The sequence below is a fragment of the Aythya ferina genome (genome assembly GCF_964211825.1).
Source record: "Aythya ferina genome assembly, chromosome: 13".
Lineage (NCBI taxonomy): Eukaryota > Metazoa > Chordata > Aves > Anseriformes > Anatidae > Aythya > Aythya ferina.
This window is the reverse complement of record NC_140311.1, coordinates 7625817-7695280: the sequence shown is the minus strand read 5'-3', so window position 1 is coordinate 7695280 and position 69464 is coordinate 7625817. Positions and strand designations below refer to the sequence as shown.

Genomic DNA, 69464 nt, shown 5'->3' with positions numbered 1-69464 from the left:
GTGTTTAGTATCTCGCTGAGGGCTCGTTCATCTAATCGCTACTTGTCTGGTGCAAGGAGCGACTTCATGTTCGCTGGGTCCTCAGCCACCTGGCCCCGTGCCATGCTGTCACCTCGCCCCGTGCTGTGCAGTGCCATGCCGTGCCATGCCGCCGGGCCGTACTGCACTCTTGAAGGCAGTGCTGGCCTTGCATTGCAGTGAGGTGTGACCCGGCAGAGCAAGGTTTGCTACCATCACCCTCCCGTTTTCCACTAGAGGGGGTTTAATTTTTGTAGAAAATGCCTATTTTTGTCAAAGCAGTAATTTTAAGAGATTTTTGTTGTTGTTCAGGGACAGCCTCTGGAAACCTTTTGTGAAGGCACCAACTTCTCATTCCTTCTCCCCATGTCATTTTAGTTATTTGCTCTATTTATTTACTGCAAAATCTGCTGTTTTGCCTGACATTTTTCGGTTATCAAAATATTTTGATTATGTGCAGGGGAGGGGGCGGGTTGATGGTGCAGCCGACATTTCGGTAGAAAATTGCATGTAGCTAATAGCTAAACTCAGGGCAGGGAAGAGTGAGAAACTCCAGCCTGCCCTTGACAAACCCACAGCATCACAGCTCCAGCCTGGGCCCACACAGAGCCCCAGGGAAGCCTGGACCCATTTCCCTCAATATTTGCCCATTTTGGGTCCGAGTGCCTGGCAGGAGCAGGAACATCAAGTACAGCGAGCGCGAGGAGAGGCTCAGCAGAGGACACAGCGCTGCGTGAGACGAGACCCGAAACTGCTGCGGAGGCTTTGCGGCAGCGTGAGACGGGACAGAGGCAGGATACAAAAAGCAGAGCTCGGCGGGGCGGGAGGGGAGCTGCGCGTCAAGGTTGCTCCGAAAAGGGCTGGCGTGCTTTCTGCTTTGTTTCCTCTCTCTGTGAGAAGCAGAAGTGCTTCTCCAGAGGGCAGACGTGCCAGCACGTTGGCTGTGGAAATGGCTTCTTCCTGCACCTAGTGCCAGGCAGCTTTCTGCCCTGCCAGGGGAGACCGGGCTGGGGCTTTGCCTGCCCTGAGGCAGAGCCGGTGCTCGCTGCAGCACTGTGGGCCCTGCACCACAGGCACCCGGCCGTTCGCCCAGATCCTTCCCCTGCAGGTCTGGGTCTGCCCTGCTCAATCCCCTCGCTGCTGCCAAACCTGCACCATCTGGGCAAATTTCAGCAGCTTGGGCACAAAAATAAAATAGATCGAGAAGAACTTGGCAAGTGCCGTCGGCGGAAGATGGGCTGACCATGAATGAAGTGCAACTTGAAAGCAAAGCTATTCGCACACAGCCCAAATAGCACTGTGAGATTATCTACTACAGCATCTCAGGCTTCTGGATACAAAGCTGTTAACGGTTTTGAAGATCAATATTTATTCAACTGGCCTGCGATAACTTTGTCTGCTATTGCAATTTTCCTGTGTCTAAACAGTCTCGTGTTATTTCCCTAAAGCCGGCAGGTTTAAAACTATTTCTGACTTGTGTTACCAAACTTGTAATTTGTCATTAATACGGCATTCTGTCAGAAAAGCAGTACTGTGGGCATGTGTGTGTAAATATTGTGCTCTCCTGGCAAAGCAAAACGTTGTGATAGCATGATATGTTATTTAATACAGAGCTGTAGATTAGGCAGGAACATTTGCAATACAAATCAGTCCTGACATCAGGCATTTGCAAAAGTCCTTGTTATGCTGATACTGTAGGAAAACTGATATTTGCAGTTGAATATTTTTTTTTGTCGTGCTCCTTGACCATCCCATGGACCACTGCCATATGACACATACTATTAAATTATACCATCCAAGAGTTATGTTGTACAACTCAAGGCAATAGCCCCAGGAGGCAGCCCTTAGACACGTAAAGAGTCTGTGAAATGGTAAGTTAGTGGTTGTCTTTTGATGCCTTGGCTCTCCTCACAGGAAAGACAGCTTGGCTCCTGGCTTTTTACCTGGAAGACATTAATTCCTAAACACCAGGTCCGAGGACTTGTGAAAAGAAAACCCAAGCAGCAAAGACGTGCACCTCTGGTAACTGGCATCCAACCAGCTATTAGGAAAACACGTTTCTCTGAGATGCTGCTCACCCCATGGACTGCTCCTGGCCAGGTGCTTCCAGGAGATCCAGCTCCATTTCCAAAGCAAACAGGTCCGTGGCCAACCCAGGAGCACCAGGAGGGAGCTGAGGAGGCTCCTGGGCAGGCCCTGCCCCCCAACATTAGCTAGCATTTGTGGAGACCAAAACCTCCGTGTGGCTTGGAGAGGGGCCGCACTACATACTGCCTTGTGAACGCACTTACAGCAGCACCGTTTGGGACAGAAGACCAGACACTTGCCTGCCACATCTGGCCTATCTCCAGTGAAATCTAATAGCAGCTTCATGCTTTCCATCAAAACTGCAAACAGCAGCATTATTTGTAGAGGAAGAAGTAGCATGAGGAAGCAGTTGCTTAACACCATCCCTGGGTGTCTATCCTTGAAAGCCATGGTCATTTCTGGGACCTGCCAGGGCAGCTGCTGCCGAGCCCCCTGGCAGAGACGGCTGTAGGTGCCGGGGAAGGAGAGCCGGGAGGGAATGCAGCAGAGAGGGAAGCGGCAGCAAAACCCGTCTCACCCAAAAGGCAGGGCGCCAAAACGAGACCACCCAGAACATGTTTAATTAGTGCTTTTCCTAAATGAGTGCTGCTCCCTGCTCTCAGCACAACATCAAGTTGAATGGGTGCGGTAATGTTGCTCTTGCTGCGAGTGTGAGAAAGAAATACATGCAGGCAGCCGGGAAAGGACGCGGGCAGCGGCTGTGCGCTGTGTCCAGGGTGTAGGGTCGATCCAGCCCTGCAGAAACAAGGCCACACATGCATTGACAGCCATGCTGGACACCTGGGTCCTGGGGCTGGTGGGGCAGGCAAGGTGACGTCCTCTCTGTTTTCCAGCCTGTAATGAGGGAGAGGTGGCAATGAGATGGTCAGCCTGAGCCACCACGTTTTGTTTGGTCCTTTTGCAAGACTGCGTCTGGTAAAATATTTCAATTTAAAAACAACAACAACAAAAAGACTTCAGAATCTGGCTTCTGGAAACAGGATCTACATTTCTGCACTCCTTATAGAAAAGAAATCCAATTTTGTTTTAAAGAAAGAGTAGTTTTAGCCTCTTGGGGAAACTACCTAACTGTAAAAAGGCAGAAGAGAAAGCCCAAATTAGTTTCATGATGTCAGTAAATGATACCATGAATTGAGAAATCCATGAGTTTCGCTGAAACCAGTCACGGTTTCCACCTCCCCCTGCCTCTCATCTGCTCAGCAACACTTTGCTCAGGCCTGGGGGGGTGGAGGGAGCCAGAGGAGTGCAGGGGTAGCTAAATATTTCCACATCTGGTTTGGGGAAGATTTGGAAAAATAATTTCACCATAGAATTAGCTGCAGTAATGAAGTTTATTTGTTTCTCTTGCTGTACTGCAACATCTCACAGCTTAGCTGTAGCCACACTCCTGCTTGCAGAAGGCAGAGTGCCAGGGGCTGCCAGGCCTGATGCTGCGAACTCACCTGCACCTCGGAGAGGAACAGGGTTTGCTTCCTGAAGAGATAACGGGGCTATTCACAGCCATGGAAAAACTTCTGCTGTTCCGTTTTATCAGCCTCTCGCTGGGAAGGTTTTGCCATCCAAGCCTGAGTTCTTCTGCACTTTCACTTACTGCAACACTGTGGTTTCTTGTGCTGAAAGGAAAGCAGCTGTTGGTGATACCAAAGAAAGTTAACATGGGAGACAACTGCATGTGTTTAACCATTTATTTGCATCTACAGAAATGCTCCAAGAAAGCAGAGAGATCTGTTCTTGAACAATGAGGGATTTCTCTCAGGAGTGTACTTCGCCTAATGAGCTGTGCAAAGCCAAGGGGCGTATGACGACTCTTCACCTTCAAAAAGTCCCATGGTGCGGGTTGCCAGCTGCACCCATATCGTCTGCTAAGACTCTACAGAGGTCACTCGGATGCAGCATTTTATCTCTGCAGGGGCATTGGCCAGTTTGCAAAATGCATAAGCAGCGGGTTCCTGCGGCTGTGATGCTCAGGGGACGAGGGGTGAATGCTGCTGGGTGCCTCTTCCCAGCCTCCTGCGGGCTTTTCCCTGGGAAAGGCCATGCCGAGGGAAGGCATCAGCACACTACGAGACTTCTGGGCAGGTTTTGTTTTTTTCCAGCAGTTGCCGTCTGCAAGCTGGAGCCAGAGCTCACCTCCTCGCTGCCGCCTCTGCGTCCCCCGGGGAGGGAGGTGGGCAGGGAGCCACCGCACTCAGGAAGAGGCTTTGTTGCAGACGGAGCTCAGCCATTGAATTCAGCTGCTCACAGAGAACCCCACACTTGTTTTCAAGATTTATTGTTTGCTCTGGAAAGCAGCTCTGAGCCTGTGCACCCCAGGCTGGACCCGGATCCGAGGTGGAGATGTCCAGATGTTGGGGTGGTGGCGGAGAGGCCTGGTGTAGTGTGGGGCGTCCTGGGGTGCCGTGATGGTGGCAGGAAGCAGGAGGAGGCTGCATGCAAAGAGCGACAGCATCCTTTTTTTCTGTTGCTACACCCTTTCGTGTCCTCTCCCCCTTCCCCTGCCTCCGAAGTGCCCCTTGCTTCAGGCTGCTCTCTCCCCAGGCGCGTTGTGTGCATGGCCTACTGGCACCAGTGAGCAGGGCAGCCTGCAGGGACAGGGATGGGGACGGGACCTGGGGCTCTGAGCTGGGGCAGGGGCTGTGTGGCCCCGTCCTGAACCAGGTCCCCTCCTGGGATGTCTGGGGGAGGAGGCCTGCGCCATAAGCAGGCTTTACAGAGCCTCCGAGAGGTGCCTTGGCAGCTGTCATGTGCTCGGCGTGGAGCGCAGCTCTCCCACCTCCCTCCCTCCCTGGCAATAACTGTTAGAAAGCAGCCTTGAAACAGCAAACGGCTTTCTAATAAAGCTGGCAAGTACTGCGAAGACAGAAAGCGTCAGAGAACCGCATGTGATCACGGAGAGCAGCCTGAGCTGCCCTCACACCAGGCCTTGCACTGCAATGCTTCGGTGGCACGTCGCCGCTGGTGGTGGTGGCCTGTTGCATGGGTACTGTGGAGGTGTTGGTGCAAAGAGCTGCACTTTGCCTTCTTAAAAAGGAGTTAACTGATACAGTGGCCTGTCTGTGCCCATGTGTGCCTATTTAATAAAGTGATCCATGCAGCACCAGTCCTGTTTGCTCACTCTTCATCATTGTTTTGTTGTTAGCATCACTCTCAGTAGCGTTATTTTAAGCTTTTATTTTGGAGGGAAGTTTCCGAGGCTGCTCCTGAGAACGTGTGGATCCCATCTGGGTCTGGCCCTGCTCTGCCCAGTGCAAGCCCAGCAGCACTCCTCTGTCTGGCCAGCAACGGGGACCTCTCCCTCACTGCAGGTGGGCTCTGAGATGTGCCCTGGGGTGCTGCTGCCCCCGGGGAGCAGGGGTGGCCCGAGGTTTTGGCAGCACTGGAGCGGTGCTGGAGCAGTGCGGGTGCGATGCTGGAGCGGTGCCGAAGTGGTGCTGGCCGTGCCAGGCTGAGGACCAGCAGAGGGAGCACAAGAGTGCAAAAATCCCACCTGGGAGCTGGGGGGAGAGAAGGGCTCAAGCTGCACTGGTGTGCACTGGTCCACTGCTCTGCCCTGTGGGTGGCAAATCGCTGCTCCCCGGGTCAGCGGGCACAGTGGGACCTACAGGGACAGCACCTAGCAGCAGCAGCGATGCTGCAGGCTCGTTAGGGCACATTTCAGGTCAGATTTTCTGCCCCCCTGAAATTCCAGCTCGCTGTTCTGCAAGTCACTGCAGCAAGCAAACCCAAAGCTGTGCCAGGTGCTGGGGTGGTGGCAGGGCAGCTGGTGCCCCCCGGGCTGTGCACAGAAGCTTTCAGCATCGCTGAACCTACTTGCTTTTGGAGCCCGCTCTGTGAAAAAGACACCGTGGTGAAGTTCACAGGGTTATTTTTGATGGAAAAATGCATTGGAATGAAAACAGAGCAGCTATCCAATTGCAGTCAAAGGATATGGCAATATCTGTGCTGTGGGCTGGTGCTGCCTTTCTTGCTGCAATTCTCTTTCTCACGGAGCCAAAGATACCACGAGGCTATGGTTTACACCGGGGCATCTGCTCTCAGTTAGTATTTGCATCCTTCCTGCATTCATGCAATAGAAGTCTCTGGCTGCATTTGCAACACAATTCCTGCTTCTTCAGTATTTCTATGTGGTGAATCCACCTGGGAGTGGAAGCAGGAAGAGGGCAGCGATGGAAACAGGCCATCACAGGAGCTCAGGAAGGAAAAAGGAAAGTAACGTCTAATGCATCACTGCTGGGGTACGGCTCTGAGGACTTGTTTCACTTGCTTACTGAAGAAGAGCGGTGCTGGGCAGAGCTGCCCTGAGCCAGCACCACAATCCCAGCTGGGAGAATTCACCCCTCGTCTGTGCTAATATTAAAAACATGCTGGATGGTTCAGTTTTAAGCCCGGTTATCTTTCTCACTGCATAGTTTGACACAATTGCGTGGCAGGATGTCTGCAGAGGTCAGATGGGAATAATAGAGGTGTTAGTCACTCCAGAAAAGGAATTAAATTGTGCCAGCGTTCTTGCATGGTTACTTCTGGTGCTGCTGTGGGGCAAGCTGCTAGGTCTTGTCTTGCGAAAGTTTCTGCATTTTCACAGGAAAGGATAGCTGACATTTTTTACATTTTCATCTGCCTTTCATAGCGGGGCAGCACGCCTGGGCCGCAGCTGCTGTGAGAAGGGCGATGCCCGCTTGCACAGATGGAAAATAGGAGCACAGTCCCTGGGCTGTGTGTGCAGGTGACACCATGCAGGCAAAGAAAGAGGGACTGAGGATGTCCTCAGCATGAAACAAGCTGCAGAGCAGGGCACGCAGGCTCGCCCTCACACGTCCACCCGAAGCTGCTATGGAAGGAAGGGACCGAGCTGACGCCGGCAGAAGGGAATGGCAGTTCTGGAAATGTGTGAGTCATGCTCGGGTTTGACATTCAGGATAGAAAGGCTGTGATGCGCAGGCTGGGCTGGTTTCCTCCGTGGCTCCTCAGCGGGCGAGGGGGCTCCAGTGGGTGCATCCTCGGGGGCCCGGCCCCACCACCCCAGGGCAGCCACACACACAAGAGCAATTGTGGCTTTCTCGCTGTTGGGCAATGAACGGGGCCTGAATATTGTTGTGGATTTCAATAGAAAATGCTTTCGGATTGAAATGACCTTGATTACAGCTGGTTGTATAATTTGTTGTGAATAAGGTTCTGTGCAAAGTTTGCCATTTTTTGTTTTCATTGCATAATAATTAGTGATTACATTTTTCCAGTATTTATCCCGTGCTAATCTTGATAGGAGCCTGAAATGCCAGCAGTGAGATGACATGAGCCAGCATCCACGCAAACCAAGCCATTATTTGCTTTCGATAGGCCAGGAACAGCAAGCAACCTAGAATTGCTTCCCTCTCATAAACATACATCTCACTCATGTCCAGTTGGTTATTTTTAATTTTATTAAGGGATCTGCAAGTCCCCCTTGGGGGACAGAAGCAAAAGGAGAGATGAATTAAACTTAGCTGTGCACTCTGTGAACAAAAACTTTCAGCAAACATGTATTTCCTTGTAAACCAGTTCATTCTCACAGTGTTCCTTGCCATCACTATGGGATCATGGTGTTAGTAATGAAAATAAAGATGCGTTGTCCTTGGTGTTTATACTGACCACTTCTAGAACCAACCAGAATGTCTTTCCTTCTATGCAATTTCTGGAAGAAAAAAAAATAATAATAAAGTCAACAGAATTATTTAACAGAATAATAATAAAATACATTTTGTAGAAATTTCTTTTAGATTCAGTGCATCTTTCTACACTGAAGCATGACTGTAAGGGCACATCTGGAATTGCACTGATTAACAATGCAAACTCTAAACTGGAACAAAAAACGAGATGAGCCCCACTAGGCCTTGTACTAAGCTGGAATATGCCTAAGTTAAATTGTTTGGGAGGGGGGTTTAAATAAGCCACAAGAAAGCCTACTTTAAAGCAACATGGTCGTGCCTGTACAGGAAGTTGCACCAGTGTATTTGAGCCAATGCAAATTTGTGCGCAGACAAATCCTGCGGGGAGGGAACGGCTGCGTGTGGCGTGTCCTCACGGAGGTTCACACTTCTGGCTTGCAGCATGCTCCACCTTTTGTGCCGACTGCAAGCCAGGTGAGCAATGACAGCTACGGCAGGAGCTTGAAAAAATGGGAGGCCATAAAGATTTGCCTGTGGAGATCAGTGGATGCGGGACAAAGAAGTTACTCCAATAAGTCAGCTGCAGTGAATTCACTGGCATTTGTGTGCTGTTCTGCCTCCTGCGCTGGGTCTCACTGAACAGCAGTATTTGTGGGAACGTTATTATTTTACGTTTATAGGAACTTTATTTTTTTAGGTGAAACATGATTTCTTTGAAGGATAACTGAGCTGCTGTAGATAACGCCAGTAACTTAAATTCCTTGCTCATGCTGGCAGGTTGGCTGACACAAAGCTGAGCCTGCTGGGCTCTGTATGTGATCAGTCTGTTGTAAGGCACCAACAGGGCTCTGCCTCCTGCTGCTGCTCCGAACCCAGCAATGCAGAGGGCTCCAAGTAGACTTAGGAACGGAGCGCGGAGACGTTGGAGCATCTCCAAGGGGTTTCTCCAACAGGGCATCTCCAGCGGGGCATTTCCCAGGGGCTGTGCTGGGTGCTGTGCTCCTGCTGTGCCAGCACATGCACGCACAAATACACATTCAGAGCTGGACAGAGGGCTTGCAGCAGCCCAAGAGGAGGGCTCGTCCCACGCAGGGCTGAGGGACCAGACCCAGCCGGCTTCTCCAGCCCAGGGCCCAGGGGAGTGCAGGCCTCTCAGCTGTAAATGTTATTGTATATTTATAAACAAGACCAGACTGGAGGGATGACATGGCTCTATTTACCCCAGTGGCATGTAAAAGTAAACAGCCCGATGAGTTGATCATTAACTTGCCTCCCCTGCTTTGCTTTCATGCCTTCTTATATGAATAGAAACATCTCTCCCCCCCCATCTCCTTTTGCTCTGTCTTTGTTTGCCCTATCTCCATGAGCGCTAGTTTAATAGCCTTCCTTGAACTCGGAGAAGGCTATCGTTTGCTTGCAGATCAAAACAATGCTGCAATGCTGGCTGCCTTGTATCTGAATCCCCCCTAAATTCTGCTTTACAACTGAGATTAAAAAAAAAAAAACAAAAAAAAAAAACAACTTGCTCTCAGTTTCAGCAAACAAACAAGCAGTGAAACTTTGTGTGGTTCGGGACAGTCCCATGAAAACAGAGACTTTACTGAGAGCTTGGCAGCAAGCCAATATGATGCATTAATCTAAAGAAATAAATCACATGAATTGGAGATAAGCACATGTTTCCCCCAAGCAAATAGAGGCCACTTGGCTGTGAAAGGCATGTCTTGCTCAAATAATGAGTGGGAGACTCTAATTTCTTGCTTGCAGTTGGTGTTTCTTAAGGGGCTTGCAGGCTGTGAGCAGAGGAGTAGCTGAGCGTTATCAGCCATCTACTGAAAGGCTGTGTGTCTCACACAGCTCACATAGCTAGCAGAAAAGTCAGCGTAGACTATTTTCCCACCCACACACTTTCACAAGGAGTGAACGGCGCCACTACTGCACAGGTCTTGTAAAGGGTCAAGGATTTATTTTTCTTGAGTGAGCAACAGGCTGCTTTTCCACCAGCAATAATATTTTGTGACAGCAAGGCACCATCCCGAGGAAACAGTAGTCTCCGATGCAACGGGTGCCAGAAGTGCAGGCGTGCAGCTGCTCGAGGTCCTGGACCTCCATGGCACGCACAGACCTCCCCTTTGCACCAGGTTAGGTTTTGAGGATGCGCTTGTAAGGTAGCAACCACCTGAACTGCTGCTCGTGAAGGTGTAACCTGCCTCCCTCACGTCTCATCGCATGAGCCTGTGGGCTAGGGCCTAGGCAACTGCTGGCTCTGCAGGCAGCTGCGGGGATGCTGCTTGGGGTGAGGGACAGGGACAGAGAGGGGCAGGAGGGCAAATTAGGCTATCAGTGTTACTTTACATCAACCTTCAGTTGCTTTTCTCCTTTGGGCAGTGAAAACCCACAGGTTTGGAGAAGTCACGCGGGTGAGGTCTGCTGCAGACTTCATCCACAGGCCTGAGCATCGAAACCTGGCGTCAGCAGCTGCAGCAGTGTGCTCTGGTTAATCTGGAGTTTGGCTCTCGTGGCTCAGGAATTAGTTTCATGAAAACCTGAAGCAGCCCAACCAAACCTGTGTAAGTTCCATAAGCGCCTGGTTGGGTACCCACAAGCTTTCTAGCTTAATTGAGGCAGCATGAAGTGCCCTGAGATGAGCACCTCTTCTCTTTGCCCATGCACCAGCAGACGGCAGTGCTGCCACCACACACCTTCCTTGGATGCTGAGAGCAGCACAGGGATGTCCCTGGCCGCTTCGTGGGTACCTGCACGGCTGTGGGGTTTGGGAGAGGAGACAAGTGCTGCGTGGTGCCTGGGGAGCCATTAATTTGGCAGAGAAGAAGCCGCTCAACCCCGCTGCCTTGCCTCTCCTTCCCCCAGCTCTCTTCTTCGAGGCCACATTGGCAGCTGGCTCGACTCTTGCAGAGCTACCAAACCACATTTCATGAAGATTGATCACAGAAGCCATTGTTGTCCCGTGTTAAGCCATTTATTTGCTGGTGAGTCCCCAGGGTCCCTCCAGAGGGAGAGGGGGAAAGTGGACAATAACGAGAGCAGAGGGACCCTGCCCGGCGCAGGCTTTCTCAGAGATGCGAGCCCCCAGCTAACCGCAGAGTGCTTCCACCCAGACACCCAGCTATTTTTAGCCTAACATCCAGGCTGGGTTGCTGCTCACAGCCCCAGCGTGCTCTTGGCAGCTGGCTGAGCCGCGCAGTGATGGCGAGCAGCCCAAGGATGCGAAATCGGGGTAACGGGGCAGGCAGGAGGCAGGTCCCATGGCCTCACACACAGAGCGCTCTTCAGGGCATCCTCTGGTAAGGCTGCCCTGCTGCACATTGTTCTTGTGCACAGATCACGCCTGCTTTGTGTGGATATCAAGGGCAAACCAAGGATATACGGGGAAAAACAAGGGCCTGAAGAACGGTGCGGCCTCACTTTGCTCTGCATGGCCTCTCCTCCTGCTCTTCACAGGATGATGCTTTGACCTCCTGCTCAGCGGAGCAGGCCCAGCCCCAAACCCAGTGCTGCTGGTGGCCGTGCCCCAGAAATTATTGGCTGCTGGTCCCGGGACACAATCACATCCTCCAGGGTAAACGGAAGAAGATAGAGAATAAATGCTCCATTATAGTGATTGTCAATGGAGACAGAGGTAATAACCATAACGAATGGAGTCTCCTCGGGGGGAAGAGGAGAGTTTCTGGGCAGAGCTGGGTTTCCTTCAGATGCTGGCTATCCACCGAGTGGGCTGGGCTGGGCAGTGCTCCCTGCCAGGGCACTGCTGGTGGACTTTGCTGCGGGTGCTCGCTGCACTGTTTGTGTGCCTGGCTGTCTGGGCACATGGCATTTGTTTCTGCTCCTGGACTGGGAACATATTAAACAGGAGACTGGAGAGCAGCAAATAATGAATACCACACTCTGGTCTGAGCTCTTGGATGAATAATCATTGGTGTTGAAATATATGAGACTCTGTGAGTCTGGGATCCAAGTATTTTCACCAGTACCCAGCAGTTGTCCAAATACAAACAATGAATAAAATGAACCACAGCTAACTCAGATTGGGGAAGGGGAGTGCTGATTTTGCTCTCTCTCCCCTCTCTGTCACCAAGCGATGGGACAAAATAGGCAAAAGTCATCCCTTCCAGACTTGCTGAGGCCGTGGCATGTCCGAGCCATGCAATGGACTTTTTGTGCCAGGCACCTCTCCCCGTGCTGCTGACGGGCTGTGAATGTGCCAGCTGATGCCAAGGGCTGCTCCTCCCTGGGCTGGCCAGCAGGTATGGGGATGGTTTGGCCCTGCCACTGCCTGGGGCCACCACAGTAAGCGAGCTCTGCCCTATGGTGCCCACTCCCTCTCTCAAGCCTATCTGCGGCAGAAAAGGCACACAAGCAGAAATGCCCGGGGTCAGGAGTCACTGGCATGTCGTTTTTAAATAGTTTGGCTATTTTAAATGCTGACAGTGTTTGTGAGGCCACAAGCTTTTCACAGCCTCCCCCTAAAGCCACCTGAAGCAGAGCAGCTGGATGCTGGCATGGGCAGCTCTGCTGTGGCCCAGCAGTGTCCCTTGGCTGCCAGGGACAGGAGCCATCCCCATCCACAGCGAGGAGCAAGCAGAGGCACGGAGAGATCTCAGCCAGAGATCTCTGTGAACTGCTGCCAGGTAGGAGCCTCTGTGCAAGAAGTTGCTATTTTATACAGTCCAGGGTGACTCCTGGCTGTGTTTTTCTTGCCTGTGCTCGAACTAATGTTTTGTGCCAGTCGATATTTCTCTAGGTAGCTGTTCTGTGTGATTTCAGCTTATCCAGCAAACTTTTTGTTCAAACATCAGCTGTACTAAATTTGTGCAAAGCAATTCTCATGCTGTCCAGATGCCACTGCTTCTAAAAATAGTCCGGTCTAGTCCATTTTCCCAGCTTCTTGCCTTTTATCAGTAATACTTTTAATAGTCTTTGCCATATTTCAAGAAGAGGAGTCATTTGTCCATGTCAGGCCAGCAATTACTGGGAACAAGAGTCCTTCCCAGTTCCCCCATACTCCCATTCATACTCTTACACACACAAAAAAAAAAAAAGACCAAGACAAAACTGGGAGTTTCAGAAGCTGTTTTTGCACTGGAAAACAGAAGCTTTTGGTGCACACTGGGTGGGAGCTGCACCACGTTGGGCTGAGCCCAGGCCTTCTTTGCAGAGTTCAAAAACTGCTGTGGGTCCCTTTCTTGGGGCTGAGGCAGCACCTGGAGTGGGTGTGGGACATCCCCGAGGTGCCCTGGCATGGTGGGATGCTGTCCGAGTGTGGCCAGGAGATGGAGAACCGTGGGGTGGGATTGGGATGGGGCGAGGTGGGATGGGGTGTGGTGTCAGGGCAGCAGCAGCTCCCTCCTGCTGCTAGCTCAGTGGAAAGGCTGCAGTGCACGCCCATGCCTCAGTTTCCCCATCTCCCAGCGGTGGGACTGCACCGTCTGAGAACACGGAAGCTTTGTGGCCAGAGGTCACTGCATCAGCAACGCTTTTATGAGTGCCAGAGACAGATACTGTCTGTGATGTTATCTTGCTTGCTGATATTTTATTTCATGAAAAATTTATGCCATTTCAGAAACAGTTCTGCAAACACAAGCAGCTTTTAAGGACATTGGCATCTTTTAACTATCCAGCAACGTTCTTGAACGTTGTGGCTTTTCCTGTGTTTATTTTTCCTCCTCCTGGACATTTTGCTCAACAGACGGGCTGTTTTTTTTTTTTTTTCCTTTTGGCTCTTCCTGCCCACAGCCAGTGTCCCAGGAGGTGCAGCACTGGTGGAGCCTGCGTGGGGCTGTGTTGAAAGCCCCAGGGTGGTCATGGGGGTGCTGCAGGGACTGGGAGGAGACACGTGTGCAGAGGCAGCCAGCAGCCCTGCTCACACCAGCAGCAGAAACAGAAACGCAGTTTTCCTTGGCATTAAAGCCCCTCTGGCAGTGTCAGGGTCTGCCCTTTTCCAGGGCTGCTTTGCACTTTGGGGTCTCTGTGTGCCCTGCAGCCCTCCCGGTAGGCAGCCGGGGTGAAACAGCCCCAGGAAATTACAGACAGTCAGCCTGGAAAATCCCAGGGAGCTTGATTTACTCACAGAACATGTTTGTGTAACAATACAATGGGGGAGCCCTATTTTTGGTACAATGCCTCGCTCTGCATGCCAAGACATGCTGATGCTCCCTGGTGCTGGCAGGCACCGGTGCAGCAGCGCTGGGGCTGTGCTCGGCTGCCCCTGCTTGCCCTGCAGCCCCTGGATGAAGAGCACAGCCCAGCGGGCTGGGGGTGCAGAGGGGTGGCCCTGCCCTGAAAGCACCAATGCTGCTGCCTGCAGGGCTGCTCACTGCCCCTGTTTGGGCTGAGAAACCTTGCAAGCAAAAGTTAATGGCAGCCAAGGTATGGGGCATGTTTCTGAGCCAGCCTTCTGGGAGCAAGTCTGAAGAGATCATTAAAAAAACATCAAATAGTTCTTTGCTAGCAAACAGAGGGAAGTGGTGTGAAATATTGCTCAGTCTGCAGGGAGGACTCTGTTGGGCTCTGCCTTGTAGGGAACTCCATTGGGTTTGAAACGCTCCACGTGGCTGCACTATTTGCACCTACTTTTGCTTGAATCACGTTTGGAGATGATGCAGAAAAGAGTTTTGCAGCACCCAGCATGGGTTTGTGAGGCAGTGCCACGGGGAGAGGGTGGGGAGCACAGTGGGTGTCCCACTCCAGCTGCCACCCAGCTCCTCTGCAGCTGTCCCAAGGCAAGGCTCCTTCCCGGAGACGCTGAGGCTAACCGCAGGGCTAATTTCAAGGACAGGTGGCTAACGAGCGTGCAGATCTGCCCCCACCACCTCTGGGATGACCCCATAATGTCCTCAGCCAGGGGACACAGCCAGCTTCAGCCCCTTGGCATTCCAAAGCATGACAGACCAGAGCAGTGCCTGGTCCATGCTCACAGGCTGTGGCATGCACTAGCAGCCTGTCCGTGGCTGCTGCTGCCTGGGGACATGGCAGGAGACCCGTCCTCCTGCACTGGTTGCCTTGGGCTTATTTGGGCTTATTTGGAACATTCCTGGGAGATGCAGCATAGGCGCACCCGGAGAGGTGGGCTGGGAGAGGAACACTGGCACTCCTCTGAACGTGGCCACCTTGCTTTGGCTTTGCAGCTGCACTGGGCTTGCCATGGGGCCAATGGATGCCACCACCCACCCAGCTGCCTGCCACCCAGGTTAAAAAAAAAACACCTTCCCCTGCACCAAGCAGGGATGTGCCCCTGCCCATCCTCTCTGCACCCACAGTATCCCAGCCCTGGCACCGGTGGCACCAGTGCTGTGCCATGGCTATGCTCTGGGCCATTCTGGGGATGTGGACAGGGCTCTCCAAGCCCCATCCAGACACAGTCTGCCGGGTCAGCTCGTGTGTGCACCAGCAGTGTCTCGCCGTGGGGAGACGTGCAGCTCCCCTGCTGGTGCTCGTCCTGCGGGACCCCTGCTGTGCCACGGGAGCCGGCTCCCGCACACTGCCCTTTATTCTGCTTCTTCCCGGCGGCTGCTGGGAAGACACGGAACAAACAAACTGGTCGAACAATGCTTTCCAGGAACCGCTCGCTTCCTCCCGGAGTGCCGAGGTCGGGGTTATGAGCGCCAGAGGAGCACCCGCGCTCCAAGTACTGCCGTGCTGGAGAGGTGAGCGGCACCCTGAGCTGTCCTGCGGGCGTCTTTGTGGAAAAGCAACGAGTTGTGCCTCAGCCCCCATCCCCCCGAAGGAGCATTTCTGATTTCCAGCAGCCCGCGGGGGGGGTGCCGGCTGCGAGGAACAGAGCACTTGCGCTTTTGCACGTTGGCGTTTCGGGGAAGGCTCAGGAAGTGCTGATGAAGCATTTGTGCGCTGGGTCTTACAAGCTGGAGGGGAACATGCGTGGTGAGAGGCTTGTTCCCATAGCTCCTCCAAAAAAATCTTTGCAAGGGTGCGTTTGTGAAGTGGGCTGCATGTAAATTACCCATAAATAAGCTTAACGTTACTGAGCAGGTGGAACAGGGCAGGGTTCAGGAAATTATGCAAAGAGAGGAGACAAAGGGCCGGGCTGCAATTGCCCTTTGTTTAGGGGACCCAGGCTCACTTTCTGCAGTCACAATGCGTTAGCGCAGGGTACAAAGGCAGGCAATTTCAGATTTGATTAAACTGTTTGACAGCATTCATATGTTAAATGATTATGTGCTGCTATCTACTGCTACAGTGTGCATATCTCAGGAGAATCACAAATGAACCCATTGAGGCCAGAGTGTGGTGTAACAGGAGATGTAATTAATAAACTAAACAAGAGGGGGAAAAAAGCAAATTTGTTGTGGTTTTACCCAGTGACCAGGCATGACAAGTCAGGAACAAATGAGTAATACAGACGAACACAGATGCATGTTCTGGCATTTCAGAGCCTAATCCGGATGCAAATATTTTAGGCAGGATCCCGTCTCCCATCTCCAAACCTTTAGACACACATGGGGGCTGTGTGGCATCCCCTGTGCTGGCAGATGCCTGCGGAGTCAGGTCATGGCTGTTCAAAGGCATTCCCAGCAGAAGGATTATTTTGCTTTTATGCTTGCTGCCCATTCAGCCTTTTATGAGATGCCACGAGGAATCGAGTGAAATTCAAAGCAGGAGTGAGGATTAGAAACCCCCCTGTCAGCCGCACAATGTCCGGGCGGAGGAGCCGGGCGGGCTCTGCGGGCAGAGGCGATGTGCACCCGGACATCCCCTTCTCCTCAGGATGGGGACAGGAGGGATATCACAGCCCAGGTGCGCTGCCTCCAACCCCACTTTTCCCCAGCCCTGAAGAGTTAGCTCTGAAACACGTTCCTTCCCTGTGCGACTTCTGGTCAGCAGCCCCAGCCTACGGGAGAGGTGCTCAGAGACGGCTCCTGCAAACACTGCCAGTCAGTGCATTTCCCGCTCTCGTTAGGCTGATTGGCAGCTGCCAGACTTAAGTTGCCTGCAGAAGCATTATATGCATCCCCAACTGGCTTAGAAATACCTGTGCCCACGCACAGAGTAGTGTCCTGCAGTGTCACTGTGCCCAGCTCCAGGCAGCCTGTTATGCTGCTGCAGCGCATCGGCATGCTCAGGACAATATTCTCCCCATATCTTTTAATACCCGCTCTGCTGTTGCCAGCAAGCATTTCCACTTCCCTCCAAAATATTAAAAAAAAAAAAAAAGAAGCCAAAAGTGGTGTAACGATGTTTCTCTGGAGGTGAGGGCCCTCGAAGGGCAGCTGGGCGGCAAAGGGAGCTTGCAGCACTCCCAGTGCACCAGATTGCAATGAAAGCTTTTATTGCCCACTCATCTAGCCTGTATCAGTCAACTATTTGGCTGAGGGAGAGGCGTCCATTCAAAGCCAGTTTACAGCACAGTCTTTATTTTTATTTTAAAAGCATCTGGAAATTAAAAATCCCCTTTGGCACTTGTCCACTTTGGAGAGAGAGCCAGCCCTGTCGTCTGGCCAAGCAGCCCAGCTCTGGCTGCGTTGGGTGGATCCAGCGCTGGGACGTTTTTCTAACTGGAGCAGACACGGGCTGCTGGCTTCCTTCCAGCAGCTCAACAAACTTCCCACGCCGAGCGCCGGGTCGGTCCTCACGCCGTGAGTGCGACACTGCGGGCATGTCACTCAGAGCTACTCAGGGTGTGCCGTGCCCAGCCGTGGGCTTTCCCAGCCCAGGGACATCCATCAGGAGATGGTTTCACCCAGACAAAGAGCTACAATCTGGCTGGTGCACATAGGGTTTGCCCCAGGTGAACCGACACCAAGCATGCACTATTTGTTCCCATTTTGTTGTGGCTGCAGGTCTGGCAGGTGTTGGCCGTCCCCAGAAAACTGTCCCCATCAGGGGGACACATCGTCGCTGCCTGCTCAGCAGCGTGGCAGGAGGTGACGGCACCTAGGGCTGTCCGAACCTGGTGGCACAGCTGTGCTGGGTTCACAGCAGAGCCCTGGGAAGTTCTCCATGAGCAGCGCTCTGCCCCGAGATGCAGCACATTTCGATGAAGGCCTTCCTCAGCAGGCTGGTAATGCCCAGCTGGGTCAGCCCTGGGGTACCGGTGTGTTTTGGAAAAAGGAAGAAAGTGAAAACATGGTTATGTGCAGGTGTGGTTATGTGGACCTGGTTTTCATCCTGCGGGAAGCTGCAGGCACTGGAAATCCCCAGCCAGCACCTCTGGCTGCACGGCCCCAGACATCCCCTCACTGTATCTCTGCAGTGGGAAGGCAGAGGACAGAGTAACAACAAGGATTTATCTTTGTGCTACAGAAAGGAAATTGAGCAGCCCCTGCCCAGCAGCTTGAGATTGCCACTGCAGAGCATTGAACCTGCCGGGCACATCAGCTGCAACCCGAGACAGCATCTTTTATCCAAAAAGAGCATTCAGGCACCGTGCCGACATTTGGCTCCTTGTTACCTTTTGCAAGGTCTACAGAGCCTGGGGCTGCCCTCATCCTCTCCTCCCCTCACGGCTGGCAGACCTCAACCCGGGATGGCCGCAGCAGCAGCCTGTTATCCTGCCTGCATCCGTGCCTGGAGGAAATAGGGATTATTGCTCGCAAGTGTTTGCTTAGGGGAGAGGGAGGCAACGCACCATCAAGCTGGGGAGAGGGAGGAAAGCCCAATTACACCCCTCACGAGGGCCAGACATCGGGAGATGCGAGCAGAGGCTCTCTTCTAATCTTAGCTAAGCTCTCGCAAAGCCCTGCTGCACATGCACAAACTAGAACTTTTCAAAGGCTCGTAAAACCGAAACAACCGTGGTCAGATCCTTATGGCAATGGCAATGCGCCCGTCTTTAGCACAAAGCTGATCTTCCCCCGCTGGAATTCAAGTCCTTCTTTCAAAGTATGGAAGCATTCGATCTCTCCAAAGAAAGGATTTCCTGAATTATTTTAACACTGAAATAAATAAATAAATAAATAAATAAATAAATAAATAAATAGTGTATTCTTCTCTGGCCTGGCTCTTGCAGGCAGTTGAACTACTTGGCTGAAATTTTCTCAAAAAAAAAAAAAGAAAAAGCCAGAGTCATGACATCAGAACAGGATCCTGCACTCAGAAGGGACAAGCAACCTCCAGTGCAGGCTGTGCTACCAACTCTGCCTCCAGTAATATCTGCCAACTTTGTGTGCATCATGCATTGTTTAAATAACCTAATCAAGTTATATATTCCTTTTGAAGTCAGACAACTTTGATTTAAACATGGCTTCAGAGCTTTGAAAACCCAAATCTTTTCTAGTTTGTCTTCCATGATGGTTCCTTACCTGTCTCCCATCATTGAATAAATCATTATAAACATAAACCAGATGCTTGATGCTAACAATAACTTTAGAGGGCCCTGCTTCCCCTATGCTCTGTGTGCAATGACTAACACACTTTTAGCCTCCAGACTTAATTTAAAGCATTCTGAAATTGTGCACTGGTGAGACGAAGGCTGCCCGAGACAATAACTTTTACATTAAAAATAATCTGTCTGTAACAGCAACAAAGTGAAGGTTGTCCTCCTTCAGCCCCAGCGTGCCTGCTATGGGCACTGCAAGCCATGGATTGCACTTACATGAATTGGTGCATGAAGACATTGGGAAGGGAAGACTTTGCAAGCACCTTAAAGAAAATGAGGTGTCTGTGGTTGCATGCACATGAGCAGGGGCTTGCAGTGAGCGTGCAGCAGCCAAGCACAGCTCCTTGCAGCGACATCTGCAGTATTTTCCTCTGGGATGTGACAAGGGAAAGTGCTGAGTCTCCAGGTTATGGGCATGATGGCACTCTGGCAGGAGCAGCAAGTGGTTGAGTTGACCTCAGCCTCTGCACTGCAACCAGACACTGAGCTAAAGCACTTTGAAAACTGGAATTCACCTTGCCTGGAGACAGATTATCAATTCATGGAGCGGCGGGGCGGTGTGGTGGTGCAAGATAGAGCATTTCTGACCCAGAGACGTCAGCCTGCAGAAAGTCTGGAGCTAACAGCTGCTCCAGAGCTGCTCTGTAGGGAATATATTGCTTAGCAGAGGAACACACTTAAATGCATTACTAGTACAGCTAAATCAGTGTCTGGAGATTGAGCTCTGGCAATGAAACAAAGTTTTGAAAGCTTAGTTCAATATTCTTTCACTTTTCTAAGCCTGCACACATTTAGCCCACAGGTCAGTTAATCCTGAGATTTAATTTACACATTTTTGTCATCCCTTATTTACATACTTTGCTGTCTTATTCACTTGAAGCAATAACCCAAAAGTGGAGAGAAGAAGGAAATTTCGTTATTTTAATGAAGCATTTTCAGTTCTCACTGCAACACACCAGGAGCACAGGTTCACAGTGGTGGGATGGTGCAGCCATGCGTGATGGCCATGGCTATACTGGGGTCACAGTGGGGGACCGGGGGCCATCTTCTGTCCTCCTGCCCCCCATCAGTACCTGGGCTGCTCTCTCCTGGCCCTCTCCACACTCTTTGCAGGTTTGTCTCATCCAAGTGGTGGTCAATGAGGGTGAGGAGCAATCCTGACCAGGAGAACAAGTGCTTTGTTCCTGGTTGTCCCCAAGGAGAAGGCCCCCAGACCTGCCCTCCCATGAAATCTGGCCAGAGAACCAGGTACTCCAGAACTTACTCATCCTGCAGGTTTTGGGGGCTGCTTCTGTGCCAGGTGCCCCTTGTGTGAGGCTGGTGTTACCTTTGCACCACAGACTGGCTTTTCCCAATTGCCAGCTGCCTGCACAGACCTTCATCCTCCTCCCTGGCTCTCCCCTCACTGTGCCCTGCCTGCTCCTCTGCTACAGATGGCACCAGCTCTAACCCTGGATTTTTTTCCATTCCAATTTCTGAATGAGAGAGCTCACCAAACTCTACGGTATAGTGAATGAGAAGAAGCACAGAGTGGCGTGAAGGTGTTACAGGCTCTGGTCCCAGCCTCTCCCAGGAAGCTTTTGCCACCTGCTTCACTTTCTAGCTACGGTGCGACAGCCGGGGTGCTCCTTGCCAAAGCAGCCCCTGCTGGCTATCCAGCCATGCTTGCAGCAGCGCCAAATCCATCTCCAGAGGATGTTACTAGAGCACTAGCATATAAAAATCCATAATTTATGCATTTCAAGCCATGTTTTTGATTATGGCAAATGGTGAGCAAAACCTGAAAAGTCTCTTTTATAGAAAATGTTAATTCCTCATGACGTTTTTTTCCTTATAAAGAATGATTTACCTGTCCCTTGGGTTACGGTCTTTGTACAACACAGCATGTGTCTGTTCTGGTTCCTCACATCTGAGATACAGATCCCAGGCAAGCAGCTGTCCCATGGTATGGTGGGTTTTTCATGATGAATGGGAATCCTTTACAGGCAGCTTTCATTTTCTCATCTGAAAGTCCCAATACATTAGGAGTTGCCAGAGTCTTCTGAACGTTCATATCTATTATGCCATCACCACTATAAATGCTTTCAAATTAACAACCAGACAGATTTCCTTTCCTTGACCAAGCAGGGAAATAAAGAGAAAAGACAGAAATCATTACCTTACAGACTATCTTCTCCTCCATCCTCCTTAGCCATCGCTTTGCAAAGTGATATGAAAGGTTATTTACATTTGGATATGTCTAAGGGGATGGATAGGACCAAATGCTCCAGAAAGGATCACAGCTGTTTCCTTTCTTGCCCTTGCCTGTCTCTGGCACTGAGCAATCAGCCATGCTCAGATGAGATCCTGACGAAGGATGAAATACAAATAAAAATAGTTGGGAGAAACTGGTGGCAAATGGGCAGTTAAATAGCCTCATACATTCATTGCCTGTTTCATTTCCTTTTTAGCTCATTTTTTTTTCTATTCCTGTTTGGTTCTGGAGAGGGGCATTTTCAGTCTCTGTGCAGGGATGAGAGCAGGGGTGCAGTGGACAGCAGCTCTGCTGTTGTGTGGGCAATGGCACTTCCCAGGCCAGCATTGCCAGCAGAGACTTCCAAACACAAAAACACGGTGGGTTGTACAGCCAAAGACTGCAACTGCAGCCCAAGGCCTCTTCAGGGTAAGATGTCAGGATCCCAGGGGTCCATTCTGTGTGACTGGCAAAAACATTGTACATCTAAAAATAATGAGTGAAGGTAAAAAAAATGAGAAAATTGTCTTTCATGTGAAATCTCTTTTTCAATCCCTTCTCATGACTCTGAATTTTTCCTGTTAGTTACTGTGTCTTTTAAATGTGCCCTTTCAAGCCCTTCCCAATGGCCCCATCTGCCTGGCCACCAGCAGTGGAGGCAGAGCTTTGCATGAGGACTTGCAGGGCTCTGAGACCTTCACTGGCTCCTGGTGGGAGATCACACTCAGACAACCCCAAGCACCCTCCTGCGCTGGCAGCCTATGGATAAAATCTGGGTGGGTGACTTAAGAGCCTCAAAAATTGCCATGGTGAGTAATCCTCCAAGATTTGAAGTTACTCGTGTAAACACAGGCTTGACAAATACTGTCCTTTACAAAAAATAAAAATAAAAAATAATAAAAAAAATCAAAGGATCACACTTGCTTTTAAAGTGATGTTTGGTCACAATACTCTGTTCTTCAGGTCAGCTGCATTGCAGAGAGTACACAACCACTTCAAAATAATTGATGCAGTATCTGTTCTGCTAGCTGGTGTGTCTTAAAAACTGTACATCCAACAAATGCCAATACGTGGTTCATATGTACCAGGTTCTATCCTGGAAACATGCACACACGCTTTATTTCTATCTTCACTGAGAACAGGACAGGATTTTGCATTCCTGTACTTTTCATAACTCTCTCCTCACCCTGCTATGGGTAGTGGCAAAATTTCCACTGCACATAGTCTCAAACAACTGTGGTGGAGGAGCTTTTATCGAGGGGACTCCAGGGGCTGCTGCTGTCTCCTTTATGCCACAGGTTGAGCAAAAAGGGACTGCCAGGGAGGAGGTTCAGCCCCAGTTAATGCAGAAAAGTAGCAATGCACGGATCAGAAACATAACAAATTCCTTTATCCTGGTGCTTTTTGGGCAGACTGAGCATCTTGACATTTGATGCCTTGGGGACAAGACTGGCAGGGCTGTTTCTTCTTGTCATTCTTTCCTGAGTAGCTTTTAGTGTTGCACGTAGGGAGATCACAGCAGAGGGAAAGGGAGACACAAACCCTCTTTTTTCAGACTCTTGGCTAAAACCCAAATATGTTAAACATTCCTGCTAGGAATTGATTCCTCACAGCAAATCTCCAAGCTCTTGTCTCTGACAGATATAAACCCAGGGCTGTTTACATGAGATCAGCACATGCCCATGCTGCTGTACACTTCACGGCGTGTGCATTTCATGTATCTATAGAAATAGGGAATCCATCCTAGCAAGCCCTCTAGCGGTCTCAGCTGGGGAGATGGGGCCAGATCCAGGCACTAAGGCTCCACACGGTGCAGGAGGACCAGCAAAATCTTCCCTAAAGCCTGAAGACCTCAGAAGATATGAACCGGCACTTGTGGGCAGCCAAACAGTGCAGCCAAAGACCCGTGTGACATTTCAGCTGTGCATAAGGCACCGAATAAACAGAAAATATTGGAAGCACGTTTCTAGAGAGTTTGCAGAAATATTGTTTGGGTAGGGGAAAGGAAAGAGCTATGTTTTGCATCACATCCCATCACACTGTGGTACTAGTCACAATTTTGTGATGGCTTTCCTTTTTATTTAGGGGAAAGGGATAAAAAGCATGATGGAAGTCATGCAAGTGGTTAAATGGAAAGATCTGTTGATCTTGCAAGACCACTGGTAAATAATTTAACAAAGATCTTTAACGAGTATCACTCTACAGGGAAAAAATAGGTCCACTTTAAACACTGCTTTTCCAATTTGGATGTCTAAATCAGTATTGCAGTCCTTTAAAACAGCCAAACTCTGTAGGAATTGCCATGGAGAGTCAGACGCGGAGCTCTGGCTGCCAAGTGTAAAAGAGAAAAATGTGAGAAACTTCAGAACAGGCAAGCATGGGGCAATCTCCCTTCCCCCAGAAGAGCTCATCTGAACCCTGGAGACTATCTGAAGCATTAAAGCAATAGGTTTTGCCCTACCCAAATCATGGCTGGCATGAACTCTCCAGTGATGGCTCTTCTCCAGAGGCAGATTCTGCAAAGCTTTCGATAATTTTATGGAAACACCTCATTGCATATTTTAAGTATTCCCGTTACCATCTCTCTCCCAGAAGGATTTTAACCTCTCCAATAAACTGCGACTAGACACATAACATCCTGTGGTCACTCTGGATACCTGCACACATGGAGAAGCCTTCACCAGCACGGCTGCTTCACAGCCGCAGGAGAAGCTCGTGTGAGGAGCGTGGGTTCCCCACTGGGAGACACCTGATTCCCAGGGAAGGGAGCGCAGGGCAATTAGTCACTGTAAAACAGCCTAATGAGGCTAAAGAATTAGGAATTGCCTAGGCCCCAATAAAATCCAGTGCTTTATATGACTCGAGATGCAGTTGGAGGAATCTGGCTAATCTTTTACTCTCCTAGTAAATCATTCATTGAGGCCATCTGTGAAACATGAGAAGAGCAGCTTCAACCCAAGATTCCCGCTTAGCAAAGCTCTCACTGGCTTGGCCGGAAAGAAGCTTTCCTGATAAAGCTGATAGCTGGTCCAAGCCCTCATGATTTCCAGCAGCACTAATCCTTCTGGGGAGATTAGAGGAGCAGCCCTCGACGGTCCTGGAGCATGGGTGTGCATGTTAGCACAGTTTAAGGGAAAAAAAATCCACAGCACTTGCCAGGGGAGGGCCTGGCCCAGAGGTGCACCACTGGCCGCTTGCTTCTCCAGCAACCTCTGCAGATGGGTCTGACATGCGGCCCCAGAACAGCTGATCACAGCACCCCGGGGACAGGGAGCATCCATGGGGCACAGGGAGAGCATCCAGGGAGAAACCTGGTGCTTCGGTGGCACAGACTGAACCACAGTTTGGTTCAAGGAGAGGCATGGACGCCCATCTGGAAAGTGATGTTCAGCTGAACTCAGAACCCAAACTTCCCTGTGTCAGGAAAGTTCGTGTCTGGATCGAGTGAGTACGGTGTGGGGTTGTGTCTCCTGAGGAGGCAAAACATCCAAAACATCCCCCCACTTTCCACGCCAGGCTGCTTGTGCATATGTGTCCTCCACCCAGATCTGATTCTGTTTTTTAAGGAGCAATTAGCCTCTCTCCACAGGCATTACTGCTAATCTGGGAATAGAAGAAAGTCCTCAGGCAAATACTTCATAGGGCAAAACAAATAAAATTTTAGCTTACAGGAGAAAAGGGCTGAACACCTAACCACAGCATTTGAGAACATGAGTTACAATCCACTTCCTCCATGAATTAAGACAATACGTTTTTTTACTTTTTTTTTTTTTTTTTAAAAAACCTTCTAGTTTCTGATGTTTTAGGAGCTGCAGTTCCCTGGTGGCTCAATTGCCAGAAGGAACAGAGTTTCAAAGTGAAAGATGAGATGCTCCAACTCCGGGAACCAAATGCTTAAAGGGAAGTGAAGGAAAAACCCAAAGAAGAGACAAAATGAGAGCAGAACAGGGTTGGAGGCACAAGCCTGAAGTCTTACCTGGTGCAGGGCTCCCAGAGAAGGCAAGGTGTGCAGGCTCTCCGTATGATTTTACCCTCCTCCAACACACAGAGCACAAGCACCAACTTTCCTGCCTAATGCATAGTGTTGCCACCAACAGTCCCAGCTCAGAGCAGAAAGCGGAGCACAAGCAGACTGGCATGGTGGCCTGTTTCAGCCAGGGTGCCCAGGAGGCTGAGCAGGTCCCACCTTTAAGATCCATCAAGCACATGTGCAAACCCAGATAGTTATACTGGTTTGGGGTGCCTTGCAGAAACACAGCTGGAGACGGGAAAATACAGCCTCTCCTTCCCTGTGCTTAAGCTAAGCAGTAACACGCTTGATTTAGTGCTGAAGTCTTCTGAAAGCCTTGGCCCAAAGTATAGTGCTCTTGATGACCAAGAGAAGTTTGGGAAGTGATTATGTCTTGGAGCAGCACATCTGACAAACAGTAGGAGCTGTAGTTCCTAGGAAGCCAGAGATCCTCTTTGCTATGTGAACTTTAACCAAGGTTTGGTGTGATAATCCCTCCGTGCTGTGGTTTGTAAGATTTAACTATTCCTACTGTTTTCCTTGGCTTTCTGGCATTTTCTCCACTGAGCCTTGAGGTCAGTAACTGCATGGAATGCATCATTTTTTCTGCCTTCTCCCTAAAACCTCCTCAGATCTAAGCAGAGCAGCATCTCATCAATTTTTACACCGACCAGCTTATTAATAGTGTATTTTCTGTCGTGGAGAAAATAAGTCAAAGCAAGTAGGATTGGAAACTGCTTTACTTTATTTGTAAAAGTCAAGGGTCCTTCCTCCCCCCTCACTAAGTGTATAACTGTATGAAGAAAACATGGAGAAGTGCTTCCTCCATCTCCAGCCACCCGTCACAAGCACTGTGAATACCCCTTCTGCAGTGCTGCTTCCTTTCCTGGTGTATCTGCACCACCCTTGGGCAGTGACAGCCAGGGCAGCCTGCTGAGGTGGTGCACACTGCAGCCTGGACCCCTGCAAGAGGAGAGGTGTGGAGGGAGAGGCAGCAGGGAGGGCGGCCAGCACCCACACAGTGTCAGACACAAAGCAGAGGGAAGGAGGATGACAGCCAAAGGGTATCAGAGAAGTGCCCAACCTCAGCAAGACCAGGGAGGTGCCAGTGCTGTGGCACTGTGCCCGAGCAGAGCTGCAGAGAGGCCCAGGACCCCCCAGCAGGGCAGAGCTGACACAAGAAGCACCAGCAGGGCCCAGCTGGGCAGAGAGATTTCCCCTCTGTTGGGCAGGGCTCAGGTTGCTCAGCAGCAGGCTGCTCTGACCTCCCAACCATGGCAATCGTGGTGCATCTTCCACCCTCCAAGTCACACACAGCGGAGACTGCAGAAGCATCTGGTATAAATCCTCCTCTCTGGGCAAAAGCAGGAAGCACAACTTTCACAAGACTCTCTTAAATGGAGAAAATCATCCAGGCCTTTTCTTTGCAAGCAGTGCACCCCTCCTGGAGCCCTGTGTGATCTAAGTTGTTTAGGAAGTAAATGAAATAGAGTGAGCCAGAGAGATGTTAATGGTTATTTCTCCAGGAAAGAAAAGCTTAATTTTACCATGGGGATCTTGTCTCTGCTATGATCCTTTCAGTGGCTCACAGGAATGCAGGAGGAATTAACCGGCAGCAAGGACTGGTTTGCCCTTGCAGATCTGTGAGGAGTTTCATCTTTTCAAAAGAAATGCCCCCCACTCCTGAAAAAAAAAAAAAAGAAAAAAAAAGAAAAAAGAAAAAAAACAGACAAAGAACACTGACTCGGGTTGGTAACATGCAGTTTCACCATGGTCTGTAGCACTCTCTTTTTTTCCAACTAACCAAAACAGACCTAGAGCTTGTAAGTTCTTTGGAGACTTGGGCTGCAGCTGAGATGGTTGATGCACAAAGAGCAGGCAGCATTACATGAGTGGCAATGCTGGAGGAGCTGGCTCCAGGCAAGGTGAGAGGAAGGGGAAGCGGGAGGAGGATTTCCAGGCTCAGAGCCATTTGTCGCTTGCTCGTGGTTAGTATCTGTTAAGCTAACTGGCAATTGAGATCAACAACTAGGATTTTTCCATCCAATCTAAGCGAGCCAGCAGTTGGGTTTCATTCAAGTAATTGTTCTAATGGATAATAATGTATTATTATGACTAGAGGGCTTATTACTAGAATGTTGCACTAAATTCAATAACCCAAACTCACCATATATTGTCCCTCTTGTGGCGGCTTCAGTTGTTTGAGAAGGAGCCTTAGAGTTGCGTGATCATCCCTAAAACCTTCTCCCCTAAGTTCCAGCTTTGGAGAACAAGTTGTTCATCATATGCTGAATTCAGCCTTGGAGTAACTCCAGTGAAAACAAAAGGAGTAACAACAGGAATGGATTAGGCCCAATTGCTTTCACATTTCTCTAGCTTGAATTTCCAATTCCAATCCTAAAGGAGGAGTGAAAAAAAAAAAAAAACCACACACAACAAAACACCACCATATGGCACAATGACAAATATACTTCAAAACGTAAATCTGCCTATGCCGTGAGCTCATGCCCTTTGGAAAATGCACCAAGGTGAGCTTCCAGGAGCTTACCCACAAACAAAATCCTGCTGTTATCTAGTAGAAGCAATACATATTCCTACTTTTGCCAAAGTGTTGTAGTGATTTTTTTCACAAAATGGTCAAATCCATGACACAGTTCTAGGTGGCTACACTTGAGACTACTGACCTTACATACTTATGAAAAAAAAACTAGTATTTGCCAAGCTGAGATATAAAATCAGGAGGATTTCATTTCACAAAAACATACTGTGTAAGATTAAATAGTGTATGTTCTGTACTAAACCCATTTTCCAGGGAGAGTTGTGCATGGGTTGGAAGCGGGCACGGTCTCACCTACAAACCTTTCTCTGGCAGACCGTCTCTTTGGGTATATGGATGTGAACCAACAGACAGTACATGGAATAAGGACTGAGATACAGGACTGCATGCTCCCCTGCTGGCTGTTGAACCATGCTTTCTCTTGACGTTTTCTGCACCACTCACTCACCATCTTTAAAGTAAGTTACATCTAACCGTGACCTGCTGCTTCCTGCCCAGCCTGGTGAGCCACCAGCGTGGAGAAACTTCCTCTGGGCACGTTCTTCAGCGCATGCTTTCAGTGGCTGCCATGTGAAGTTAACCTAAGAAAAAAAATGTTGCCCTTCTGTTTTCACTGGAGCTATTCCCAGGCCAGATTCAGTGCATCACAACGGGGGTAACAGAGTTTTCCAGTGGTCAGGGAAGTGGGAAGTAAACTGCAAGTCAGAATTCCTGGGTTCCATTCCTAGCTCTTGTTAAACCAGTTCTGACCATCTGCTCCCTTTGTGCCTCCACACACTCGGTTGAGAGTTTTGTTAATAATGATGACACTCATTTAAAATTATTCCCCGACAAATAAGAAATGTATGAAACATCAGAGAAGCACAAAGCATTAAGTCTGAGACCGAGTTTGACCCACCAGCTTTACAGAATAAATGCAGAGCTTCATTCAGCTGCCACGCTGGAAACTGAGGAGTCCAGCTCAGCTGCTATCTAGCTCAGAAATCACTGCACATTGTTTGCAAACTTATCAGGAGTGACTTGAATTGTGAATTAGCTTCAGCAAGGCAGCTGGCAAGCTGCTGAAGCATACAATGCCTGCTGAATCTGCACTTCCTGTTGGAGACGTGCGAAGGAGAAGGCAAACTATGAAAGAGCAGAGAAACCGCTCCCAACTCAAGTCAAAGCTACGTGCAGCACAGGCACAACAGGGCCAGGCGCTGAGCCGGGGGAAAACCAGAACCCCCCAGCAACAACGGTGCTGATGGTACTCAGCCCTCGCACGGCACTTGCTAGGGAGAGATTTCAAAGCACTTTGTGAAGATCAGGACCATCATCTCCCCCCACCTCCTCACCCGGCTGGGTTAGACTGCCGAGCCGGGAGGGCAGCAGCAGGACCTTTCCAGCCTGGTGCTGCAATCCTGTCGGCAGCTCTCCAGCACGCAGCCCAAGGCTGATGCATGCTTATTGTCACATCTTGTTTTTCAGTAAAGAACCCAAGCTATGACAAAAGCAGCAGCAGACACCAAGACGTGCTCCAGCCAGCCTCAGCCAAGCACTCACCTGGACACAGCACCAGAGCACAGCTGTGCGGTCGGATGCTTGCTCCGTGCAGGCAGGCATTCCCCTTGCACTGTAGGTTACAAAGCTGAAGCTGCTGTAAATTCTCCAAGACCCAGGTCTGTATGTGCCCACATAGAGAAATAGCAGAAAGATGCTTGCTGCCTGCGGTCTGACGGGAATGCTGCAGCATCAGCACTTCAGGAGAAAGAACCCAGCTTGTACACTGCAATTCACTAAAACTAACTGAAATGTGCCACAGCATGCTTCTGAAAGACTTCCCAGGGCTGGGAAAACAGCCAATATGCAATATACTCCTAGAAAAGCTCTCTTGCTGTGAGTAGGGTCTTTCATTCATTTCAGGTTGTCAGTAAATTTGATCAAAGTCTCTCCTCTAGTATGAGAATGTGTCTTTCTTATAATCAGAGCTCCATCTTTTCATTTTTATCAGTTTTAATGTTATTAGTACAATGAAGTCCAAACCTGACTCTGGAAAGCTATCATTTATTTACACTGAAAGGAGGAGGTTACATTTGAGTGAAAAGAAAGAAAACAATAGAAGCTTCTAGCAACAGGGGTTGCAGGGTGAACTCAACTTAGGCGCACTTCAGCTAAAATAACTGCTGCTCATTAAATACCATCCCGTGCTTTGCAAGCCACGATACGCCATCCTGTGGTCATACAATAACCATTAACTTCTCACGTCTTCTGGTCCAAAGTGCCCAACGCAGTCAGATGCACAGTGCGTGTGCTGGCGCTTATGCTTCAGTATCATTCACGCTAGGTTTCTTGTTGTGAATGCAAAGCAAGGATGAAAAACTTCAGATACTCTCCAAAAAATAAGCCCTGATGTGCACAAGTTGCAAGATGTCTGCATACAGGTGTAACACAGCCCTTCAGCACGAGCCTTCTGCTGGCCAGGAGCGTAGCCAGGACAGCCCACAGCAGAGCCATCGCTTCCCCCATACCATGCAGGTGTACCAGCTCCTGCCCTGCCCTCTTCTTCCTGCTGGGTGGCATTCTTCTTTCTGCTCCACCGGGCTGCTCTCTCTGCACTGCCTGGTCCTGCCAGGTCCCCCCTGCTTTCCAGTCTGCTCTTTGGGCACCTCTGTCCCATTGAGATGTAGGAACTCCCTCGGCCTCCCTCTCATCTTCCCTCCCCCCCCCCCAAATTTTGCCCACTAACACCTAGGACGTACCCTCTCCTGTTGGAAGCTGGCAGTCCCATTTGGTAACTGCTCCTAGACAAGTTGAACATCCAGCTTTGCTTCAGCCAGCCAACAAACACAACTGCAACCTTCAAGGCTGGTGCAAACTCAGCGTGAAGCGGGGTGATGGGGAGCTGTGGCAGCACACAAACCCAGAGCTCCCTCTGTACCCCTCTTGGTGCCCACCTGGCTCAACCTACCCAGGCTGCTCCTTGCTCGTGTTGCCAGGTTTTAACAGGAAAAAAAGTGACCAGCAGCAGTAAGAGTCCTCAAAAGGCAACTGTTTCCCATTACAGTACTAGTTCTTTCAAGCTCTTTGATGTTGCTTCTCCCACACAAACAAAGCTGTTTCTTTCACAGTCTGTTCTTGCACACGAACAAGATGTTACACGTACTATACGTAGCACATCCTCGACTTATTTAAAGCACATTTGTCCCAACTCACTGTACTTTGTTCTCTATCATTTTTCAAACCAGTACTCATGCATCATAGGCACAGAGACGTTTTATTTTACTTCTCCCTGTCACAGTGATTTGTCTTCCAAATTCTGGGAAGTTCTGATCATAGTAGAGAAATTTCAGCCCTTAGGTAGGGTTGAGACTGAGCTGTTAAATTCATGGCATTAGCTGAATTTTTCCCTAAATTTTAGGTGTTCAGAGAGCAGAGTTTGCTTTGCAAGAGGCCTTTTACAAAATTTCAATTTGGATTCTGGACTAGTTAACTTTGGTTGCATTCTTAATCATACTCCTGCCCACAGCGATACCACCCGTTTCTTACCTGTGCAGATTCCAGCTTTTCCACACTGGAAGAATTATTGGTCATGCACTGCATTGATAAACTATTACAGTTCTCATGACAAATTTAAATTGCAAATTATTTGGGGCAAGGAAAGTCTTTTTGTTCTAGCACAATAGGATTTTCGTAATCTGCATTATAAACTACCCCAATACAAATAATAGCCTGGCACTTCTGCCAACTCATTTTATTTTGGGGAAAGTTCCCAAGTGGTGGAGACTGCCGCAGAATGCAGGAGATTTGATTAGGTGATGCAAGGGTTAATCCAGTCAACTTCTGACAAAACAAATGCGTGTCATTGTCTCCAAGATTCATTTGACTCATGTTGTTAAATATGAGTTACTTTTATACAGACTTCTGCATAAACTATAACCAAATGCCTTGCAAAATTAAAACACAATGGATAATTCTTCCAGAAGACACACATTTCATTATCTGAAAAATAATCAAAAATCCCAAACTCTGTTATACCCCAAAATGAGGGACAAACAAGCACCCACAAAGTCCACCAGGAATTTTACCACAGCTATTTGGTAAGAAAGTCAACGTATGGCAATTAACAGCAAATGATAATTGTGTTTGTGTAAGAGGTAAAATCTGATGCTCCTCAGAAATAAAATAAGGGAGACTAAGGATGTCAGACTCATTATTATAGCTGAAAATGATGCTTTTTTTGGATGGTTCAGACAGGAACGCTAGACAGCCTGGTGTCAGCAACGGGCCTGCTGAATCATAGGGGATTGTTACCACAGCGCTATTCAGAGACCTGAGGCAGGCCATGCCCTCCGTCTGTTGTAAATGAACAAAACTTGTGGTCTTTCAGCACTCAGTTCCTCTTCACAGGACAGAGAAGCATTTGGGGGTGAAAGCATGCTGGATGTTGTTGCTGTGTTACTAAGGATATGTTCAAAACACTACTTCCTACGTTTAAAGAGAGAGAGAGAGAGACTGCTATCAAACCAGCCAAATTGGTTTACTAAAAATAGGTATTTCTTTGTTCTGTGTTTTTAGCTTTTATTTCTTTTAAAACACCAGTCTTCCATGATCGCTAAAGCTAACACACATTCCTCGTTAATAGCAAGAGCCTGCCTACCTACTCTGCATTTCGACTTGACAATGTAAGAACAAAACAAATTGCTCTATGTTTAAAAAGGAAACACTGGCCCTGGCACATTTGTCACAGTCAAGACTCAAAACCGAGGCCCAATAGGCCCCATATCAAAAGGCTTTCAGATCTAAAAGCAAGTAATAAAAAGCAGCTTTAATGCAAAATGGTTTGGACTGAAACAAGAGACTTCCGCTAAGTGCCCAGCACGCTAATAAAAGGATAGCCTTGAGGTACATGTACGAGTTAAAAGTGGAAGTTGTGTGCCTTTGTATTTATGGGAATGGTAGTGCCCAGCCAGCAGCCCCAGTCATTATAACCTGCTTACATGAAGACTCTTCATTTGTAGCAGGAAATAAGTACCGGCTCTCACGCTTCAACCAGCTCTGCAGCCTATTTACTTCCTCAGAAAACAGGCCTGCCCTAAAATAACATCTACTTTTGGTTTAACCTTGATGACAAAGGTCTTAGTCATGAATTAGATAACCGGTCCTTAAAGAAGCTCGATCACCAATCCCACATCCTCTCCAAAGATGGCCATAAAAGTAGGAGAAGGGCTAACCGAATTTTGATGGGCAGGCGTAGCTTTCTTTTGGGGATGGATTGAACAAAAAAGTCCTAGATTTGACAAGGAGTCTTTTCCTTTAAGTTTGAATAGCCTGTACCCTCATAGAAGTCTCAGCTGCTTGCAATACTTGTTTTTTATTTGAAAATTAGTTGGATAAAGCAGGTCTAAGTTTGTGGCTAAGATTCTAATTTATGGTCAAAGGAGTTGGTACAGCCTTCGGCAGCTCACTGGATCATCTGGTACTTTAAATAATCCATTTCACAATCATCACCAAATTTGCTAAGAAATATTTATTAAATCTCAAGACTGAAATATTGAATAGTAGGCAAATCCCTTCACTCTTAATAAGGACTGTTGCCATTTATATAATAACTTTGGAATACAAGAGGCAGTCTGTATAGCTCTGAAAATATTTCTTGGCCTTTAGTCCAAAAAAGCAAATGAAACTGTCCAATGACTTCATGAAATATTTGAACAAATATTAACGCAAAGCTTTTTTGTTGTTGTTGTTATGAAACTACCAGGAATATTTTATGCAGATGAAATTCCTCCATGAAAAAGAAGTTTTCATCTTTGTTGTCACACAGTATATTATTCAGATCTGCAGATAAGAATGTGGATATTTGCAAAAAATAATTTCCCAAGAGTTATCTATTCCAGTACACACAGAGTCCTGAATCTGCCTAAGCCTGTTCAAGTTAACCTCTGCATACAGTCCCCAACATGGTTCTGCCTAGAGTTGTAGTCTTATATTTAAAATGCCTTCAGCATTTCCAGTCATTAAAATGAGTATTTTTATGAAATTTAAAAAAATTCCACTTTACCAATTTTATATAGTATAGCTTTCCTTGTGCATTTAAAGATGACTTTTTCCAATAAAGTCTGCAGGACTCAGATTTACATCCTCACCCACTGACAGTTTAATTAAATTTAATTGTAGGAGAAAGTATTTAATCACATACAGTCAGAAAAACAGCCCCTTAAACACAGGCTTTTGGGCCCAATATGAAATTCAATGAATTAGAATGAAACATGCATACTGCAATCCATTTCCTGATTCAGAACACTTGATATTATCAAAACACAGTTCCACAGTTGACTTTTTTTTCTTTCTTTTTTAACCTCTCTAAACAACTTGTAAAACCCTTTCACCATTTTAAGCCTGGTAAAAGAGGAGTCAGTATACTTCAGGTATAAAGGCAGTGCTAGTCTAGTTGTAATGAACTGTACAAACACCAACATCATAATGCTGTGCTAGTTAACATATCAAAAATATGCCATCTAAAATGCTGCTTGAATGACACAGATATCTGCTAGTATCCTAACTTTCTTTCCAATAGTTACAACATTAGAAGGAATCATCACTGGTGATTCTCAGCAGTACATACACATTAATGATTTATTTCAAAAAAGAAAAAAAAAGAAAGTGAAGAAAGACAGGAATTCTCATATTCCTGTTTAACTCATTATGGCAATTCAGCACAAGTAAGTCTGATGAAGTAAAAAAAAAAACAACAAAAAAAAACCAAACAGTGCTGTGTCAGTGGTTATCTGTTAAAGCTGACTACCAGCACCAGCTGGTGTTCTTCCCCAAAGTGATATCTAATTAGTTACAGACAAGACAGTTAATAAATCCAGAAATGCAACTTTTCAGTTTTAGTCAGATTGTGCTGTACTAGCCTTTACACTGCAATAAAGATCAATTCTGTAAGCAGCAGAAACTCACATGCAGTTAGGTGCAAATATCAACTATTAGAGTATTAGAAGACTTCATCTGTTTAGTTTTAAAATGAGCAAGTGGTATTACAGTTGTGTTAAATACGGTCCTAGAAGGGACCTATTACGATTACAAAAAGAAGACATTTAATCCTGAAACAACAGAAAAAGCATGTGTGTATTATATATATACATATATCTTATAAAAGAGCAATGCTTTCTGAAGAGTGGAGAATAGCCAGAACACTAAAACAATGCTGTAACAAGAGCCATTATTTGTGCGTTTGCTTTATGAAGCTTACATTCTAATGTTTACAAAGGGCAGCACTTATATAAGACTCTCCACTAACAAACAAATCTGGGATACATCAATTTTACAGGTAAGTCAGCCAAAAATAAGCGATAGCTATGATCTTCTCAGTTTTAAGAAAGCATGCAATAAGTTTGCCCCTTCCACCACCCCTTGTTCAGATTTGTAGATCACAGAACCAGTAAAAGGACAATATAATGAAACCGGGGCACAGATAACAGATTGAATTTTATCACAGACTGTTTATCAATATTTTTGCAAATGTAAAAGCAGCCTTCTTTCAGCATCAAAAAGGCAGAGAAGATACAAGCATGAATAAAAAAATAATTAAGCAATTTAAGACATCAAAAGTTCAAGAAATAGCACTGTGCATATACAAATAAAATTAACATTCAATACTGTAGAGCTCGTTTAAAAATGGCACCAATGGACAATATTTTACAATATGCACATTTATTTGAGGTGGGGAACTAATGCTCCACAGGTGAAGATGATAATACAAATGATAGTGCCACTGTTGGCCCATTATGGTACTTCTTACAATTTAATGAAAACACTTTAGAAAATAATCTGGTATGTACATGTCTTCTGGAAACTCAATGGCTTCTTCAGAACAGAAAAAACTATGGTTCTCCCCCTCCCCTTTTTAGCCAGACAATATTGCCAGAGATTGTGCTCACTCTTAAAGCACATAATCTTACTTTAAATTCAGTGCTATTTTCTTTCAAAAAGATCAGAAGTTGTACTTTCAGATAACAAAAGCAATTATGTTACAAACATTCAAAAATGGAAGCTTATGATTCTGGCAGACAATGTTGCGTATTAAATACAAACCAGCCAGCAATTACCGAACATAAAAAACTTATTCAATCATAAAAAAATACTATAATTCATCACCACAGACTTTTTACATAGTTATAAATAATAAATAGCATAACACAGTAGATTACAAACGGATTTATTTTGCCCCGTTAAAGTCTTTTAAAAGTAAAATCTCTATTGTCTTTCCTCAGACTGACCAAAGTACTGTATCAAGACTAGTCATAGTCCAAATGTAACTCCTTAGCCAAACAAATTTGCAGAGCTTGTATTCAATCTAAATTTTAAGGTCTCTCCTTACAAACCGAATGTTCGCTCTGCCATTTGCCCTGCTTATTACGAAGGCATAAACGCTGTATATAGCAGCTTCAGAAGTCACTATGTAGGCTGCCATCTCACAGCGTGGTTGGACTGCCCACAGCACCTTGCAACGGAGCACACACCTTGGAAAGGAACGCTAAGGAAAGCAGCATTGACGACAGAATCTGGTAAGCACTCTATAAACAAGCTGTACACAAAGGACTTCCCTCCCCCCCACCCCGGTTTACATTCCATAATTCTGTAACAATGTCCCCTAAGGCACAAAAATACCTGTGACCTCAATGCCACAGGAGACATTGATGGTGCCATACATGTTCTCCTACACAGTAGTTTAAATAACTTAGTTATCTGCACTGTATGTCTTAGATCGAGGCATGGATTAATTTTCCTTGGCCAAATGTTGCTGATTATTGACCGTATTTTCATATAGTCCGTAGGACGAAGGGTCTGGGGAGAAAACTATGCAGCTATTGCAATCACGTTCATTCGTAGAATATTGTTATTTCTTCACCAATGGCAAAAGTGGCAGTCGTTAGTTGTTTTTTGTTTTTTTTTAAATGTAATAGAGTGAGATTTCCAGACCCATTGTGGTCTCCTGTAACAAAAGTGACTAGCAGCACTAAGAAAAATTTGTTTTCTCCCTTCTGCAAAAAGGATTTGAGGCTAGTGAATAAAGGAAAAAAAAAAAAAAAAAGCAGGAATAGTTTTACTTAATGGTTGAAGTGCCAGACAATAAATTAGTATTTTCAAATCCTTGCGAACCAAATTATTTCCCTAGACATAGTGACCACGATAATAATAGAAGTATTTTCCTAAAAATTGCAACACTAATAGGTAGATACCTATCTTGGAATCAAAAAGTGTATGCAAGTTCTTGAAAGCAAGAAGTTAGTATAATCTGAGCAGACATCTTGTTTAAAAAATAAATCCGCAAAACCAGACATTAATATGGTCTACAATGTCCATTAAATGGATAAATCAAAATCACTGGAAAGTTGCCAAGGATTACAGTTACACTAATTTTCCATGTAACAATCCTCATGTTAACGGTTCAAGGATCAGAGTTCATTTCTCTGTACGAGTGTACAGTAAGGGAACAGCACAGCCAAACACTGACTCGGAACTCATTAAGTCACTTAGGTGAGAGATCATCCATCAAAATGAATGAAGAGCATGAATTTGAACACGTTACTGGAGACTCCGTGGTTATGCTGCCTTTAGTCAGTGAATCAGATGAAGAGCCAACACTGCTGCTACTCCCATCAAGTATGTCTGAAGACAGGCTGAGGAAAAAGAAAATGGTTATTTAGTAACACAGGCATCATGAATTTGTCTACAAAGCTAACGTACTTTTTCTCCTTCGTAGGAAAGATGTAGGAGACATATACTACCACTCAGTCTTTACTCCAAGACCGGCAGCCCTGAAGACTCCTTGTTTTCTGTAGCATGTTATATGTATATTCATGCTCCTTAAGGGAACGAGGAGCAGAATTTTATTTTTTTTTTTTTAACATGCAGAATAAATTACTACTCTGATTTTAATCAGTTATAGAAAGGAGATGACAACTAACAAGCAAAATCTTAAAAAGGTTACAGGAAAGAAAGAATAAGAATCTAATCAGCAATGCAGCATAGACGTCGTTAATTAGCTATTATGTTTTTAAAATGTTACACTACTCAAAGCAAGATTATGAAATGCGTTTTTCCTTCTTAAGTAAGGAATTACTCTGTTTGGATTCTGAAGTCTTGATACATGATTCCAGACAGCTTGTAAAAAAGATGCTTTTGTAATTTAGCTGGAAGTAAAATGAACGAAATATTTCTAGGTCCCAATTCCATAGGTATATTGAAATTACAGTAATACGGAGTTGATATTTTAGAATACTTAGTATCTGACTTCTGACTATATATTCAGCTTTTTATGATCATAATCGTAAAGGAGACATAAATCAGAAAAGAGACAAACTTAACACTAAAAATCTTGAACTTGTCAATATGAACTATGTGACTGCAGCAACCATTCACATACACATTATCTAGGTATTCAGGTAAGTGCCACAGATACTACACAGTCACTGCCTACAAAATACTGAAATGATGAAGCATCTTCAGATGAAGGAACTTTGCTAATGAACTAATCATGATTTGTAATGACTATATTCAGAATGACAGTTTTGATACACAAAGTCTAGGCTAGCGTCTGCTCAGGAAGAACTGATCAAATGGACAGGAACATTATCATCCTACACTATCACAGAATTCCCAGTAATACGTATATGCAAGCTATAAGCAAAATATTTTTTTCTGAAGAATGGAAAGATTTGTATGGATGCACATTCCCTGGTTTGGCAATTTAGGGCACGCAATATTTTACCATGAACTGAGATCTGTCAGATGTGTAACATCTGGAGAAAGCATGTTGGTTGTTCCTTGAAAAAGTCTCTTTGGCTGACTTTCAGTTTCCATTTCACCTGAAGAAAATAGTGCAAATAATCAAACTTACTCGAGTCTCTGGAATGTCCATTTAATATTTGTCTATAGTAAGAGAGAAGTTTGTCCCATAATAGAGCAAGCTGGCATTTATGACATGGTAAGTCTTCTAATTCAGTCAACCAAGCACTCAGGTAAGACATTAATTTTATGCTAGCTGTTGTTTAATCATCTAGTCCATTCTTTAACTAATGCTCTGGCAGTATCTGACAGGCTACAGTGAAAGATCTCAAAGACACAAAAACAGGCACTTGCTAAGCTAAGTTCAGACTACAATCAAACAAAATAATCTAAAGCAAACTAATTACTGTGGCTTAATTTTAAGTGAGCAGTTGAGATAAGGCAACAGACATATCCCAAAATCTCAAGATTAAAGTTCTTAGTGATTACAGAAATAGAAATGCCAGCTTGGTACACGGTTTCGCTCTCCTGAGTACAACAAATACTTAAACGTATGTACACTTTTACATAAAAGCTGAATAGAAAAAAATGAGCATGTGTATGCATTTCCAATTACTCATCATGGATCAGACTTTGTACCTGTAATCATCTACTGACATTAAAAAGATTAAACATGATGGGGAGAATTCATAAGGTCTGTTTAGTATAATCCGCCCTGAGAATGAGCTAGCTCATTAATAGCTTCTGTATAATAGACATTTTGAAATACCAAGAACTTGCAGATAACAAGCTTAAAAGAAAACCCTCTCAGCTACAATATACTTCAATTTTCAGCTTGGCAGCAAAAACATAGGAAACGGAAATAACTTTGTCTTTTTACCTACCAGCAGCTGCAGTGTTAGTTTGAAAATCTGACAGAAGCTAAGCATTTCAGTTAAACAGTATATATTTATGATAGGCAACAGAATCCTACTACCATTCATTTTATGCAAGACTGATAACACCCCATATTTATTTCCTTTAACACACAATCCCCCACCCCCTCTTTTTTTTTTTTTTTTTTTAAGGGAAAGAATGACAACTTCCATCAAGCAAAATGGGGAAAAAAAAAAAAGATATTCAATACTTGGCCTTACATGTAAGTGAAAAAAATGCAAAACAACAATTAAAGTAACACTTGCAACACTTGAAACTTCACAAACCTGCACTGCACAGTGCAATTAGTATTAATTCCCTATTGCAGTGAAATGTTATCAAATGCATGACGCATTTAGGAAAATAAATTAGGTTCATTTATATGGATTAGATATTTTAAAATTAGGTAACATTTTGAACTATTTCTTGATATGTCCAGTAAAAACTTTGTATCTCCACTTTGTAGAAGATGCTCCACCAGAGCACACAGACAGGGTGAGGAAAGCCTGCCCTTTTTGTTCTGTTTTTAATACATTTTACAACTGTACACAAGCTATTTTAAGTAAAACATCACAGCATGAATATCTATTCCCTGTTCATCACTGAGCTTCATACATTTTTGTACATTTTTTAATGATTCTAAAATTCACAGAAATTCATAATTGTTCTAGGATGTAGTTTGAATATCCTTAATGCAGACGACTTTCAATAAAGAATGCAGTTTTCTTCATTCAGGAGGAAACCTCTTGAAATTCAACAAAGGCAAGTAAATGCAGCATCCTGCACCTGGGAAGAATACTCTCTCCCCCAGCCCCAAAGCACCAGTACAAGCTGGGGGTGGAAAGCAGCTTTGCAGAGAGGGATCTGGGAGTCCTGGCAGCCAGCAGGCTGAACACGAGTCAGCAATGGGCCCTTGTGGCCAAGAGTATCCTGGAGGGCATTGGGAAGAGCACTGCCAGCAGGTCAAGAGAGGTGTTTCTCCCCCTCTACTCAGCAAAAGGTGAGGCCTCTACTGGAGTGCTCTGTCCAGTTCTAGGTTCCTCAGTACAAGAGGGACGTGGAGCTCCTGATGCAAGTCCAGCTAAGGGCTACTAAAATTATACAGAACTGAAGCATCTATAAGGAAAGACTGAGGGAGCCAGGTCTGTTCAGCTTGGAGAAGGCTTTACATTTTTACTGTGAGGGTGACTGAGCACTGGAACAAGATGTCCAGGGAAGGTGTGGAGTCTCCTGCCCTGGAGACCATACAAAAGCCATCTGGACACAACCCTGGGTAATGTGCTCTAGGGGATCCTGCTTCAGCACAGGGGTTAGACTATACCATCTCCAGCGGTCCCTTCCAACCTCAACCATCCTGTGATTCTGTAAAATAACACTGATCTGCCCTGCACTCATCTCTCTCTCACCTTCTGAACTTTCAGAGTAAAAACAAACATTCAGTACTAAGTTTAGAAGATACTGCATGATAAGCAACATTCCTTGGATGATCTGAAGGGTGTGCACCGCACAGTGGTAACTCTTAGGAATGCCAGGGCTCACAAATATTCACAAACATTTAATTTGATGTGGAATAAAGTTTGCCTCTTTCAAGCAGTAGCTGTTCTAATGTTTTTCATTCTTGTATTTTATACTAACTACTTTACATTGTATTTGTAAATTACAATTGGTAAATTCCAGTTCACCATGGATACAAGCACATTATATATACAGGAAAACAACAAAAAATGTATCTTCCCGCTGCAAACCTACATCCATACTAAAGCATCTGACAATGTAAATACACGTACCTTTTCTTTTAATGGGGCCAAGAACGCTAGGCCTGATACAGTTGATTGGACTTTGACTCCTCCTGCTAGAGAAAATATTGATAGTAAAAGTTCCAAGTTTGAACACCACCATACTTAGCATCAAATCAACACAACCATATATCAAATGTTTGTTAAAGCTATTCCTGTACAACTGGAACGCTTAGGGAATCTGAATACGCAAAGAAGTGCTGCCTATTAGAGCAAATTATCTGCCACAGAAAATTTGTTAAGTTTTCTAGGGTCTTCTCCTTCTCTTAGTACACGCTCACTTCAAGCCATTTTTATCTTCAGTATAATATTTATATGAAATTGATACAGCGACAAATTAATCAAGTTCACTGGAAGGGCCAAGGAATTTCCTCACAAGATACAAAGTCTAGTTTAAAGTCGACACAGATTCTTGTAAGAACACTCATGTAAAGCTACCATTGGTAAAAAATAAACCTGCAAAGCATTTTTACATGGCAATGCTTCAGCTATTCTAAAAATGAAGCCTCTTTTAATGCTTTGGCATCAGCTTTAACCATCTTTATGCTAGCCTTGGAATTTAAGCCAATGTATACCTGTTGCTTTCAGAAGTTACTTACTTGGAGAATCGCCTTGTTGGACTGGGAATAGGACTTGGAGGTAATCCATTACTGCTCACAAACATTTGCAATGATGGTGAAAAACACTGCTGCAGAATAAATTACAAAAACATGATTCAGAATTCCCTTTCAAATACTGAAGTGTCACTCCCCCAATCAAAATACCCCCCCCCATTAAAGAAAACTTAGTAACAGAATAAGGCAGAAATGATTAAACAGAATCTTGGAGGAATTAAAACTCAACTTGCAAAAAATACACTGGCTAATGCAATACTGCTCAGATTAATCTGAAATTCAAAACCATATGAAATCCAAAATTTAAATAGACTGTTTTCTAAATAAAACTGTTGTTTCTGTTCTTCCCATTACAGTTAGAAATAGCAGTACAGTACTCAGGACTTACTTTTTTCCAACACATTTGCTATGCAAACCAGCTGAGTTTACTCAAGATACCTGAAAATTTAATACAATCTGCCAGAGCGGAACAGACTATTTAGCTCTGTGATACTGTAGCTCATTTGATCTTAGCCTGTGAATACCCAGAGCTAAGCACACAAATATTTCTCTCAAGCTCACTACTACTATACAGTTCCTATTCCAAAGGTACAGCATGAGCTTTCAGCACTAGTGTTATACTAGGAACAGCACTGCAATAAAACATTAGCAGTACAAAAGCAGAACCACAAAAAAAGGCTGAGAACAAGGTCAGGCAGCCCACCTTTAAACACAGTTACCATTTTTTCTGTGCTAACATTTCAGTTTTCCCATCCTTACTGAAAAAAAAAAAGTAGTTTACCCAAGATACACCTTTTTCCTTTTCCAGCATTTGCTATCAGTCTTCAGTGCAAATTAAGCATGCCCAAATTTGAGCTGAGTCCTTCAGTGAGTTTATGCCTTCCTTTCCATAACTGACGGACATATATTACTCCTCCTCACCACACAGATCTGCAGCTTCTGCTGTTTGCCTAATCTCTTCCTCTCCACATACAATACATTCAGATTTTGGTGCTTCTTCCCCAGCACGCCCCAATTATGCGGTTGAAGATCATGTCTGTATACGATTACTACAGTGACCTCTTCTAACTTCCCTGGAACCAGAATCCTAACCACCCAAACATTACGCAAATAGAAGCAAGTGAAAACACGCAGTGTGAAAGAATTAGCACACGGCTTAAACTCTACAGGCTCTAAGATAAGCATCTGATCATTAGAAAACAGTAATATGTGGATTTGGGTTGGGTTTTGTCATTGCTGGTTTTTAAATCTGTGAAGTTTCACATTTTAGAATTTTCAGTGAAGGTGAACTGTAAAGATGTGTTTTCTGTTTGGTGTTTCACTTATCCTACCTTTCCTATTCCTCTTGTAGGTGAAGGTGCCGGCGAAACTGGAATGAAGTCTATTCTCTTTGGGGAGGAAGATTTTTCAGACTTGTCCAAGTCATTGTCACTCTGTAAATACAAAAGTTTCAAACTTCACAGTTGCACAAGACATTACCTTAGAATCCAAGCTACAACCTTCCATATAAAGTTGTTAGGCCAAGTACGCAAAAGAGCTAAAACAGATGAACTTTGGTTTATCTGAGATTATTTCCACAGTTACTCCTCTCTTTCCCTTAAATTCATCAGTTGAGCGTAGAAGTGGAATTAAGTATGAAACATCTATAAAGAGATTACCAGGCTCAAGCTTTCCTCCCATGATTGGCTTATCTGCATTGCTGTTTGCACTTCCCTAGAATACAAAAAATCCCATCAGTAGCTACAAAGAGGATAACTGACTATTTTATCATCTTGTTTCCATAACACTCACCTTTCGTGTGCTGTTTCTCTGTTCATTAAATCCACTCCTTCTTCCTGCAGGAGATAAACATTTTAAGTTTTTATGTAACATCTGTTCATCACAGGTACTTATAATACTACTCACGATTCAGTAATTTGCTTTTATAATTGAAATATGGACAATAGAAGCCCTCCAGAAAGAAAAACTGCTATAAGCCTACCTCAGCATTTCTCTTAAGGAAACAGCACTCCAAAAATGCAAGGTAGTTGAAACATGACAACAATAAGCCTTGCAACCACACTTCCGTGTTGAAATTAAATCTTTTTTAGCTCTGTTTACTCTAATACTTGAAAAATTCAATAGGAAAGAAACTCACATTATGTATTTCAGTATTATATAAATGCTTTTCATTCTGTTACTAAATATATAGTTAAAAACCTCACTTACCCTTCTGATCTGATGAAGTCGACTACTAGGAATACGAATGGGAGATGATGACAGCAACTGAAAAAAAGTGACAGCCACCACGATTAAATCGCAAACCAACAGCCTGCATCCACCCATACACCTACATTTTTGTTGAATTAAAAATGAGCTGTACAACTTCATGTGGATGACTCAAATAATGTTGCAAAATGAAAACACTGACCTTCAAAAGACTAGTTTTACTACTTACAAATTCATTCTGTCACTCTGCAAGCAGTGCTGATCTCAGAGTTGCATGCTCTTAGTATCTCAAGTGCACAAACAGCTGTATGTGCCATTTAAGCAAGAGAGGGATTATAAATGAAACTGAGAATATTATCTAATTCCCTACTGTCTAGAATAAGACGACAGACCCCTGTACTAACTTACTCAACCAGCTTACTTTTATAGAGCATTTCAGCTCCATCTTGAAGAGCATTCTGTAAACCTTTACTTTTGCAATTGCAAAGTATCTTATGCATCTAATCCCTCTGAACCTTTGGCTAGTGCCACATACAGCCAACAGTTCTCACTCAGGATGCCCACGTGTCTGCCTACATGACACCTACTATTTGAGTTCCAAAGTTTTGCAGTCTGTCTTTAAACATACCTCATAACAAAAGACTTTGAACTAAAACTCCACTGCATTTTTTCTGAACGAGATAAAAAACACAGAAGTAACACATATTTTAGGACTTCACGTTCCACAGGTTTTGAGAAAAACAATTTAATCTTCACTACCCTTGGATGAGAAAGAAAAAAAAAATAGCAGAAAAGAGCACATGGCTCAGCATAAGCTGACAATAAAGACAGAGAGAAAAATGAAACATAACATCTTTGAAAAATCAAGTAAGTTCACTACTGTATGCTAACAGATTTATATAACAAGAGGCAGAATATCACCCAGGATATAAAACTCTTCTTCATATGATTCTCTGATGTCTAATGTTCAGCCTTTGCAAAAAAAAAAAAAAAAAAAAAAAAAAAAAAAAGCCCCATGAAAAAAAACAGGTCAATGGAGCATTGCAAATCCCTCTCTTCCGTTTTTACAACAAATTAAAAGAACCATTCAAGACTTTCAATCGTGATAGCAGTTTTCTCTTCCTATCTGTGTTCAGGTCCAAATTAACATTAAGATATTACTTAATACCAGAAATCAATCCTGGCTCCTGATATTGTTCCGTTCTTGGGGATATGCAGCTAATGCATAAGCATTGTTTTATTGTAGGCAGCAGCTGCAGGTGAAAAATGCATATTCTGCAGTCTGGAATCTCTCTCTGACGCTTAGAGCAAGCACAAATCAAGTTTAACTTCATTTCTCCAGCCCAATTACTTCTTGCTAGGTGTAAACAAAACATGCTTGAGATTCCTTACCATACTGTGACGGCTCATAACTGTTGTACTGTTCCTGCGAGTTCGCAACACGTAAGGCTGAAAAACCTGCGAGTTGTCACTGCAGGGAGAAAAAAACGAAAAGGCTTTGTGAGCAGCCTTCTGAGGTATGCTTAGAACCACACTTTCCTTAGAACCACACGGTGCCACTGGACGTACTGCCATCTCCAGCGCATGGAAAGCACCCATTTGACTTCCACAGCTTTACCGCAGGCCCCAGCCGAGGGCTCCGGGCCCAGCCCTGCCGAGGGCTCTGCGGGCCGGGCCGGGCCGCGCTCACCTGAGCCCGTGGATGAGGGGGGCGCTGTTGGATCTCCTCAGGCCGCCCCCGTCGCTCGGGGCCGCGGCGCTCCCCGGCGGCAGCTCCAGGTCCAGCTCCATTTTCTCCTGAGCCATCGCGGCCCCGGCCCCGGCCCCGGCCCCGCCTGCGCCTGCGGCTCGTCCCGCTCCGCCGCGACGCCCATTCACTGCCGCCGGCCGCCGCGGCTCCTCCTCATCCCGCGCCGCCGCCGCCGCCGCTCCCCAGGGCGCGGGGCGCTGCGGCCGCCCCTACAGGCCCCGCGGGCGGCGCCGCGGGCAGGGGCCGGGGGCGCGCCGGGCCCGCCGAGGGGGGCGGCCCCAGCAGCGCCCCATGCCCCTACAGCAGCCCCTACAGGCCCCTTCCCGGCCCCGCGCCTCCCGGGGCCGCCGCCTGCGCACGGGGCGGGGCGGGACGGGACGGGACGGGCGCGGAGGCCGCGGGACGGGACCGGGACGGGAGCGGAGCGAGCGCCTCAGGCCCGACGCCCCCCACCGCCGCCAGCCCCGGCGCCGCCACCCAGCGCGCATGCGCGGGAGGCAAGGCGGAGGCGCGGCCCGCAGCTAACCGCCCGCCGCGGCGCACGCGCCCTTGCCGCCGCCCAGCCGCTACCGCGCATGCCCGCGGGAGCCGCGTCGGGCCCGAGCGCCGGCTTCGGCTCCGCTCGGGCTCCCGAGAGCCTCCGAGGCGGGGGCGCGCGCCGATTGGCCGCCGCGGCGGGGCGTGTGTTTGAAATGGTCCAATGGGAGGCGGGGTGGCGGCTGCGGCACGCGGGAACGCGGCGTGTGGGGGGGCCGCGGGTTCGAGTCCGGCACTGCCATTGAGTTCAGACCACTCAATGCCAAGAGATTAAAATATTTCAGTTTGTGTTTTCTCGTTTTTTTTTTTATTATTATTATTTTTTACATATCCATCTATAGTAACAGCTGCAATATACATGTTTTTCTCTTACATTCAGGGGTTCTTCAGGGTCCTTAGCAGCATCACATTTCAAAAAGTTTTTATTTTCCTCTGGGAAATGGCTGTTGTTTTTTCAAGAGCGCTAAGCACAGAAAACGTTGGCATGGAAAACTTTAACTTCTTGCTATTTCAACTTTTTTTAAGTGGAAATATAGCTGCATAAATTATTCCACTACTTGAAAAAGACTGAATGTAGATTACCTTAGATAACAGAGTAGAACTGCCCATAGCATGCTACTCATTGTGTACCTGCTTGCCTTTTTTGTTAATCAAGACTGAATCAAATGTTTTCCGTTGTTCTATGCTCGATGTAGGACTCTAATCAACTGTTTTGTTGAAGTTCAGTATTTCTTGCATTATACTGACACTATTGAAGAACTTTGTGCCTACTGTGTATCTAAGATGACTTAACAGGGCCCATGCATAGTACATTTAAAGTATTTTCAAGCTTTATCAATGTGTTTATATTGAAAAACCTGGAGACAAACTTCCCTGCCTTGTATTATTGCAGAAGGAAAACCTTTTACAACCTTATTGCATTGCTTACACTATGGTATATTGTAGCCAGTAATGATGCGTTTCTTTGAGATGATACAGAATCCCTATCTATTCTGGGGGGACAAATAAAAAAACTAACAAAAAAAAAAAAAAAAAAAAAACACTAAAGCCTTATTGTGCTTGATTTCTGGTAATTATGGTCAGTCTGCTTAACTGGAAAAATAGGATCTAGTACTTTATGAGGAAAAAAAAAAAAGCTATTAATCACGTCTTACTGCCACCATTCACTAAAAGCAACACCATATTTTTAAGCTTTAATAAAAGATCTTGCCCCATTCACCTTGTCTAGTGCTTCAGCACAAGCACTTTGTCAGCTGAAGAGTGCCAGAAAGCCAATTTGAGTGAAAACATCTAGCCTGGAATGGAAATACATTCACACATAGGTTGGCTCTGTTAATATAAAAAACACCTGCAAAATGTGACTGCATCACGCAACTATGTGGATTTTACTAGACAGCAAAAAGCTTCAAATGCTACGTACCTGGAAAAAGTCAACAGCATCCAAAATGTGGCTGAGAGCTCAAAAACACCTGCTTCACGGACTCAGATTTTGTTGGTGCCTGGCACTTACACAACAACCTGCTACCTGACTGGGGCTTTACTATAACCCTGAGAACCACAAGGGGAACATACATGAAAGAAAGCGGTGACTGTCCAGGAGGCCAGCTGAGGCCTGGGAAGAGGAGGGTAACGAGGCAGAGGAAAGGGGATGTGGCTGTGGAAGAGCTGTGCTATGGAACAGAATGAGATCAAAGACTGAAATGAGGAAATCACAAAGATCTGAGTAAGAGAAACAGGGCAAATTACCATGGGAACAGGGATTAAGAAGGGAAAGAGCATGTTAAACAGAGCCTGGGGAGGATGCAGGTGAATGACGGAAATTAAGAGTGGGGAAGCAGAGACTGGGGGAAAGTGCAATGATGCAGAGGGACGAGCGGGCACGAAGACTTATGGCATGGGTGATAAAATGGGAATATTTTAAAATACCAGGGAAATATCCTAGTGGATGGAATACACCCAGCCGACTGATGCTACAAAATGCTATTTTAGGCATGGGATTTATGGAAAAAATATTGCTTATATATAATCTGCCTTTCTTCTCTGGTGACTTTTGTTGGGAAAGGCTGCCTGAGAATCCCACCTGCGATACAAACCGCAGCAGAGACAGCTGAGCTTGCAAACACCAGCACAAATCAAAACCACGACCCCAAATCCCAAACCCTAACCCCTAAACCCTCGATCCCAAACCCAGCCCCGCTCCCCGCGGCCCCCCGGGGGGCTCGGCGCAGGCGCGGGCCTCCGTGCTCGGGGCTCCGTGCGGGGCTCCCGGCGGCGCATGCGCGGGGCTGGCGGCGGCGGCGGGGGGCGTCGGGCCTGAGGCGCTCGCTCCGCTCCGCTCCCGTCCCGGTCCCGTCCCGCGGCCTCCGCGCCCGTCCCGTCCCGTCCCGCCCCGCCCCGTGCGCAGGCGGCGGCCCCGGGAGGCGCGGGGCCGGGAAGGGGCCTGTAGGGGCTGCTGTAGGGGCATGGGGCGCTGCTGGGGCCGCCCCCCTCGGCGGGCCCGGCGCGCCCCCGGCCCCTGCCCGCGGCGCCGCCCGCGGGGCCTGTAGGGGCGGCCGCAGCGCCCCGCGCCCTGGGGAGCGGCGGCGGCGGCGGCGCGGGATGAGGAGGAGCCGCGGCGGCCGGCGGCAGTGAATGGGCGTCGCGGCGGAGCGGGACGAGCCGCAGGCGCAGGCGGGGCCGGGGCCGGGGCCGGGGCCGCGATGGCTCAGGAGAAAATGGAGCTGGACCTGGAGCTGCCGCCGGGGAGCGCCGCGGCCCCGAGCGACGGGGGCGGCCTGAGGAGATCCAACAGCGCCCCCCTCATCCACGGGCTCAGGTGAGCGCGGCCCGGCCCGCAGAGCCCTCGGCCGGGGCCTGAGGGGGGCCCTGAGCGTTACACGAGGTGCTCTGCCAGTGTCAGGTTGTCCTGTGGCTGCTCCCGGTTTTGTTATTGTGCAATGCTGGGAGAAGCACACGGAGTTGGGTGGGTAGTTTTGTTTGGGCACTGCCATTAGCCTAACAGCAGCTGGCGTTTGCAGGGGGGGTGAGTTTTTGCAGGGTGTTCTCTGTCAAGCTCTCCTCGGCTGATACACAGGCAAGGGCTAAGAGCAAAGCTCTCAGGTGTGCAGGTCTGTGTGGTGCTTTTTTTTGACGCTGGACCGGGTTGCCTTAGAGAAGCTGTGGATGCCCCATCCCTGGAAATGTTCAAGGCCAGGTTGGATAGGGCTTTGAGCAACCTGGCTTGGTGGAACTGGGTGATCTCTGGTCTCTTCCAACCTGACCCAGTCTATGATTATATAATTTTGTCTTTGGGTAACTTTATAACTCAAAGTACCATTTCCTGCCTCTTTGGGGCAGTTTGTGAAGTTGGGGGATGCCCCCACGTCTCTTAGATGATGTCAGTAACATCTAACTTCAGGGTGGGCTGTGTGCATCTACTAGCAGTATGTCCACAGATGGGAGAGCATATTGACACTAAACTTTTGTAAAAGATAGCATAATATATAAGTACTTTGTTTTTTCTCCCTCCTCTTAAACTTCATGTTTCTGTAAAGAAATAGATATCAATTGATGAATAAATCTCTCATAAATGTTGTACCAAAACAACTGACTCTGTGCAACAATTCAGAGAAAATATTAGTGCTTTTATTACTCAGTCGTGATTTAATTTTTAGTAAACATTGCATTTCTTTTATGTAATTGCAGTGAAGCCGCTATCATTTTACAGTTTGATGCGGTACAGAGGTATTGTGAGTGGTAGTTGTTCCTCGGGCAGATTTCTGAGCAGGTAAACTAATTATGTAACCGAGACATAGGTGTTCTTACAAGCTTAGCCTTATAAGTTGTTCCTTATGAACTCTGAGATGCTCTGCTTTTTAAAAATACAAAGCAGCCAAGTGAACGAAACAGCCCAGCATCTGATAATCATGCTGCAAACACACTGTTTAGGTCAAATTCTGGGCATATAGCCTGAGCTTTTGCCTTAAAATGGCGTGTATACTACACTAGGTGTTTATAGAGATTAAACTGAAATCCCGCTGAACTAATTTCAGGTGGTTGCAGTGGTTTGCCTGTTAGTTAGGAATTTTCCAGCAGAAAACTGTTTTTGCAAGATTACAGCTCTTGGCAAGAAACTTCATTTTTTTCCCAGAACAGCTTTGTTGGGTAAACTGAAACAAAAGCTCTTGCTCTTGGACAGATTGCTCTTTCTGCTCCGTCACTGCCTACCGACTTGATTTCCTCGTTAACAGATTTAGTAAGAAGCTTAGAGAAAAAGGTACTGTAAAGCCAGAGAACATCTCCAGGTGAATGTTTTAGATCAAAGAACGTACCTTTCACAGAACTTTTGATTCCTGTTCTCATGCTAAATCAATATTATTATTTTTTTATTGGGAACTATAAGAATTTTCTGTGAAAGGTAAGTCTGAGATCTGACCAGTTCTCTAGTGTTTTTGCAAGGGAAAATAAAGGTAAGGATATTTATATTTCCTTCCTCTCCCTTTCTTCTCTTCTAGTCAGCACCGAATATTGGATTCAGCCTCTGATAACGTATTGCAGAATCCTTCAAACCTGTTTTTTTTTCCATTCAAAACCTGGATTTCAGCATGCACCATTTATGCTCTGCTGTGCGTTGGTGTATCAGCCAGTACACTTACACTAAAAAGAAGTTGTAGTTGTTGGCCTAGGCCAGTAAATCTCATCTCTAAATGTCAAATCACGACCTCTTTGAATTCCTCCTGTTCTACTTCCTGTCAAAGGGCAAATGTGTGATTTCTTGTGGGTGTAAATTGAGTGAAATGTCTTTGACTGGACATCAGTTACTTTTTTCATTGTTGTATTTGATGTTTTAGGGGCAACACGTTCTTCTTGGTGAAAGCACAGTGCTTATAACAGTTGCTATTGACTCTTACTTCCGAGTAAAGCTTTGTTAGCATTCATCTAGCTCAGAATAAAAATGATCTAAAACTTGTGTCCTACCGGTGTATTTCATAGTGGAGGATTCTGTTTGACGTGTCTTTAAAGTGCATTATGATTATCAGCCTTTAGAACACACTAATACTCTTGGTCAGATTAGTTTTAAGAGACCGTATTTTTGTCGTAGCTGAGACAAAAAGGTACAACCCAGTGAATTCCTGTTATTTGGATCTTATTACAACCTTACGTATGGATCTGTTGGCTTATGCAATTCCTCGGTGATTTTTAGGCATGAGGATTACAGGGTCGTGGCTCTAAATTTTATATTCTAGTGATCATTATTTCTTTTCTTCAGTCTCATTCGTTAAGTACACTGTTGATAACATTAGTGATGACCAGAGAAACTTACTTTAGGAATCAATAGAAACAAAGTTGCCTTGAGAAAGGAACACAGCTTATGGCAAATAATGAACCCAGTGCTATTAAATTGATGTGCTGTTTCCTGATTACAGACGTGACTGGGGTCAAAAGTCTTAGGACTTTTTAAACTGCTTTCACGGTATGCTTAATTTAACCTCTGCTGAAAAAGAGTTGAGAACTTATTAAATGTTCGTAGTGATAAGTGTTATCGAGATGCTGGATTTTTTGCTCTGCTGGCACTCAAGCTAGTTTCCAGTTACTGTTTATATGCTGTTACAAATTTGTTCTGTTGAATGATGTCTGAAGCCTGTAGCTGTTCCAAACACGACAAATTCCCACAGAAATGATCAGTCTTAATTTTTCAGTAGTTCTGCAGTCTCAGTGTGATTAATTAAAATCATTAATTAAAGTAGTTGAGATTTGGGTGGAAGAGCAATTTGGTTTCCATTCAGCCAACATGCCAGAAGTGTTCTTACATAGGTGTCTCTCAGGCGCTTTGTCTTGAAACAATTGCTGTCGTAACATTTGAAACTCAGCTTATAATAAGAGGTACTGTTTGATGGGAAGGAAATGGCTTTTGCATTTGACAAGTGTTTCTTTTCACAGTGATAATTCACAGGTGTTCCAGGCTAACGTGTTGCGAACCCGCAGGAACAGTACCACGGTTATGAATCGTCACAGCCTGGTAAGAGAACTATTAGACAACCACGTTAGGCCCAAAGCAGAAGTGTGCAAACAGGAGGAAAGAATAAAATGAGGCTGTAATGTGTGAAACTAATACCACACATTTTCAGAAACAAGGCTGTACACTGACACTAATATGCTGTAGCTATAGGGAAATGTTAGTTATAGGCCATTTGACCATGGAGAGTACTTGCATTTCATTGTCATCATAACTTTGTTTATAAAATACAAGCTGATTTTCTAAGATGGAGTAAGAAAGGTAGTTAGCAAAGAAAAGCAATTGTATAGATGTATTATTATTTCTGAAGTTTAAAAAATAAATGCAGTGATGTTCCAATTTTAAATTACTTGTTATATAAAAGTCAGAACAGAGTGTTGTAATCAACAGCTGATATAACAAAATACAATGGCTGATGGAAAATGGAGCTTGAGACCCCCAGAATGAATAATTCCTCCTATTAGAAACATTTGTTTGTGATTTCAAATTTTATCACACTTCTGTTTCTACAGCTCCCCAAAATCTGAATCTTTAAACTATTAATCTGAAAATACAGAGCTTCAACCCAGAGAAAATGTAGCGTATCTTGTGGTTTTAGCACCTTATGAATTGTGATAGGAGGGTGTGATTTTGGCCAATTGAGAACACCTGCACAGGATTTCACAGACTGGTTTGGTAACCCTTATCGAAAGGACCAGGGTACATTGGGTAGTTATTTCCTCTAACTAAAAGGAATTTTTTGTCAAAGTTTCATGCAACTTTTCCTCTAAGACAGCCTTAGGAAACAGGTAGACTTGGGATAACATCTAGCTGCATTCAGCAAGTTTTGGAAAAAATGAGCTATGTTCAGGCAGGAGTGGAGTAGCATTAATTTTTTAATTAAAATTATTTCACAAAATAATTCTACCATATTGGTTTCTGTGCATTTTGATTTGTGGATATCCATAATTTATTTATTTTTTTAAAGCTGTAGTCCCCTGTAAACCTGATGGCAGTTATCCTGTTTCTTTAGATACCTTTTGACAGTGCTTTAGAAATAATCTGTTAGCCTCATGTTAATAGATGAAGAATGCTACTCTCATATTTTCTTGATTGCTGCCTAAATTTCTGCTTTAAAGTTAGGCCAGACAAGTACTTCAGCAAGGGCTTGTGTCTGTAACAAAACCAGGATACTTATTTAAAGCTTCAGAAAGATTATTAGAACTCACTTTTTCCTGCTAAGAAATAAAGTGTTATAGACTGTATTGTGGTCAAGAATTCTTAAACAACAGTCTGTTTTTTCATGTATTTTCTAGGGTTGCAGCTTAGGGTAAGTTTGTTTATGCTTGTGGACAGACTAAAGGAAAAACAAAGGTGAAAGCTCAGTTTACTAGGTTTACTTCTTGAATATCTTCAGTTGTTGGGGGAAAAAATATGCTAATTTGGGAAGCATTGCCTGTAAGTTGTTGTGAAGCAGTACTAGTTCTGGTATGGCTGTACCAGAAACAGATATTGCAGTCTTCTGGATTTTGTAACTATTCTGGTTTCAGTAGTAGATGAGAAGTAGTTCTGACTCAATGACCAAGGAATGGATTCCTTAAAAATGAACAAAAAGTTGAATGTCAAAGAGAACTAATACTTGTCAATGGACAGTTTTTCTAGCATTAAGAATAAAAATATTCTAGAAAATGAGATATGCTCTTCTGTTAAGAGAGGAAAGCTGAGTGCGGTACTTAAGAACAAAAATTGTCTTAGAGATAACAAAGGAATTTTCAGGAACAATTTTCAGTTTGTATTTTTGGGTTGTCATGCCTGAAGTAGAAAAGCTTTTCAGGGAAGAGAGTGTGGGTTCCAAAACTGGCGAGCAGCATCTCAAGGCCGAGAGGTGAAAGGTAGGATAGGTCTCTTCCCTGTCTTTTCCCTACCATACATTTTCCTGTATATGAAGAGCTTTTTCTCTGTTTTTTTCTTGCACCTGGAGCTATATAGGATCCTGTCCTTCCAACCCCTTTTGGGGGGCACATCAGAGGCTGGAAGTAAACACTAGCACCCATGAAGATGTATCCGTGTGGTCTTGTGGATTTCTTAGAGTTGTAATTTGTCTTCACTCCCTGCTGTGCAGGTGCTGACAAAATACAGTTGAAACTTATGCTCAAAATCAGATGCTTCATTGGTTGCTATATCAATGCCTTGTCTGCTTTGAAACAGTTCTTTGAGTTGGGCTGTTTTATGTTTCTGTTGAGGATGGCAAGCAGCGTGGAAATGAAAAGGAATTTAGAGATTATCCTATACTTCTCTTGTCTTAAACCAGGATCAACTATAGCTAAGCAATTTTCAGAAAATTAATCTTCAGCATTAAGGACCCTAAGCAACTTCACCTGGTATTCTTTTTAGAGCAAGTGTAAATTTCTGACCTTAGAGAATATCCCGAGATGCTGGATGACATCTGCTTTGATAAATTTAATTTTGCAGTAGGTAAGTGATACGGTATACTTCAAAACATTTTTTTTTTGTTTTCAAAAAAACTGTTTTACTAGAGTGTAAGCAGTAATAAGGAGGTTTAAAAGGTTCAGTAACTGAATCAAACTGTTAACATAAACAGTTTGTTTAAACAGTTATGAGTTCACCTAACATTTTATGTTAAACTTGTGAAAAAATGATGATCATTTTTCTGATCTGTTGTTACCTCTCATGGGAACAATGGGAGTTGTTAAAAATGCTTCAGTAACTGAAGGTCATATTCTAGCACCATCTTCAGGGCTGTTGTGGTGGTTGTCCTAGTTGCTCAACTACATTCTAAAATCTTTTTTTTTTTTTTTTTTTTAAATAACATTTCCAAGTCTCAGACTCCAGCTCTTTTCTAATGACAACTACAGGGTCTGCTATGCAATTTTGTGTGGTTCTTAATCTGCAGTTTTCTGGTAAATACATGTAATTGCCAAGAAAGGATCATCTGTACTCAGAATCTATTGTTTATTTCCTTCCAGACCCTCAGTGGCACCTAGTGAGTAAATTTTTTTTTTTCTTTTAAGGCAAAACATTTTTAGTCTGTGGTTAGATGTTCAGCTGCTATTTCAGCAAAGGTTTTGTTTTGGTTTGTCTCTTTTTCTTCTTTTTTGTTAGGTAAGTTCCCTGTTACGGTTCACTGCGTGGCCCCATAGTTGCTTGTGTTGGCAGAAGAGAGGTGGCAGTGCAGGGCCAGAAATGGAAGGGTAGTGGCACCAGGGGCAGCTGACTGCTTATTTTGGGAGTGCTGCCTGCCAAACTGGTGCTAGTGAAACTTTACCTTCAGTGAAAAAGATTATAAGACATTGGAAAAGGAAAAAAGCAGAAGGTGTTTCTTTTCCATGTTGGTAATTTAGTCTTAATAGTTGGTTATTTGTTTATGATAAGTCAGCACAAAGCTTAATAAATAATTTTAACAGATGGATTCAGGCTGCTTTAGCAAGTATCATCTTAAAGTGACTTGGGCTTCTGATAGTCTCTTTTCATAAGAAGTAGTACTACAAACGGGGAAAAAGTGGATTTTGAGCACAGAGTGAAGATCATGACTTGTTAGAGATGGGATGTGGGATTAGTCAAATCTGCATCAGATCCTGTTGAGGAGTGCTTAGCTGAGTTTTTTCTCTCTCTCTCTATATATATATATATATTTTACTATACGCTGGGACCCACTGATTTGATATACACGTATGTTCTATTAATGTTAAACCTTAAAATACTTGGATCAAAGTAATAAAACCAGAATGTAATGAGTGGAACAAATGCATTTATACTAGGGAGTGACAGAGTGAACAGGCAGGAATGCACTATTGTCCAGATCCTTTTCTGTGCCACAATCAAGGTCTACTCAAGGTCCACATTGGTTCATCACATTTGGAGGAAATTTTAGTAGGTATATAGGATTTTTGGGAGCCTGGTATAAGAGTAAAGTTGACTTAAACTAGACTGAAGTAGCTAATTGTAAGCACAGGACATCAGTAGTGTGTGTTGTGGTGACTACATTCTGCTATGAGCATTAAACGTCCTCTGTGTTTGAGTGAGACTAAAATCTTCTGCAAGAAAAAGGGCTTGATGTTTGTTTAGAGGGAGGATTCTGGATATATGAAGCCTTAGTAATCTGTCATAACTTACCATAGCTTTTTGTTTAGGACAGCAAAATCTTTGCATTCTTCATGACACTGATCAGAAGATGTTGCAGTACCTGGTTAACAGAATGAGTATTAGTTCTCTGACCAGTTTTGTGAAGCTGATGAGGTCTCATACTGCATGAAATATGACAAACGCTTAGTGATAGTACAAACCTTACTGAAGACATCCATTTTAAAAAAGATGCCTTGTATTTTGAAGGGGTTTGAAGTTAAACCTCTCTGACTAAAACTTTGGGGTTTTGATCCCTGGTTCAGTTATGACAAAAGCCAACTGATGGTCAAATGTTTGAGGGACAGGAAATATATGAAAGGAAGTGATATTTTGAGAAAACAAGTGCTTTAATTACTTTGTTTTCGAGTATGCAGTTTTAGATCATAGTGTTCCAGGGAGATCTTGATGCAAAGCTTGATAGAATTAAGAGCATTTTTAGTGACATCCTCTCCAATTTCAATTTTTGTCACCCATATATGTGAAGATCTTGAGAAACCTGAAAGGAACTGTTTAACTCTTTGATAGCCTTCCAATAGATGATTTTATTTTCATCTGTCAAAGTAGTTATTTGTAGGCAGGCAACAATCCAGAAGTTTTTTTCACCATGTGTAGTTTTGGCTTTATATTTTTAAGGATCTACTGGGGAGCCTGCTGGATGAAAATATTTATGCAACCGTATATACATGTATGAAAGGTAGCAGTGTTCTAGTTAAAAGCAGCAGCATTCTGTAGAGAAGACAGTAGAGAGAGTTTAGGATAGTGCTATAAAGTAGTTATTAACATTTTTGCACCTTTCCCTCCCTTCTCCCCTGTTCGTTTTTTTTTTTTAAGTGTTTCAGTTGTATGTTGTTTTGTTCTGCAGTTTGTGCCATCATCTCCTATACGTATTCCTAGCAGCCGTCTTCATCAAATCAAACAGGTAAGAACAGATTGCAATTCTTTTCAAATATTGTTTATAGGTGGTTAGCTTTTTTGCAGTCAATGTGCGATGGCCTTCAAATAACTATAAATTTTGCTATGAAACAGTAGACTGCTGCATACTGTATATCACTGCTTCAAGGTGTATTCAAAACTAAAGGTTGTATCTTGTTTGCAGAGTTCCAAATTTTATTAAAAAAAAAAAAAAAAACAAAAAAAACCCACAACAATTCTTATAGTAAAGAGAAGATTTGAGAAAGAAGAAAATATCTTAAAATGGACATTTTAGAAAAGAGACCTTTAAATGTAAACCCTTAGGGTAAAGTTTCACTGAGTTTTTGGCAGTAGAGCCAGCGTAAGTATTCAGGGGCAGTGACAAAATATTCTTCAACTTGTGCTGGCACAAGACTGTGTAGCCATAAAAAGAACTGGATAAGGAAGCAATTTTGAAAAAAAAGAACAGTTCAAATGCATTTGGCTGGGCTGTTTTTCATCTGTATAATATTCTTATCCAGATCATTACTTGTGCTGTTATGGCATGAGGGGAAGGACGTAAGAGCAAATACTTAGGAGAGGAGAGGGGTGTGGTGAATATCTGAAGCCTAAATAGCAGCATCACCAGACAACAGACCACAGTCTAAAGACTCAAATTTTAAAATCAACAAGCTGAACCTCTTGTGGCTCTTCCATTTTAAATTTGACTTTTTGACAGTAGAATGATAAAACTGGCCTTAAGATGTTTGATTTTTTTTTTTTTCCTGTAAACTTGCAAGCTTGCAATGGATAGACTTGTTTTTTCTCTTTTTTGTGAAACTAATTGAATGCTTCAAACAGCATTTTTTGGGATATGATTTCTGAAGTGATGTAAGGTGCTTCTGCTTCCTGCCTTGGATATTTAAGGTGCATGCATAGTAACCCTGAAGAAAATAACTGCTTGTGTTTACTAAGCAAACAATGTACTGGCTTGAACAGATTCTGAAACACTCAAGTCAGTTTTAGAGCTGAGAACATGAATGACTCTTGTTTTGTTGCTATTAGTACATGAAATAAAGTTTGATAATTCAAATTGTTTGAAAACACTTTTGTATTCAAAATTATTCCATACATTTATTAAGCTGAACACAGACACTTCCTAATTTGCATTTGATAGCTGAATTCAGAAATTGAAATTCTCAGCACTCTATTCTTACCAGCACAAATGGGAACAGTGTGCTCTAATTCTGAGGTCTTTCAAATCTTAGCAAACCACACAATTGAACTAAGTTAGACTCTCCCTACGTATAATGATGGTTGTGAAGATATTTAGTTACACTTTTATGCTTGAACTGAATTATGGAATCTCTTCATTCACTCAACAGACCAATAGTATTCAGTTGAACATTTTAAGGAATTGTTCATAGTCAAGAGGAGAATGGATCAACTTTTTACTTGGTGTGAAAGTTTATTTAATTACACTTCTGATCCATTTTAATAGTATTTTATGATTGTTTTAGAAAAAATACCTTATCACAGATGCTGACAGTGTCTAGTTAGTTACACAGAGTAAGGTGTATTCCTTATTCTGTGGATCCATACTTTCAAGCATATTACTTATGCTAGAAACTACTTTATAAAATAATGTTATGCAAGAGTGCGTAAAGATACTCTGTCATGGGCAGAAATTTTCATTTGTATGAACATTATTCAGTTCTGTAACTACCTCTTGGATAACAGTGAATGTGAAAAGAAAAAGCTTCTTGAGAAACAGCCACCTCCCATTAACACTTATTATGGGATGGTCTGTCTTGAAATGTTGCTTTTCTTTTCTCTCCCATTCTCTTCTTCTTCTCTGACTTGCTGTAGCAGATCTTTTTTATCTTAATTTTTCATTTCCTACTCTTATAGGAAGAAGGAATGAATTTGATGAACAGAGAAACAGTACGTGAAAGGTAAACATTAAGGCAAACTAAAATCCTTAATGCAATTTTTTGTGGGTGTAGGACAATACGTTTGTTTTCTTCTTTGTAGAGAAGTGCAAGTAGCAATGCAGATGAGCCAGTCATGGGAGGAGAGCTTGAGCCTGGTAATGAATTCATGCTTTTATTTGTATTTCTATTATCAGCATCAAGACACTCGCATGTCAACATTTTCTTTTACATTTTGACTTCCTGTTAAGGTGTTGATGTATTGCTGCTTTTGATCAGCAATTTTTCACGCAGTAAGGCATAGAATTATCAGTTTTTCATGGATACATGTCAGTTCCTTGGACTGGTGTGTCACAAAAAATAACATAAATGTTTGCGTGTCCAAATATTCTTCCATGTTTTGGTATTCCACAAGTAATGTTTAAGGCTTTTTTTTTACAGAGCTATGTAAATGTGTGTGTGTGTATATATGTATATATATGAATAAGAAGGGGGTAACTTTGGAGTCTTGCTCAATTCCACATGAAGCAGTCCTTTTCATGTTAAGATAGTTGCTCATAAGGTTAATTGTACGTCCTATTTACAGAGTGACAATGATTTTGAAAAATCATCATCACCAAAGCAAGTAGACTTTATCCCAGTCTCTCCAGCTCCTTCACCTACCAGAGGAATAGGGAAGGTGAGCAAAATGCAGTAATAAAGCTTTTCTATTAAGTAGTGCTAACTAAATTCAATCAACTTAGCAGCAAAAGATTTAACCACCTGCTCCTTTCTACCTCAGCTGCAAACCAGAAACTAGAGTAAACAAACAAACAAAAAAACCACTTACCCTGAAACTCCAAAACAGAAACCACCATCTGAATTTTTATGGAGTGTTCTGCTGCTAATCTGTGGTCGATAAAACTTATTTTTCATTTGCTTTCAATGTAAATTAAGAAGAGGGGGCATACATTCTTATTTTATGAACTGTTTAACCAGACTATGGTGAAATAAATGCTTGCCAACTTGCATGTGTTTTATGTAACAATTGAATCTGTCCAATTTTTTTTTTCCTCAGTAACCAAAAGTGATATCTTGGTATACCCAGCCAGATTCGTTGCTTTAAATTAATATTGGATTACTCATTTACCTGTGATAAGGATCAGTTTTTACCATGTGTGGTACAGTATTTATATGTAAATAACTCAAACTGTTTTGCTCTCAGCAATGTTTCTCACCGTCTTTGCAAAGTTTGGTTAGTAGCAGTGGATTACCTCCAAGTCCTAGCCCAAGTCCAACAAGGAGATTTTCAAGGTAAGTATCGGATCACATCAGTAATAGGAAATTGGCATAACTAGTTCGCAGTAAGCTTTTGAAATACAAGGACTTATTATATAAATAATTAAAATTGATATCTGATTACAAATGAACTTCATACATTCATCCTGACATTAGATTTTACAGTGCCTTAAAATGTTGGTTAAAATTATTGTGTCAGAACATCAGGAAAGTGGGCTGCACTTCAGCATGTCTTTGCCGTATAATCTTTATATTGCTCTTAATCACTTTTTAAGTAATTCTGCTAAGAGAAAGCACACATCAGTTTTACAGATTCTGGTTTTAGTTTTATTGGATGTTGTTTTGAGTTATGTGGGAATAAAGCAATTAAATTTCATTGGGCCATAACACTTCAGCAAAGTATTGCCTGTCAGCTGAGCAATAGTCACTACCTAGAAAGTGAGCTTTTAGTCTGCCCCAGATGTGAAATAGTGTGACCTAACTTTTTCTGTTAAGGTCTATGCTTCCTGGTACTTCTTTTAAATAAATTAATAAATGAAAATAAAACAACAAGCAATATTTTTGATAGGCTGTTTTAATGGCTATTTTCTTAGTGTTTTCTGAAACAGTGTTTTCTGTTTTCTTTGTTATCTGAATATCTTTTGATTCTTTACATGTTTTCAGGCTTCCTCTGTTAATGGTGATATCAGTATAGCATCTGCCTTCTTTTAGCAGGAGAAGCCAGAGTCCAATTAACTGCATTCGACCAAGTGTTCTTGGGTCAATAAAAAGAAAAGGTACGGTATTTGTTTTTGGCTAACATAATAAATTGTTACTTTTAAAATAATTCGTATAACTTTCTTCCTAATTCTATCCAGCTGGCTGATGCTTTGAGAGACAAGAAATAGTTGACCAAAATAGAGAGACTAGAAATAGTGCTACAGTTGACCAAATAAATTGAACTGTTTGTAGTGATAAAACAGTCAAATTGATAAATATATACTTAATTTCACAAAAATCTTTTAAAGTCCTGACTAATTGAAGTACGCAAATACTGTATATTTAAAGTCACTCTTCAAAAACAAACTGATCCATAGACCTGGTAGACACCTTACAGCTTTTTATTCTCTCATCCTACTTTTTTTTTTCTTGAGTTTAGCATAACATTATTTTATTGCATCTGTTTTTAAATATATCTTCTGCTTCATCTTTGTAACAGATCACTTCTGACTCTGAGACAGATTTTTAAAATGCTTTTCTCTTTGTTCTTACATAGTCTATTTAAGCATACATCTGCTGTCCTTTCTTTTGGTGTATTTGGAAGTCAAATTCAATATGTAAGTTTAATGATAATTCTGAACCATCTTTATTAATTGCAACAGGAAAACCACCTTTCCTTATTCTCAGCTTCTCTGCTTTGATGCAGCTAGTCAGTGAACTGATTAGCTGAATAAACTAAAATGAAAATTAGATTTTCCTCTACTGAAGAATAATTATCTGATATGTAAACCTCAGTCTAAACTCATTAAATTCTCCTAAATTTTAGGCTAAAAAATTTGCAAGCAATGGTCTTTAAAATTTCAGCATCAAACTCCTATCTTTTAAATATTACAGTCTGGTGAGTGCTATATTATGAGTTTGGACTTCTATTTTGTTTGCTCTTGGAAGTACATTGCATGTAGATTTTAGTTCAATTGAGAAATGTTATTTATTTTTATCCCTCCTTTGTCTCATACTGAAGGGGTAACAGAGATGGAAGATCATCCAAAAAGATTATTCCAAGGATCCATGAACATGCTTACTCCTGAAGTTTCACATCACACGGACAGTGTGGGATGGTAAATGCCATACTATTTATTTGTGTGAATTTCATCAGAAGCACTGCAAGAAGTTTGTTTTGTTTTGTTTTGTTTTTTTCTTTTATTATTAATACAGACATCCTGTATTTTTGAAGCACTGAAAGTATCATAGTAAATCGGCAGTAAAATTCACTACAATTTTAGAATTTCTTGGACTGACTGATAACCTTTATTAACATATTTCATGTATATGGGCATTGAGCATGTTTAGGAAAAGACACCTTATGGCTGGCAATTTTTGGAATCCAGTTTCAACTTGCAATCAAATGTGAACGTTAATGATTGTGGGTGTTGTGGGTTTTTTTTGTTGTTTTTTTTTTTTTTTTTTTAAATTTATTCCCTTGCTGTTAATCACATCAGAAAATTAGTCTGACCCTCCCTGCTGGGAGGAGATAAAAAAAAAAAAAAAAAAAAAAGCAGTACATGGAAAAAAAATCATAATGACTTGAAATAGCAAGGTAACTTGATTTGGTATTGTAGTTTTGTAGGCGTACCATATGTATTACTACCTTCTTGACTATCAGGAAAGCATTTTTTACAGTGTACCTCTGGCCTCTGTGCCTCCTAGCTAAAGTACAAAGCTGTGCACAAGCTTTGAGCCTGTTGCAGTGGAGATAGTAAAATGGATTTGTTTTAAGGATATTTTAAAAACATGTATTTTTTCACATTCTATTCACAGTAGGCATAGCAGTGCAAGTTTAGTTTGCTGCTACTTGTTTTAGGAGGTGGCAATTTTTAAAAATGGTTTGATGCTATCACTGGTGATAGAACATCTACAATTAAAATTTTGCATCCTATAAGACATGTAGTGAATGGTAAATGTGCTATTCATTAAATCCCTTGGCAAAAGGCATCTGGATACATTGGGTCCTTGTTAGGACATGGGGTGAAGCTTGCAATGAATTTTTCAGCTTGATGCCTCTGAATCTCTAAACAGTTTCTGGGTAAGCTGAAGGAGAAAATTATCAGAATGCTATCTCTGTGTTTGGAAGAGACTACAAGGTGTTTTGCTACAGATTTATTTAAAATACAGTGTTTACTGTTCCTTCAAAGATGTAGATTTGCTTTTAAAATGGGTTTATAATGAATGGGAAGCTAGTATTTGAAATTTTAAGAAATATTAGAATACTTAATTTCTCATATCTTGATGTTGCTGTGTTTTCAGTTTGTCGTCACATGCGCTTGATGACAATAGAAGCAGTGCAGGCTCTTCTTGCGACTCACCAGCTGAAGTTAGCACCAACACAGACTCTCCAGTCTCACTGTCTGACTCCAGATCTCCGTTTTTACCAGTAGATCTTACAGCTAAGTTACCTATTGATTGAGAAGCACAAGTCTGCTAATGGGACACCAAGAAACAGGCTGGATATCAATAAGACTTTCTCTTGTGTGTAACTGAGTCTTTTATGTGATTCTGTTCCTCATAGGAACTTCCAGAAATGTCATTATTTCTAGAAAACTTCCAGAATAGTTCCTTGAGGAGGAATTCACGTTTCTAGTGATTTGTATGACATTTACTAATAGTACAGTAAGCATTTGAATTGCAAACATATTTGATGCTAACCTGAGTGTACAAGCTATGGATTTCTCATGGATATATTCTTGGTGCAAGTTACAAATACTGTATATACCTTCTGCTTGTGGACATTGGCCTTCCAACAGCCAAAAGGTGGTGTCCTCACTAATAGAAAGTGGTGCTCTATGTGGTAAAAGAAAACTTTCATGTTTGTCCTGTCTTAAACCAATGAAGCAGCTTACTTAATTTGTTTTTATTCCTGGAGTGTTAGGTATTTATAATTTCTGTTTTCATGTGAAAGAGAGAATATTGAGGGGGAAAAAGAATTGAATCTTGTGTTCTAATTGACTGTTAATCAATTCTGTGTTCTAAGTAGATACCAAAAGAACAAGTTGGTGAATCATCGTCTTAAATTTACATGCTGGATTTTACTCATGATCATGACTGCTGTTGTGACTAAATCCAAAGTTAGTGTGGAACCTTCTGGGGTTTCATACTTTTCTTCTTCCCCATTTAGATGATGTATTAGAGTGGTAGATGCTCTGTTAATCTTTTAATGGGGAAAAGTAGTAATAATGTTTGGAACAGAACATTAAATTGTGAGATTTTAGTATCTAGTACTTCAGAAGTACATTATCTTAACAGATAGTGTTTGTCCTCATATATGACTTTTGATGGACAGAAACCATGAGGGACCATGAATGCTTTTATACAGGCTGAGGTGATCAAATGCGCCTAATCAGTATTTAATCTCCTGATGTCACTTTCCCCCAAATACTGACATCAAGTTACTTCTGCTATTGTAACATTCAAATGCTCATTGGAAGTCTAGAATTCAGTAGTCTGATGTGTTTCCAGATTCTTATACTGTGTTTGAAAAGTCAGTAGGTTGAAGCATCCTTATTTCAACTCTGAAATTCCCCAAACAAGAGGACAAATCTGCAAACCATTATAGAGAGCTGTTTCAAAATTTCCAGTGGCAACCTCATTTTTGGTTGTTGACTCCTGTTATGCAATTGAACTTCCCCATGCTGGGTCCCCATTTGTATGTGTGTATGCATCTTTACTGTGTGGTTTTAAGCCTTCTCTCCAGAGAAGTCAATAATGAAGCAAAATGTTTTGCTTTTAAACACTAAATCTTTGTGATGTGTAATAAAATGAGAAAAGTTGAGAAACTTCCTCAAGTAGGAGAGAAGCCCACTCTGAACTCTGCTGTGGAAGATTCCCATGGATGAAGCTTTGACTGAGAGCAGCCATAAAAAGTAGAAATGGATGACAGCGTGAAGACCTGGTGATCTGAGGAGGACCAACAACCAGTTATTCTTATTGTAGAAAGAAAATAGAACCTATTTAATAGTTTTACTCAGTTCAATCAAGGTATGTCGTAGTTTACTTCTGACTTCATTCCTCTTAAATTATTGCAATAGTCAACTTCCTAGTTGCGGATTCCTTTTTTTTTTTTTTTTTTTTTTTTTTAGTTCAGACTGCCCTTTGCCCCTGTGGCCGATGGACAAACTTGTCGTTAATGTCTGTTTGCTTGTCATTTAATATGGCATAGTTTCATTTTGCAGTTTCAGATACATGCCAAAGAGTTGCTGTGCATTCACTCTTTTGTGGTGAGGGCAAGACTGTTGTGTTTTGTTTTTTTTTAATCTTGCTTATTTCTTAAGAATGAGCCTCTTGGTGTCTGTCCCAGTCTTTTAAAAAAGATGCATCAATAGAGGGTTTTAATAGTTGCATGTGGGTCAACTTGTCTTTTTTCTGTTGAATATTTATGCTATTTTTCAAATAAGTGCCAATAAATGGAAACATAAATGTTTTTCTGTTTCTGCGCTTTGTTAGAGAGGTAACTATATTACATTATTACTTTAATCTGTGATTATTATTATTATTTTTTAATCAGAATATCTATTTTAACACACTTCTACCCAGTCTGGTTTGCAGTGAAGTTGGCCCTAAATTCTGCAGCACGCTTTTCTTTTTTGTGGTGCAATGTTATCTTGAATTTCTGTGACAACTCTAGGAAAACTGAAGAATAAAAATGAACATTTTCAAATGATGGTCTTTGTGGTTTGCCTTTGTAGGGCAATGTATGTGGTTGGAGCAAGGAGAAATATTTATGTATTTGCAGTTGCTCTTTCTCTGTCTTTTGTAAGAGAGAAATCACTTTAAACTTGTAGAATAAGGCATCCCAATTTCTTGTCCATCTGTGTCATCAACTAGCTGTGGTTTTGTGCCCTGGAGTCAAGAGGCATCTACAGGATTTTCCACGGAAATACAAGAGTGACTTTTGGAATTAAACTATGCTGCAAAATGTATGTATCAGAGGTTGGGGAATTAGGATCTTATACAATGTACATAATTGACCCTTGACAGCACGAGCTACTCCATGTGTTAGTATTACCTGCATTTTACTAATTATTCATTTACTTGAGAACAATGAATGTTGAAGCTGTGCTCGCACTGTGACATGGTTACAGTAGTACTGCATATGATGTTTCTTAAACGATCTGAGTGTATTACAAGTGTTTTTGTCTTTGTCATCCTCTGAGAAATGCATCTTTCTCGTCTATATGATGGTCCTATATATAGTGTATATGTTAAGTATTATATATAAACTGGTTCGTTCGGGCCATCTCGCTGTTTCTCTCCAGGATTCTGCCATTCCTCTCGAAAGACACCCTTCTGCAGTCATGCTCATGATCAGCGTTTGATAGCTCTGTTTGAAAGCTGCCCCTGTAGGATTTGTTGGCAGTTAAATTGGGTCTTGGGCCAATGTGTCTTCCTTGCTAACTGATAGGTGTTTGTCTTCTTTCCACCTTCTCCAGACTTGACATAGTTGCCGAGGGAACACTGATAACCGTGCCAGTGCTCAGGGGAACTGTATTTTTGGAATGAGCACTTACTGCATTTAGCAGAGGGATAGATACTTCATGTTAGAAGAGTGATACAAATGCCAGGAAAAATGAGCCTGTGCATCAGCCAGATTAATTTGCTAGGGTCTTCTCTGTGTTGTCAGCAAGCCAATTGATCCGAATGCTCTACAGCTGTCCTCGGTCCTCCTGAAGATTAATATGAGAACTTAATCCCAAATCTGTCCTTTTTGCCTTTCTTCAGAAGACTTATCTGTAAATGAATGTTAACCTGTACAAACAAAACGGATATGCAAAGTCTTGCGCGTTCTTGTGAGGCCAGGATATCTTGATTTATAAATGTTTTGTGTTTCTCATGTCAATGTTGTGAGTCCTGTCCTGCTTTTGTGAGGTTATTTGCTAGTGAAATAACTAAAGATAGGAGTAACCACCGGAGCTCCATCAGCTAGCTTCAAGCTGGGAAGCAGCTTGTACGTTTCGTAGCAGTAGTCACTTAATGTTGTTCACTTCATGTTGTTGTGTTCTTGCATATGTTGCAGTTGTAACTTGTTTGCTTAAAATAGGCTCAGGAGTCATAATTAGAATGTGTGAGCTCTTTGTACCCTGTTTTAAGCAACCTTTCTCATCACCAACTGGCAGATGGAGTTTTAGTTGATCCCTCTTCTCACAAGCATAGAGTTAAAATATTTGTAAATGGAGCTGAATGTTTACAGCTGCAATACCATAATTATCAACCTTATCAATCCACAGAGGAGCACTTGGCTTGCAAGAATCCTTTATAATAACTACACGCAAAAAAAAATTGTCACCTCATGTTTTTTTGTGCGGTGTCTGTTTCCAGGTTGTCTTTTAACCTGTAACAGGACAGTCTTCCCCTTTCTTTGCACTTGGTATGCACTTTTTGAAAATGAGCATCCTTGTTTGATCTCAGCACTCCTGTGATGGACTCAGGCCCAGGCAACAGGCAGGTAAGGGCTTGGTCAGGGAGATGCTGTTCCTGTCACAGTGGGCTCCATGCAGACAGATACCCTACAACCATGACAGACCCCACGCTCATGCTGGAAGGGTGAGATTGCTTTCCTTTTTGGGGTTCTATGGTAGGAGGGTGAGAGATACAAATAAACTAAAGGAGAATAACCTTGTTTAACTTTTAGTAGTTTTTTTTTTTTAAGTGGAAATATGGATTTAAGTTCCACTACGAGCTCCTAGTTCTTTATTCTGTGTCTTTGACATGCAATTTATCAGTCATTTGAGTACCTTCTTAGTATCTCGTGAATGCGCTAGGATCAGGATGACTGCAATTACATGTGTTTGCATTTATATTCCACAACACAGGTATTAAAGGGAGCCTGTAACTCAGGTGGGCCACCTTGTTAGCTTTTTCTTCATAGGGACATCGGCTGTCGCTTTGATTGTGCTACTGGAAGCATGATTGTGCTCTTGCTTAAAATACTCCTTTGCTTATTTATTTTCTGCTACTTCAAAGACCAGAATGCATTACTTTGTCTGCATGTAATTCCCCAGTTTATTGTCAGTGTGGTTATAGAGCTTTGTAAATTTTCAAGAGCTGGTACACCCTAGCTGCAGTTTATCATATAAAGTAAACAGCTGGTTAGCTTTCAGCAGCGAGCTCCTGCAGGTTGTGTTCTATAGAAGACAAAAATAGACCAAAAAGCGAGTGTATCCCCTTACTTGGCTTTCGTTGTTACACTGTGCTGCCTCCCTGCCTGTGTTCCTACCTCCGTTACTTGTTTTTTGAGGATACACAGATTCTCTAGGCTGCTTTCATTTATATGTTTGGTATTTTTAAAGGGCTCTTAATAGACTGTGTGACAATGGTTTCCGAATTCTTGCTAGCTTATGTGGAGCAGTACTGTGCAAGTGCTATGCTGCTGGCAATGGCATTCTTTATTTTCCTTCAGTGGTTTCAGTCTTAATTTGTATTACGGTCCGTTCCCTTAGTACTTCGCTAGTATTTTAGGCCAGAAGAGACCTCACAGAAGTTCAGAGAAAAAGCATGAGTTGCTCTGACCAAGACTCATCCTGGCAGAGAGGATGATTAAAGTTTTTAAGACCTCCTACACAGCTTGGTCCCTGAATTTTGAGGTTGCCCTAAATCACCACAGAACACATGAAATGTGTCAGTTGGCACCTGATAACTTCGTCCTGTAAACAAAGTATTCTAGGATGGGGTCTACGCGCCCTGACAGGTTCCCATCTGTAGCATCCCCACCAGTGGGACGGATTGCCAGTGCACATCAGAAGGAGAAGGTGTTGGGTGATTAAGTGTGAGATTCATACAGCTGACAAAGGAAACAGGTGATGGGATTCGGCATTTATAAGGAAAGCCAGGCAAAAGCCGGGCATGTTCAGTATACATTGAAAAACAAGGACTGAAATGTGGTGACTTATTGCCAAACCTACTTGGCAGCCTCTCTCTAGTTTAGGCTTGTTGGTTATCAGATACTTGCTACATACGAAGATAAAATGAAATAATATACAGCTGACTGGAAATTCTTAACAAGTTGAT

General features: G+C 43.9%; 2 protein-coding genes and 1 long non-coding RNA gene across 7 annotated transcripts; 1 reads left to right on the top strand and 2 right to left on the bottom strand.

Moving 5' to 3' along the window:
- Nucleotides 1-23298: 23298 nt before the first annotated feature.
- LOC311444177 lies at nucleotides 23299-29651 on the bottom strand. Of its 2 annotated transcripts, XR_014697690.1 has the most exons (5): nucleotides 29440-29651; nucleotides 28346-28478; nucleotides 27508-27737; nucleotides 26888-27023; nucleotides 23299-26303 (listed from the first exon to the last, which is right to left on the bottom strand). It is a non-coding gene; the product is annotated as an uncharacterized lncRNA (long non-coding RNA). The 2 variants fall into 2 exon arrangements; XR_014697689.1 differs by having other exon boundaries at nucleotides 23299-27023.
- Nucleotides 29652-34986: 5335 nt separating this feature from the next.
- On the bottom strand, nucleotides 34987-46376 carry LOC311444219 (P2R1A-PPP2R2A-interacting phosphatase regulator 1-like; the record flags this gene model as incomplete). Of its 3 annotated transcripts, none has more annotated exons than XM_084535197.1 (10): nucleotides 45894-46375; nucleotides 45596-45674; nucleotides 44204-44260; nucleotides 43787-43830; nucleotides 43654-43708; nucleotides 43327-43428; nucleotides 41981-42069; nucleotides 41373-41434; nucleotides 38654-38750; nucleotides 34987-37562 (listed from the first exon to the last, which is right to left on the bottom strand). In XM_084535197.1, the coding sequence occupies exons 1-10, from the start codon at nucleotides 46007-46009 to the stop codon at nucleotides 37412-37414; spliced, it is 852 nt and encodes a 283-aa protein (XP_084391323.1). In that variant the 5' UTR covers nucleotides 46010-46375. The 3 variants fall into 3 exon arrangements, with proteins under 3 accessions (XP_084391323.1, XP_084391322.1, XP_084391324.1); XM_084535196.1 differs by having other exon boundaries at nucleotides 41373-41437; nucleotides 45894-46372; XM_084535198.1 differs by lacking the exon at nucleotides 34987-37562 and having other exon boundaries at nucleotides 38650-38750; nucleotides 41373-41437; nucleotides 45894-46376.
- Nucleotides 46377-48789: 2413 nt separating this feature from the next.
- On the top strand, nucleotides 48790-66118 carry LOC311443802 (P2R1A-PPP2R2A-interacting phosphatase regulator 1). Of its 2 annotated transcripts, none has more exons than XM_084534309.1 (10): nucleotides 48790-49305; nucleotides 52410-52488; nucleotides 57470-57526; nucleotides 59410-59453; nucleotides 59533-59587; nucleotides 60016-60108; nucleotides 60634-60722; nucleotides 61422-61483; nucleotides 62428-62524; nucleotides 63711-66118. In XM_084534309.1, the coding sequence occupies exons 1-10, from the start codon at nucleotides 49190-49192 to the stop codon at nucleotides 63868-63870; spliced, it is 852 nt and encodes a 283-aa protein (XP_084390435.1). In that variant the 5' UTR covers nucleotides 48790-49189; the 3' UTR covers nucleotides 63871-66118. The 2 variants fall into 2 exon arrangements, with proteins under 2 accessions (XP_084390435.1, XP_084390434.1); XM_084534308.1 differs by having other exon boundaries at nucleotides 48791-49305; nucleotides 61419-61483.
- The last annotated feature ends 3346 nt before the right edge of the window (nucleotides 66119-69464 follow it).

Bases quoted from the DNA above. Each gene is read 5' to 3' on its own strand.
- LOC311443802 (XM_084534308.1), top strand. From the start codon at position 49,190: ATGGCTCAGGAGAAAATGGAGCTGGACCTGGAGCTGCCGCCGGGGAGC. The intron at 60,723-61,418 runs GTAAGTATCGGA...GCCTTCTTTTAG, and splicing joins CCAACAAGGAGATTTTCAAG to CAGGAGAAGCCAGAGTCCAA. The intron at 62,525-63,710 runs GTAAATGCCATA...CTGTGTTTTCAG, and splicing joins CACACGGACAGTGTGGGATG to TTTGTCGTCACATGCGCTTG.